Source organism: Glycine soja, chromosome 2 (genome assembly GCF_004193775.1).
Source record: "Glycine soja cultivar W05 chromosome 2, ASM419377v2, whole genome shotgun sequence".
NCBI classification, from domain to species: Eukaryota; Viridiplantae; Streptophyta; class Magnoliopsida; order Fabales; family Fabaceae; genus Glycine; species Glycine soja.
Genome location: NC_041003.1, coordinates 29,846,097 through 29,918,185, shown reverse-complemented (window position 1 = coordinate 29,918,185; position 72,089 = coordinate 29,846,097). Strand labels below are relative to the sequence as shown.

The window sequence follows — 72,089 nt, the reverse complement described above, 5'->3', positions numbered from 1 at the left end:
TGGATGGAAACCTAGTTTAAGGCATTTACTCATATGGGGTTGTCGAGTTGAAGTTAGGATTTATAATCCAAACATTGGGAAATTGGACTCAAGAACCAGTAGTGGATATTTTATTGGATATCCAAATAACTCTAAAGGCTATATGTTTTATTGTGCTTCTCATACTCCAAAAATAGTTGAAGCTAAAAATGCAAAGTTTCTTGAAGATCATGAAGTTAGTGGGAGTGGAAATACTCAACATGTGAAATTTAAAGAAATAACGGAATCACCTATGAAAGAAATAGAGTTGACTGATATTCAAAATAGTCAAAATGATATTATTGAACATCAACCAACTCATCAAGAACCACATGTTGAGGATATGCCACATGAGGAACCCATTAACATAGAACCTATTGACAAAGAAGCAATAGGAATAAGGAGATCTACAAGAAATAGAAAGACATCAATTTCTAGTGACTATATTGTGTACCTTCAAGAATCTGACTTCAATGTTTGACATAAGGATGATCTAGTTACATTTTCACAAGCCATGAGTATAGATGATTCTAAATTATTGTATGAAGCCATGAAAGAAGAAATGACATCTATGGCTAAAAATCAAGTTTGGGATCTAGTAGAATTACCAAAGGGGGTCTCTATAGTAGGTTGTAAATGGGTTTTTAAAACCAAGAGAGATTCAAAAGGTAATGTTAAAAGATATAAAGCTAGACTTATAGCCAAAGGCTTTACTAAAAAAAAGGTATTGATTATCATGAAACCTTTTCTTCTGTCTCTAAGAAGGATTCATTTAGGATAATCATGGCCTTAGTAGCTCATTTTGATCTAGAAGTACATCAAATAGATGTGAAAACAACATTTTTAAATGGGGATCTTGAAGAAGTGTACATGGCTCAACCTATGGGATTTGAAAGTGAAAAAGGTAGTCACTTAGTTTGCAAGCTTAGAAGATCTATATATGGACTAAAACAAGCATCCCGTCAATGGTATATAAAGTTTCATAGTGTAGTCTCCAAATACGGATTTGTGTAAAATGTTGTAGACCAATGCATATGCCTTAAAGTCAGTGGGGGTAAGTTTATTTTCTTAGTTCTATTTGTAGATGACATTTTAATTGCAAGCAGTGACTTAGGTCTTTTACATGACTCTAAATTTCTTCTCTCACAAAACTTTGATATGAAGGATATGGTGAAGCTTCCTATGTCATTGGCATAGAAATTCATAGAGATAGATCTATAAGGACATTGAGATTATCTCAAAAGGCCTACATAGAAAAAGTTTTGAAAAGATCTAATATGGAGAATTGTTCATCAATTGTCACTCCTATAGTTAAAGGGGAAAAAATTAGTCTCAATCAATGTCCCCAAACAACATTGGAACAAGAAGGCATGAAAAGAATTCCTTATGCTTCCGCAATAGGAAGTCTCATGTATGTTCAAGTCAGCACTAGACCTGATATTGCCTTTGTAGTAGGAATGCAGGGAAGACATCAAAAAGATTCAAGCATGGAACATTGGAAGGCATTAAAGAAGGTTATGAGATAACTTCAAGGAACCAAGGATTATAAGTTGACATATAAACATTCTGATGATTTGGAAATAAAAGGATATACAAATTTAGATTTTGTTGGATGCATGGACTCTAGAATGTCCACTTCAGGCTATATCATCTTTTTAGCTAACATTGCTATATCTTGGAGTAGCAAAAAGCAAACAATTGTTACATCATCCACTATGGAAGCAAAATTTATTGGTTGCTAATTGCTATGAAGAATTTTGTTTCTGGTATTAAAGTTGTAAACTCTATTGAAAACCATTGGAAATATTTTGTTATGATTCGATTGTAGTTTTCTTCTCAAAGAATAATAAGAGTGGAAGCTGAAGTAAGCATATAGACATTAAGTTTCTAGTTGTTAGAGAAGACATGAAAAGAGAATTAATCTTTATAGAGGACATAGACACAAAATCCATGATTGTTGATCCATTAAAAAAAGGATTGTCAACTAAAGTGTTTTAGAATCATGTAATTCATATGGGTCTTACTAGTTAATAATAATATTTGTCTTTTCTTTTATGAGATTGGGAACATTAAGTTAGTCATAAAAGGATTCAGATTGAATCAATAAGCAATCTAACATTCCTTATGACCAAAACAAAATTTTCAAACATGTTTGAAAAAAAAATGTTTCAGTTGTAATGGGAGGGATAAAAACCGCAATTGGAAAATAGAGGAAGGAGAAGCAATTTTGAGAGTGACACACTAATTTATAGTTGTTAAAAACCTACAGAAAATATAAACTGGGCAATTAAATATATAATCATTCTTATATTTTAAAAGAGGAAATCCTTAATTTAGAAATAATTTGTAATCAAAATTAATTATAAATTACGCTTTAAAAATTTGATTGTGGGAACAAAAATAGTTTCAGAATTAGTTACATGTTTACCCTCAAAATGAGTGGAAAAATTGAAATTACAATGATTCTCTCACTTCTACTTATATATATAGGAGGGATCAAATTACATCAGTATAATCTGACAAATATTTTATCATTTTTATAATTTCATATAAAATGTGATTTTTATTGATATAACTTTTGAATTATATCTACATATTATAAAGATCGTTTGTGTCAAAATTGAACAACAATAAGAAGGTAATCAAATGATCCATATTTTAGTGTATGCTAAAATATTTATATTACATCAATTTTAATATAGATATACGAGGTATCAAATGATTTTGAATTAATATGAAATTTTGTATATGTTATTATTTATGCAAAATGAACTTTCAATCCAATTGTGACTTTTGAAAAAATATTATTTAGTTAAAAGTTATAGAATATTGTATAGTTGTCAAAGGTACACCGGTGTAATTTGATCCACATTTGATCTACCAATTTAAAAGTTATGATACTCTAGTTTTGGGGTTTTGGATAAATTTAATGAGGGAAATGAAAGTATATATATAGAGAGAGAGAGGGGGGGGGGGGAGGGAGAGAGAAAGAAACATAGAGAAACAAAACGTATCATATGAGAATAATCCTCACAAATGTATTTCTCATCCATTAGATTAAAATGAAAGGTTAAGATTAAAATATTTTAAATTAAAATTACAAACTCATTTAACCATAAATCTCTATAAGATTTATCCAACGAAAATTCAAATATATTAAAAATTTAATTTTCGTTAAGATCACCACTATCACTATCAACATCATGATAGCCATCATGACCATCATTGTTGCCACCAACATGACTGTCATCATTGCTGTAATGACAACAACAATCATGTTAGTGGTGGCGGCGGCGATTAACAATCATGGTGATGGTTGTGGTGGAGGATATGATAGTTGTGGCAGAAACGGTCATGATAATGTGGGTGGTGGTGATCATAGTGATAATAGGTTTGAGATATTTTAGGACGTCATAAATCAAATCTTTAAGATATTTGATTTTTTATTTTGGTAAATTTTCTAGAAATTTTATGGTTAAATAAAGTTTTAATTTGAATTTAAAATGTTTTAATCTTAACCTTTTATTTTAATTTAATGGTTGAGATTGATTATTCTCATTGTTACATAAGATGGTCATCATTCTCATATAAACTTTCATTTTCCCCATAAAACACTTCATTTTGACCATTAAAGACTCAAACTTTTCACTCATAAACATGAAACCCGTAAGTATCTTCAAGAGGTCAAATAAAAAGTACCATAATTTTCAAATTTTTAGTTCAAATGCTTAAAAAAACCTAAACATACATACATATATGTTGGAGATTCTTGGAGTCTAAGTGTGAATGTGAAGTCTCACATCGGGTAGGAATGAGAATGTTGAACACCACATAAGTGAGGATAAGACCTACAAACCTGAACCTTAAGGTTTTGAGTTAAAATTTGGTGTCAAGTTCACTTATATGGTTACTTAAGACTTATTGGTGTTAGATCTCCTCAAGGCAATGGCTAGGCAAGCCAGGGCAGCCACTTTGCAATATCAAAGTTAACCTTTATTTTAGGCATGGACTTCCTAGTTCCCAGTCAAAAAAATGGATCTACAAAGCCTTAAAGTATAAGAAATTAAAATAGAAGATAATATAATGCAATAAAAAAAGTAACCATACGAAATGAAAAGAGAATTTAACGATGAGAGTGAGAGATAGGAAGCAAAAGACACAAGCACATAACCAATATCAGTGCTAATTTTGTACATGCAACAAATTTATCTGGCCGTTCATTTTTGTCTGTTAATGTTAATAAAATAGCGTACATGACACAGAGGGACAGATTTATCACAAAATTGATTGCCAACGTGGTCATGCTGAATAGATTGAATGAAAATGTGAGTAAATTACCATTATTGGACTTAAATGTTAGTAATTTTTTGTTGGATTAAAATATCAGTAAATTTTTTTGGATGAAAATGTCAGTAATTTTTATTTTAGACCAAAATGTCAGTAATTTTCTATTATATCAAAATATTATTAATTTTTTATTGGACATAAATGTCAGTAATTTTTTGTTGAACCTAAATATTAGTATGTTTCTATTAGACTAATTTATTAGACCCCAAATGTTTATTAGCAAACCAATATACTAATATGATTATATAAAACGTTCAAAAAATTAACACAAAACTGAAATTAACGTCATCGAGCACTTTTCTTTGGGTATTTTTTATTATTGTAAATTTTGAAACAAGTCAAATAATATATAGGCAAATGTTAAAACTAAATATCTACAAAAAAATCACTCTTTTTTTAATAAAGCAAAAAGTGTAACGAACTTAAGATGAAATGAATTCATAAAGTAATTGTATATTAAATTCATCTTTAAATTTTGTAATTTTTTAATTAACATTTTAGTTTATCTGAAATAAATGAGTACGTTTACATTCTAAATGATGATAAACGTAAATTTGTTAAAACTATTTGCTTTTTTTTCTTCTATTTTTTAGGAAATTTTTTTATGCACATATATATCTTTTTCTTTAAATAATAACCTTACAATCTTGTTTAAAATATAGTCACAATTAAGAATTTTCATTTCTTCCCAAGTTAGTTTAATTTGTATCACATCAGTTCCACAAATTCAAGCTGAATGAGTCACACATTGAGTTACCAATAAAAAAAGGATAAATAATCATTTTCATCCCTGAATATATAAATCGTTGACAAATTCATCATTGAAAGATTAAAATTCAAAATTTGGGGGGAATTTACCCTATCATTATTTTTTACCCTTAAATGAAATGAAATTTAGGATCTAATAAATTAGTCAAATAGAAACATACTAATATTTAGGTCCAACAAAAAATTTAATGACATTTACGTCTAATAAAAAATTACTGACATTTTGATACAATGAAAAATTATTGACATTTTGATCTAATAATGGTAACTTACTAATATTTTTGTTCAATGAAAATGTAATAACATTTTGGTCCAAAAAAAATTACTGACATTTTGGTCCAAAAAAAAGTTATTGACATTTTCGTTCAAAAAACAATTAGTGACATTTTTGTCTAACAAAAAATTACTGATATTTCAATCTAATAATGGTAACTTATTGACATTTTAGTCCAATCTATTCAGCATATGGTCACATTGACAATCAATTTTGTGACAAATTCATCTTTCTGTACCATGTAAACTATTTTATTAACAATAACAGACGAAAGTTAATGGCCAGATAAATTTGTTGTACTTTTCACACTTTCGGGGACTAAATTTTGAATTTTAATCTTTCAAGGACAAATTTATCAATGAATTACACATTCATGAATGAAAATAACTATTTACCCAAGATATTTTTAATATCAAAATCACGTTTCTCAAAAAAAGTGAAAGAAATAACAATCCTACTTTACAAAGAGAAATAATTTTGGTCATTCTAAGTTTTCAAATACATGTACTACTAAGTATACAACCAAATATGCAAATTCAAGAAACAAATGGTAAAAAAAATAATAATTGTACAATAGCATGATTGAGTTTTTCATTGAAGCCTTTCATAATGAATCTTTGATGCATTAAAGAGAATCACAATGAATTATACAACAATACATGCATGATAATCACATACACGACATAACGAGATGGAGAGAGAGTTTACATTGGTGAGAAGAATAAACCAAGAAGATGACACTCACCGCATAAATAAAGAGAAAATATGGTCGGCCAAAGAAAAAAGAAAATATAGATATAGGCACAAGGGGTACCTAAACCCATATACAAGAGGATTACACAATAAATTACGTTTAAAAGGTTTTTACTATTTTTACCATTCTCACAATAAAAATAGATAATAACCCCATATTCAAAAAACATACCCAGCATTGGCTACCGAATCAATCCCAACAACATTAAAATGCTCTTGTATCAACCCATAAATACCTGCTGCCAAAATAGGACACCATGACCTCTGTCAACAAGCACCAAGCATTCAATACTAAAGCTACATATATTTCACCATCATCAATAACTGCTTCCTACAATCTCACCCATAACACACGTAAAACATGCAATATAAGAGAAAATGTGCAGCTTCCATATCACGTAGCATTAGGTCTTCAACATCCAACAATTAAATTTCCTCACAAACTTAGGCATGCCGCATGATTTGAAGACCATAATGTGAAAGGGTACATCAAGGATTGGATCTTACATTTCATCCAAGTCCATGCCATGAATTCCACTTGCTCTATCACTTCCAACTCAACAAAGGACCTGTAACAAGTGTAGCAGTAGTGGAAAATGAAGAAGGAAAAGGTGGGACCAAAGCAAGAAGACACATGGCAAATGAGGAAGGAGAGAGACGAAGCATAAGGGCCAAAATAACTAACTCCAGGCTGACTGATTTTCTGTGGTCCCAAAAGTAGTTTAAAAAGTAAAACGTGAGAGAGAGTGGGCAGTTATGAAGTGATATCATTTCCTCCTTCCTTGTCAGTTATCTTTCTCTCTGTTCTTCTTTTCTAAAATTTCTGTAATTGTACTGCTGAAAGGGAATTTTAATCAATGCAAGTTATGTTTTCCATTGCCTTTTCTTGCTGCTTGTAGTACCACTGTTACATTTGGTGCTTTCATTCTTCGAACATGACAGATAATACACGTCTTAAGAAGCTTTCTGTGAACGTGTCCAAGATGCTCGAGATGTTAGAAGCCGATAGGCAAGAGAACAAATCACGATTCGAAACTCTAGAGGATGCGATGGACACATTGCTGAAATCGAACAATGCTGGTGCGAATCTGCACATGAACATAGCGGGAAACAACTCCATTGGAGGTTCGTCGTCTCCTCCACCGTTTCAGGTACGCAATGTGAAACTTGACTTCCCTCGTTTCGACGGATCTGAAGTTCTTCAATGGATTTTCAAGGCTGAGCAATTTTTTGACTACTACAACACTTCAGATACTCAACGTCTTACCATTGTTGCAATTCACATGGAAAAAGAGGTAGTTCCCTGGTTTCAAATGACTAATCAATCTACTCCATTTCAGTCATGGATTGATTTTACTCGTGCTTTAGAACTGGAATTTGGTCCATCTCCATATGAATGTACTAGATCTCAGTTATTCAAATTGTCACAAATCGGATCTGTTCATGATTATTACACTCAGTTCACTGCTCTTGCAAACCGCGTACAAGGTGTTACTAGTGAAGCTTTGATTGATTGCTTTGTGGGAGGACTTAAACCTGATATTCAACATGATGTAATAGCCCAATCACCAACTACACTACTACGCTATGTATCTTTGGCCAAGCTATTTGAGGAGAAATACTTACCCAAGCACAAGCCATTTCAAAGTCCCTACCAAAATCGTAACCAAAACACAAACATAAATTCAAGCCTACCTTCTTCTCAATCAATCAAATCCACAAGCCTACCACCCTTACTTCCAAGCCCCAAAATGAATTACAACTCCAATTTTCCAAAACCAGGAAATGTTAGAAGAATGTCACCAGCGGAAATGCAGATTCGAAGGGAGAAAGGGCTATGTTATACATGTGATGAGAATTTCACTTCTTCTCATAGGTGTCCTAATCGGCAATACCTACTATTGCAAATGGATGAGGATGAAAATGTTGAAGTGCAACCAGAACCACCTCCTAGAATTGAGGAAACCATGGGAAATTTGAATTTAGACCATCATCTATCTTATAATGCCCTTAAAGGTTCCTCTGGCCTAGGAACTATGAAGTTTAGTGGTACAATTAATGGCATGGTGGTTCAAATATTACTTGATAGTGGTAGTTCAGATAATTTTTTGCAACCAAGGATTGCTAATTGTCTGAAGCTTCCAATTGAACTTGCTTCCAATTTCCAAGTCCTTGGGGGAAATGGAAACTCATTAATTGCTGAAGGTTTGGTGAAGCAACTAGAAGTCATGGTTCAAGGTCATTCTCTCAAATTACCTGTGTACCTCCTACCAATTGCTGGTTCTGATTTGGTACTTGGAGCCACTAGGCTTGCTACATTGGGTCCTCATGTTTCTGATTATAGTCAGCTTACCTTGAAGTTCTATAAGGACAATCAGTTTGTCACATTGCGTGGTGACCAACCTAAATTATCGGGCCCTGCTGAATTTAACCAACTGAGGAGAATGAATCATACATATGCTATAGCTGAAGTTTTTACCTTGCAGTATAAGCACCAGGATGTGCCTGAGGATAAATGGCTTGAATTACCTAAAGATATGGAACCAGATTTGGTGATGTTGTTGCATAATTATAGAAGTATCTTTGTTGTGCCTAATGAACTACCTCCTTCAAGAACTCAGAACCATACCATTCCATTGGTAAAGGATGCCAAACCTGTGAAGGTGAGACCTTAAAGATATCCCCTTAGTCAGAAACAACAAATTGAAACAATGGTACAAGAAATGCTTGCTGCAAGCATCATCACACCCAACACTAGTCCATTTTCTTCACCCATCATTTTGGTAAAGAAAAAGGAATGGAATGTGGCGGTTTTGTACCGATTATAGAGCGTTGAATGCAATAACAATTAAGGACAGCTTCCCAATCCCAACTGTTGATGAACTCATTGATGAGTTATATGGCTCTAATTATTTTTCCAAGCTTGACCTGAGATCAGGTTATCACCAAATTCTTGTGGCTGCTGAAGATAGACACAAAACTGCTTTTAGAACTCATCAAGGGCACTATGAATGGTTAGTCATGCCATTTGGGCTTACCAACACCCCTGCTACCTTCCAAAGCCTCATGACTGATGTTTTCAAAGACTTCCTTAGAAAATTTGTCCTGGTTTTCTTTGATGATATATTAGTATACAGTTCTACTTGGAAAGAGCATCTTCTACATTTGGAACTGGTCCTTCAATTGTTGCAAAAGTACCAGTTATATGCCAAACTATCCAAATGTTCATTTGGGTTGCCAAAAGTGGATTACCTTGGACATATTGTTTCAGGCCAAGGTGTGTCAATGGATAAAGACAAAGTACAGGCAGTTTTGGATTGGCCAGCACCTATTAACATTAAACAATTGAGAGGCTTTCTCGGGCTCACTGGATATTACAGAAAATTTATCAAATCTTATGCAGTAATTTCAGCACCTTTGACTGATTTGCTTAAGAAAGATAAATTCATGTGGGGAGTAGATGCAGATGAAGCTTTCAATAAGCTCAAAAATGTTATCAAACAAGCTCCAGTTTTAGCCCCACCAGACTTTTCGAAGCCTTTTACCTTGGAAACAGATGCATCGGGAATAGGTGTAGGTGCTATACTGAGTCAAATGCAACACCCCATTGCTTACTTTTCAAAAAAGTTGAATGTTAGAATGCAAAAACAATCAGCTTATGCAAGGGAGTTCTTTGCTATTACTGAAGCAATAGCAAAATTCAGGCATTATCTTCTAGGTCACAAATTTTTCATCAAGACGGATCAAAAGAGCCTTAAGTCACTCACTAATCAAGTTGTTCACACACCAGAGCAGCAAAACTGGTTGCATAAGTTGATTGGTTATGATTTCACCATTGAGTATAAGTCAGGAAAAGAGAATGTAGCTGCTGATTCTCTTTCTAGAGTGATCGAGGCCGTACCCGAATCAAATAAACATGAAAATGCAGTAACTAGGAAGTGATCCTAGGTCGTTTCCCAACGAGCAATGACAAACCAAATGTTCATAATATACTTGCGCAGTAACAGTAACGATTGAGGGGGGTTTGTTTGTTTCGTGATTAAAGAGCAGAACAAGTAAACTGGAATTTGAAACTACTAATATTAAAAACGGGTTGTTTCCTCTGATTCAGAAGCCATTCTCTTATCCTGGGTTATGGAGAATTCGTCCCTAACAGTCAACCACTTAATCCAACCCTATTTCAATTTACTAAGCGAAAATCAACTTAGGGTTGTCAATACGTGATTAGGCACCACATACACCAGTTACCCCTTCGTCCATTAAGCATGAACGCAAGTTAGGCTCAGAGGCAATTAATCGAACACGAAGCGTGCACTGATTAATATTCACGAATTTGGGATAACTGGTGAAGGGAAAACTGCCTGGAAACCACATTACAAACAAAACCTCAAAGAGAGTTGGGTTTCATCCTCAAAAGGAAACAACACCAAAAAAACTAGCCTTCCATAGATTCAAATAGAAAACGCAAATGAAACATGAAGCAGAAACGTAAATGAACAAAAACGTAAATGAACAGAAATATAAATGAAATAGAAACGTAAATGAGAGTAGAAGAAGAAGCAAGAACGAAATTGTAATTAGAAGCAGAAAATGGAAAATTGCATTACGTGAACAGTAGCCTCCAAGCAGAAAACGTAAAACCCTAAAACAAAAGCTCTGAATAATGAATAGCATCACCGAATAGCCTTGCACGAATCCCAAGGCTTCTATTTAAAAAGAGTCACTCAAAGTCACTGGGCCCTATTACAATACTCTGGCCCAAAACGAAATAAACACTGAACAACATAAAATAAAATTACGAAATTTCCTAATTAGAAATTAACTAAGGTAAGCGCTGCTTTATTTGCCCTCTTCAAGTCCATAACCAAAATCCGGTTTAAGCCCAATGTTTCATTAATTCCTGAAATTAGATTAAAAACATCAAATTAGCTAAATGAGCCCAAATAATAAAACTGCCTGATTAATTGACAATTAAGACCAATCAGTAATTAAAATGGTGCAAAAAGGGTTTAGAAAATAGAAGAAAATGATGGCACATCATAGAGCTTTTATGATGGTTATATCTCAACCTAAGTTACAGCTGATTCCAGAATTGAGGGAAGCCCTTGCACAAGACAAACAATTGAGTCTAATTATGCAGCTTTGTTTGCAGAACAAGCCTCCAAAACCGAGTTATTCAGTTTCTGATAAGTTGTTGTATTGGAAAGGTCGTCTAGTGTTACCACGAGGGCATGAAGTGGCAAATAAAATTTTGTACGAGTTTCACAGTACATTGTTGGGAGGACACTCTGGATTTACCAGAACATTACAGAGAATTGCTTCTCAATTTTATTGGCATGGTATGCAGCAAGACATCAAGGAGTTTGTTCAAAGTTGTCTCATTTGTCAACAGGCTAAACATGATACAGCATTACCATCAGGCTTGCTCGAACCACTACCAATTCCAGAGCAAATTTGGGAAGATGTAGCTATGGATTTCATCACTGGCCTTCCTTCTTCCAATGGACATACAGTCATTATGGTAGTCATTGATAGGCTTTCCAAGTATGCTCATTTGGCTAGTTTGAAGTTTGACTTTAATAGCAAACAAGTTGCTGAGTTGTTCATGAAAACTATAGTAAAACTTCATGGATTTCCAAGGACAATTGTCTCCGATCGAGATAAAGTGTTTACTAGTCATTTTTGGCAACACTTGTTTAAGTTGAGTGGAACTACTTTGAAATTAAGCACCGCATACCATCCGCAAACAGATGGACAGTCCGAGGCTTTGAACAAATGCATTGAGATGTATTTAAGGTGCTTTACCTTTGAGAATCCTAAGGAGTGGTATAAATTGTTGTCGTGGGCAGAATTTTGGTACAATTCTTCCTTTCATCACAACACTGGCATAACTCCTTTCAAAGCAGTTTATGGTCGCGAGCCACCTCCTTTAATCAAGTACACATTCAACATTCAAGACCCTCCTAGTGTTCAAGAACAGTTGATGCAAAGAGATGTTGTAATCAGTAGATTGAAGGTGAATTTACAAAAAGCACAGCAACACATGAAGAATTATGCTGATGCAAGAAGAAAGCCCTTTCAGTTGGCAATTGGTGACATGGTATTGGTGAAACTTCAACCCTATAGGCAGCATTTAGTGTCCTTGAGAAAAAATTAGAAACTCACACTGAGGTGCTTTGGACCATTTCCTGTGATTGAGAAAATTGGTAGAGTAGCCTACAAACTTCTCTTACCTCCATTTGCTAGAATCCATCCGGTTTTTCATTGCTCTCAGTTGAAATTATGTAAAGGAGATCATGCTCAACCTTATGTTCCATTACCTATCACAAACTCCGAAATGCAACCTGTTTTGCAACCAGAGATGGTCTTACAATCAAGGGTTATTCTTAGGAACCACCAACAAGTGCAACAACAACTAATTAAGTGGGAAGGTTTGGAAGATGGTGAGAGGCGAATTTTGTAGCTCACTACCCTTCTAACTTTGGAGTGCACCAAATGCAGTAGTTTTGTGAGTGGAGGGACTCATCTCCGTGCCTAGTTTCTCTTCTTTTGCTTGATAACTTAGAGTACTCCTCTTGCTATTTTTCCAATTAAGCAAAAAAAAAAAAGTTAAGAATAATAAATTAACACCTAAGTTACTCATAAGTACTCATAGTATTAGTAGCATTATAATTCTAATGGCATTTTTGTATATAAAGCCAAAGTTCCTAACAGAGATATTAAAATGGATGGAGCTTGTAACACCAATAATTTTCCATGGTTGTAAACTAGATTGAAATATAACTTCAATAGGAAACCAAATTTGATTAAAAAAATGTAATTAAATGAACCAATTTATGTTTTGTTAGAATTTAAATTAAATTCTGACACAAGTGTTACAACCAAGTCAAGTGGCTCAGTTGTATTGATAGTTGAGGAAAAAGGAAGAGTTCAAGGGATTAAATTTGAACCTTAAGGTTTTGAGTTATGATATGGTGTCAATATCTTTTAGAATTTCAGTTGCTATTACTAACAACTGGTATCAGATGGCATTAACTCTGGGGCCAAATTCGAAGTAGGGAAGTTCAATGGAACTGGAACTTTTGTATTATGGCAAAGGTGAGTTAAGGATTTATTTGCACAACAAGGTCTTCTAAAGGCACTGCACGAATCAAAGCCTAATAATATGGAGGCTTTGGATTGGGAGGAGTTACAAGGGAGGGGTGCGACAACCATACACTTATGTTTGGCAAATGAGGTTCTCTATAAAATGATGAAGTTGATATCTGGGGAGGTATGGAAGAAATTGAAGAGTCAATACATGTTGAAATCGTTGGCAAACAAACTATATCTGAAGTAGAAACTGTATGGGCTGAAGATGCTAGAGGGTTTGGATCTCCAACAGAACATGAATGCCTTCAATCATATTATCAATGATTTGGCAAGGCTGGATGTAAAGGTCGAGGATGAGGATAAGGCATGTATTCTGTTGTGTTCTTTGTCTTCTTCTTACGAACATTTGGTGACAACCTTAATGTATGGGAAAGACTTAATCAGTCTAGAGACGATATAGGTTACACTTATGTGTCACTCTTAATGGAGACAAAATGCAATAGGGAGTTCGCAAGGCGATGGTCTATAAGTGAAGGGGAAACAGGAATGTGGAACAACACAAGGCAAAGGTTCTAGCGGTAAATAGAGGAAGAAGTTCAAATCCAAAGAACGCAAGAAAACAATGGAGTGCTACAAATGCAACCAGAAGGAGCATTTCAAGTGCGATTGCCCTGAGTTGAAGAAATCTGGTGAAGGGACATCTCGCTCAGCAAATGTGGTAGAGACTGAAGATTTAGACTACTACGTCGAGGGAGATGTCACTACAGTGTGGGAGATGTTCTCTTTGGTTCATGCAGTCAGTTGACAAATGCATGGATTCTTGATTCTGGATGTTCTTTCCATATGAATCCTAACAAGGAATGGTTCACCACATACAAGTCAGGTAATTTTGGCTGTGTCTATATGGGTAACAACAAAGCATGAGCTATTGTTGGAATGAGACTGGTGCAGATTGCTATGTATGATGATGGAATAAGAACCTTATGTGATGTCCAACATATCCCTAAGTTGAGGAATAATTTGATCTCACTTGGTACCTTGCAGGCCAACAATTTCAGTTATGGAACTAATGGAGATTAGGATACCCTTAGAGTATGCAAGGGGGTGTTGAATGTGATTAAAGCACAACAGACTATAGGAAATATTTACAGGATTTTGGGGAGCACAGTAGTAAGCCGAGTTGCATATGTTGAGTCTAATGATGATGCTACCAAATTGTGGCACCTACGTTTGGGTCATCTCAATGAGCATAAGATGACAGAGCTTCATAAGAGAGGACTCTTGAAAGGAGTTCAGAGTTGCAAGTTAGACTTGTGTGACTATTATGTGCTTAGGAAACAAACTAGAGTGTTGTTTAAAGTTGCAGAGCATACCACCAAAGGGATTCTAGATTATGTGCATATTGATGTGTGGGGTTATACTAGAGATTCATCCTTGGGTCGTTCTCACTATTTTGTGACATTCATTGATGATTTTTCTCTCAAGGTTTGGGTGTACTTCATGAAATAGAAATATGAAGTCTTTGAAAAGTTCAAGCTGTGGAAGGCTGAGGTGGAGAACCAAACGGGCAGAAAGATCAGGTACTTGAGGTTTGATAATGGTACAAAATACATAGACTCACGGTTCCAAAAATTCTATGAGGAATATTACATTTAGAGACATTTCTCAGTGTGGAAAATACCATAACATAATGATGTTGCAGAGAGAATGAATATGTCCTTTTACTGAAAAGGTTTGACGTATAAGGTTGCAAGCTCGCCTTTCTAAAGGTTTTTGGGCAGAAGCGGTGAATATGACATGCTACCTACTCAACTGATCACCACAAGCATCATTGTATGGGAAAGTTGCAGAAGAAGTTTGGACAGGTAACCCTATTGATTTTAATAATCTGAAAATATTTAGGTGTCTTGCTTTTGTGCATATTTCCAGTGATGAGAAATCTAAACTTGATCAAAAGTCTAAAAAATGTGTTTTCGTAGGTTATTCCAAAAGGTGTGAAAGGGTTCAAGTTTTGGGATCCAAGTTTTAAGAAGATGGTGATTAGTAGGGATGTAGTGTTTGATGAGCAGTCCATGTTGCCAAAGATAGTTGATATAATTATGCTAGTGTTTGATGGAGCTTCCCCTAACACCATGGAGATTCAGGTGGACCTAGAACACCTACTAGTGATTCCTAAAAGGGTAGAACCATGCAGTCCAAGACTTGAGGTGACACTTACACCTGAGCCTGGATCTATGAGTCTAGGTGGACCGCATTAGGAGTACAATCTTTTCATAGAGATCATCACACCATTAAACTCGTTGTTCGATATGAGTTTGAAGAATTGGCTAAATTGGTTGCTTTTGCACTTCTCATTAGTGTTGGAGATCCTTCTACTTTTCAAGAGGCTATGAACAGCCTAGAGAAAGACAAATGGGTAGGTGCTATGGTAGAGGAGATGAAGTCTTTGTAGAAAGATTAGACAAGGAGCTAGTTAAGCTTCCTGCAGCCAAGAGAGCCATAGGATGCAAATGGGTGTACAAGAAGAAACCTCCAGTATCAAAAAAAGAAAGGGAAAAGTTCAAGGCTCGCCTAGTAGCCAAGGGGCATGCGTAATAGAAAGGGGTTGATTAGGATGAAATTTTCTCCCTAGTCATAAAACACACTTCTATTAGGACGGTGCTAGCCTTGGTAGCCAGTTGTGACATGCACTTGGAGCAAATGGATGTGAAAACAACCTTTCTTCATAGCGATCTAGAGGAACAAATTTACATGGAGCTGTCAGTAGGGTTTAGTAAAGGTTGATCGGGTTGGCTAGTTTGTAAGTTGAAGAGGTCTTTGTATGAATCGAAGCACTCTTCGAGGAGGTGGTACAAGCACTTTGATTCCAACATGTTTCAGATTGGCTACAGGTGATGTGAGTATGACTGTTGTGTTTATGTAAGTAGCCTTGATGATGATTATTTTATTTTTCTGTTACTATATGTTGGTGATATGCTGATGTGTGGTAACCATTTACATGATGTAAATGAGTTGAAATCACTATTGAGCAAGGAGTTTGACATGAAGGACTTGGGTCCTACCAAGAAGATTCTTGGGATGGAGATTCACAGGGACAGGAAATCCAGCGGTTATGGCTCTTACAACAAGGTTATGTTGAGAAGGTGCTAGACAAGTTCAACATGAGCAATGCAAAGCCTGTGAGTACTCTATTGGCAAAACACTTTAAGCTTTCTGTAGATCAATGTTCGAAGATAGATGCTGAGGTGGAGTACATGCCAAAGGTACTCTATGCAAATGCAGTTGGTTGCTTGATGTATGCTATGGTGTGCACTATACCAGATTTGGCATATGCTATAAGCCAAGTTTACAAGTTTATGTCTAACCCAGCCATTGGGAAGCAGTGAAGTGGATCTTGTGACATCCTATAATTTCTACCCGGAATTTTGTAAGTGTTACATTCAAATAATTATATACATATATATATATATATATATATATATATATATATTATTCAGTGTATATATATATATATATATTCTTGGTAGAAATATGTACATTGGGGAAAAGATATGCGGGTTAGACTAATTAACGAAGAGTAACCCATAATCGGACGATTATAGATTAATTCGTAATTAATTAGTCTAAAAAATTATCGTTTTGTGTGCAATTTAAAATTTAACAAAACCAACCTTTGAACCATGCTCAGGGTCTCATTCTGAGCATTTTGATATATATATTGCCTACTTTCGAAAATGGGCCCCGACGGGTGTAGAGAAATGCGAGGAACTGGAACCAGAGATGTGACACGCAAACCGAGATAGGATTTCAGCATCCAAAAAGGTCCAATTTTTCTCCTTTATGGCTGAGTATGAGGTCAAATCAAAGGAAAGGATGGGCCTTTTTGCTCCAATTAAAATAGGACATGTGGCAATTGCTTTTAGAAAAGAAAATGAAAAAGAAAAGAAAATCATTTTTTTTTTATAAAAAACCTAAATTTTCTCTCTCTTTCTTCAGAAAATTTTAGCAGCTCTCTTTCCTCCCTCCATGTTGCTTTTCTTCCCTCTTCTTCTCCACCATTGTTGCCTCCCTTGAAGCTCCAAATTCCTCTTCATTTCTACCCCAAATTGCAAGGAAAAACTATTTTCGGAACCTAGGAGCCTACCTCTACTTCGTGGGGCTTTAAATTTCAGGTAAGGGTGGACTTCTTCTCACTTGAAATCTGTGGGTGTTGGGTTTTTGGGAGCTATAATGGGTAGTTCTACTAGGTTATTGCCTTAGGGTAGTTGTTTGTGAAGGAAATTGTTGAAATTATGCTAAACTTGACATGTTTGATGTAAGCAAAACTACCCATATTGATTTAGGGTTTAATAATGATGCTTTGTGATATATGTATGCTTAAAATGTTGATAGAAAACTGGTAGAAATGATGGGGAGAGTTAACTTAGAGTTAAATGTGAGAATGACAGTGTTGTAAGTGGAAAAGTGTGAGATTTTGAGGGTTAGAAAAGCCAAATTTGGGGTTAGTGGAAATTGGAGTCTAAAGTGAGTTGATTCTAGTTTAGAATGTCAATTAGGACTTGTAGGAAAGCTTGGTCAGAGCAAATGAGAAAAATGAGTGACAAATGTGAAAGAAAAGAGTCATTTCTAGGGTAAATTGGGTGTTGAGAGGTCAAATTTTGAATAGGGGAAGATTTCACCTTAAAACCAGTTCAAGCAAGTCTAAATCAATGTTATAGACTTGATGAAGATAAGAGTTTACCCCAAAATTATCCAATTTTCATTTTCACCTTTCAAACCTTGAGAATGCACTAAATTGGTGGGTTTTGGATACCTATATTTTGCTTTACCTTGGTTTGAAGTTTGTTTTTGGTTTGAACATGATTTATACATGGTTTAGGACCTGTAGAATCCAATTTGAGTGAAATAGGATACAAGCAAGCTAGAATTCGAAATCTGCCAAATTATGCAGCAAAAGCTGTCAAATATTGCAGAAAATTTTGCCAATTATGCAGAAAAATGGTTGTGCAGTGCTAGTCACGGAAAAGGTAGTACATCTCGTGTTCTAAATATTTTATAGAAGATTTTAACGGTCAAAACTTATATTTCTTTATTAAGAACCCTCAGTTAAATTTTCAAGGCGATCCAATGGTTAACGAATCAGAACGATGAGAATGTTACTGGGGTATGTGAGTAGGAAAAACTGTGGAATTTGAATGAGTTTTGTGCAGAGTTTTCTACCTCCACTCTGTTTTTCTTGGTTTAGGGTAGTTTCATGACAAATGAAATTGAATTGTTTGGATATTGTGAAAGCTTGGAGGGGTTGATGGGGACCCGATGCTGAGAGGAACGAGGATAAGGGCTACGTAGGAGTGCGTGAGCTCAATTTAAAGGTGGGCAACTGGGGATGGTGTGCTTATGCTTGACTTGTGGAAATGGGAGAGTTGATTTGCTATCGCCCGATCGCCACCTAGTACCACATATGACGGGTGCCCATAATCCAATAAGCTTGATGTGAGAAAGCGTGAAAGAGTCAGTCTTCCTGCTTTTATTTGTTGACCACAGAGTGGTACCTGGAGATATGTCACGGGGGTCAGGAGACCTTGGGGACGTCAGGTGGGGTGCTATTGCCCAAAACCAAGCTTGGCCAATCCCGACCCAACCTGGGCATAGTCAGTCAGTGAGAACATGTGACGTACCTAAACAGGCAAGCTCCTCGCAGTCAACCAATAAAAGAACAAAGTCCACAAAGCAAGGAGGCTTGTGTGGCGGCTGGCCATCTATTTATCTTGGGTGTTATCTGAAAAATACCCTCTAGTAATCAATTACCATTCGTGGGTAATTGATTACAAGGTTTAAAAATGGAGGCAGGATGTTAAGTAGCTTCTGGTAATCGATTACCAATTGTGTGTAATCGATTACACAGTATGATAGGGCACTGTTAATCGATTACCGGTTGTGTGTAATCGATTACATAGTGTTACCTACTACTGGTAATCGATTACCATTTATGGGTAATCGATTACACAGTGTAACTTTTAGGTTCCAATGTGCAAAGACTGTGTAATTCATTTTAGGGCACTGGTAATCGATTACATACTTTGGTAATCGATTACCAGAGAGGAAATCCCTTAAAAAAAGACATTTTGACTATGCGTAGCCGTTATGAGACGCATTGTATGGTTACCTGTGTAGTTAGATTTCTTGTGAAAGAGTCTACCCTCTTTCTTTCATCTCTTGTAGATCGCGATGGCAGCGCAGTTGATCCATGATCGCGTTGTGATGGAGTGCCTAAAGGGTGTTTGGGAGACCCTCAAAGGCAATGAGAGGTGCCGATTCCGTGGCACAATTCGACTCACTGCTACTTCATTAGTACATCCGGAGGAACCCGCACGCACACTTCAGCAGCCTGTGGAGTGGATACTACCTACACCTACTCCATATCGACTAGTTGAGCCGATTTAAGTGATAGAGGTGTCATCCTCTGAAGAGGATCTTGAAGAAGACCCAGAGGAGTTACCTCCTGAACCTGCTATGGACGCCTTTGACTTACCTGAGGATGATGAAGACCCACTCCCTGATGTTGATTCTCCAGAGGATATTATGTCAGCATCTGAGGCAGACTCTATAGAGGAGAGTGGCCCTAGAGGGACAGCGATTAGTGACGACTCTTCATCGTAGCAGACAACTCCTTGGACTAGGCGTACATACTTTTTGTGGGTGGGTGTATCTAGTTCAGACTACTATGTTTACTCTTTTGATTTTTGGGTGGGTAGACCTATTGTATAGAAATTTTGATGATTGTATATATTGTGGCTGAAGCCACCACAGTTGTTACCTTTGCTCTGGATGTCACTGTGCTATTTTGCAAACTCCCATATTTTGGAAAGTTTTAGATGATGAAAACAATTATGTTTTATCTTGTTATTTGAAAAAGAAATGGTAACGAACTTTATTTGAAAAGAGTTTACCGACCGCACCTTATTATTTCTCACGTGACGACCTAAAATGATGGCTGGTATATTTTTGAAAGAGAAAAATAGTTTGGAGATTATGAGTGATCGAAAAGAAATGAATCTGAATAGAGTTGTGAACTGACCATTCAGGACTCTATAGTGATAATTTTCCTTCTGAATTTAATTAGCGTGAAATGAATAACAATGCGAAAAAAAAGGAGAGAAAAAAAAATTTCTCATGGTTTCTGCTATTTAATTTATTACTATTAAACCAGTCATTATTTAGGGACGCCATAGATTTTGAGGTACCTAAAGGGTACAACAAGTCATGTTACTATGTTTGGCAGTCAGTAGGGTGATCCTTCAGTTACAGGATATCTAGATAACATAAGGTCTACAATAGGGAGTGTCTTTACTCTTGTAGGTGGGCCTGTTTGCTGGAAGTCCTTTATTCAATCTCTTGTGACAATGTCAACAACTGAAGCAGAGTACATGGCGATAGCAGAGGCTAGCAAAGAAGTTGTGTGGTTAGCAAGGTTGGTGAAAAAGTTAGGCATTGAGCAAGGTGGAGTTCAGTTGCATTATGATAACCAGAGTGCTATTGACTTGGCAAAGAATCAGGTATGTCATGCTAAAACTAAGCATATTGATGTGAGGTTCTAGTAGATCAGGGAGTTGATGACATCTCACTACTGCAAAAAGGTATTCAAAGACGGTTATTTTATGCTTTCCACGACGGTTATGAACCATCCTTGAATTTGTTGTCGTGGAAAGTCAACATTTTCCATGACGATTTTTAAATTGTCTTAAAATCTTGCATTCTACATCGATTTTCTAAGAAACCGTCTTCAAATGTTTGTTATTTATTTTAAAAATGTTAAAAAAATTGACGATTCTAAGATGATTCTTCAAAAAACTGTCTTAGAAAGTAGATAATTTTTTTTAAAAGGACCAACAAAGAACAACTATAGCAATAATCAACTGCAACACAGATCAAAATGAATAGATAATCAGCTTGGCCATATAAATGCAACTCAAAGGAACAAATTACAAATAACATTACACAATTAATTTAAATGAAATACGAAGCACTAATTAATCAAACAGGTTCATAACAATGTTTTTGTACATTTCTAAAAGTAGAAAAAAAAATCTTTGGATGATGCAGTCCTCATTGAAACATTTAGTAAGAAAAGTAAAGCATGTATTCATTGCTAAAGGACAAATGAAAACTCACAAATCTATCATGGCAAGCATGTGATTGTCAAACAAAGAAACGGTGGCACAGAACCATAGATGCCCTAATGATGTTTTGAGGCCTACAAAAGGATCATGACATGACTTTATTCTAGTGCCAAATAGCAATGAGAAACATAGAAATTTTATCTACAAACCAAGATCAAGTAACTAAGAACATCACTCATAATTATAACATATGCATAGTGTATCAGGTGAGAACTGTAGTTATCTTGAGAAATGAGAACATTTAATTATAACCAACAAATTAAAATTAGATATTCAGGTTGCTTCTTCAATTGCAAATATCATTTTATCTTTTGAAATTTTAAAAACTTGGCTCGATTTTAGTTAAAAGGGAAAAATTCACATAAAATTTGTAATTAAACAAGCAACCTGGCTTGTCATTTTAAAAACATCACTACATTTGTCTGTCTATAAAAAAACTCAACTAAAAAGTTTGGAACATGAATAGGAAGGTCTCTACAAACCAATCAATAACAACATGAGTTACGTCTAACTCATATAACCATTGGACGACTTGGAGGAGACCCATAGCTTCTCCCTCTTCAATTGCTTCAATGAATTGTCTAATCACAACACCCCTTGTTAATTGCTATGAGACACAAGTACTCTCACTTTCCATCTCATGGTTTATTTCATACCTTTCATGACTTCTAAAAGCATGAGTCAATTTTTTATTCTAACCTTTTATAACTTGAATTGAATTAGACCAAAATTTAGCATACTATTAATTACCAATGAAATAGGGCTTCATTATTAATTACCAAATGATTAAAAAATGCTTGCAAGTTAAGAAAATGCTTTTCATCAAGTGAAAATCTGTAAGAAAAGGCCTAATAGAACCTATTGTACTTGTGAGATATAAAATTGTTATAAGTATTGTTTTAATAGGAGCAGGTTAGTTGTTAGCTCAATACCATTCACATTTTATAGACCTAGTAGAGTGAAGTGATTATGGACACACATTGATTACACAAATAAGATATGAAATGACAATGGAAATTAAGAATAAAAAACCTTAAATAAATAACAAATCACTTCTCATTTGAGGGTTCATTGCGGAGAACTTCAGGAGCCATCCATTCTTACTAACATATTGACAAAATCATGTCAAAGGAATGTAGAAATTGTAGATCATACACATGTTGCATGTGTCTAAACAAATGAGCTACAAAATAACAAAGATTTTCTCATATTTTCACCGTTCCAGCAGGACTTTGATGACAAAAAAGTGTTGTGCCTCAACTGTGGCAACCCAAAATCACATACCTATAGAAAGAGTTGCTTACTTTTAACTAACTTAGCCAAGATTATAGACGCTAGAGTGACTAGAGGAACACATTTACTATCCTAGTAAGACTATGAGAAGATCATAGCCTTTTCATATTTTTCCCCTTTCCCTTGCTTCAGATTTTTTGGGAATTTAGCAAGGGTGTAGTAAATACATTCCCCAAATTCTTTAATTAGTAGCCTTTGCACAAATTGAATCAACCTGTTATAATGTCAAAGGCTCATAATAAGATATGATTATCCAGTAATATAGAAGGCTTTCATAATGGCTATAAAACATAAAAAAAAGGGTCTTCAAGAGCTTCAACAGGCTAAAGCTTCTAGAGTGTTGATCTTGTGCTTCTCAGTTCTTGGTAGAAGTTTAATTGACTCTTCATGTTTAGATTTTAAAAACCAACGTTTAGAAACACTGGTAATCAATTACAAATATTGTGTAATCGATTACACAAGTTTCAAAATATTTTATCACAAGTTGTGACTCTTGAAATTTGAAATTCAACGTTCAAAAACATTGGTAATCGATTACTACTTTGTAAAACAGTTATAAAACTGTTTGCGATTTTGGTAATCGATTACTGTCTTATGGTAATCGACTACCAGAGAATAAAAACTCTGGTAAAAGATTTTTCTTTGAAAAATTCTTTTGGACAAATAGTGCTATTCAATCTTTTCTTTTGAAAAAAAATTTTATACTTATCTTGATGCTTTTCTTGAATTTCTTGCATATCTTGAGTCTTCTCTTGAATCTTCACTTGAATCTTGATTCTTGATTGAATGACTCTTTGATTCTTGAAACTTGCTTGAATCTTGATTCTTGACTTGAGTCTTTGGCATCATCAAAATAAGCTTGGAAGCTTTGCTTCCACAACCATGACAAAACTACTTCAGTTTATCATCCAAACTACAAATTTAGCTCTTTAAAGCTAGTTGTTGCACAAAGACAGAGTTGAATCACTTAAAAGAAACAATACTTTAAAATGACCACTGAATCTCTCGATTTATATTTCAAGGTTCTTAAAATGTTTACTACCTGGAAATTCCATCAATTTTTAAAAAGATAATAAAGATCTTTTTATATATAAAAATAACTTATCATATGGGGAGACAAAAAAGGAACAAAGGATATGGACTACTAAAAAAAAAAAGCTGAATAGTTAAGCATGGTTGGCCGATCTCTTTCATGTTTAACGAAGACATCCCTTTGAAAATGGCTAGAAGATTCCTACCACATGATTGGTAGCTCCAAGATCAGCCAAAGGGTTTGCATCATCAGAGATTTCAAAATATATATCTACAGGGAAAAAACAATATGTTACAATTCTAAATGTTTAATAGTTAATATTGAATCAAGAATTCATTAAGGTAAGTGATAATTCTCATTTCATAAACAAAAATATATGTGTAACAAAAAGAAAGCAAACTCTAACATCATCAATATGATATTGAAACTTAGCCCATGAAATCTGGTCATGTGGTTCACAATGTACCATTCTAGGAAATACTAGCAAAATGCTTTTATTAGCCTAATCTCAACAAAAAGGGCATGATGGGTAAAAAGTATACAGATACTGCTAAAATGTGTCCAACAAAATAGAAACATCATATTATTTGACAAGAAGATAATTACCTGGACAATAATTGACAAGTGACAAGAATAAACTGATATAAATAATTGCAACTATCACAATTTTTTGAATTTTAAACCAACACAGTAAATGGAATATTTGATTGCAGAATCAGGAGAAGGAAGAGACTAAAAAAATAAAAAGCAAGTGAAACAAAGAGACTCACTGAGTTTCTCAGACCAAATTAACCAAAGCAATGAAGAAACTAAAACACTACAATTCACACCAACACTATAACTCCTCCGAACAACAACAACAACAACAACAACAATAACAAAGAAAGTGTATTTTCCTAGTAATAACCATTATCTCTCTTTTCTCTCTCTTCTTCCTCCTCCTCTTTAATCTCACATAAACCCTTTTCTTCACCACACACATCTTTTTATTCCCTATCTCCACCGCCATTCCTCCCCCTTCATCGAGTTCAAGCTATTTCCTCTCCCGACCCCACCCCCCCTCCACTCTCTCGCCGCACCTCACCTACCTCATCTTCAGCTCCTCCGGCGATATTACTACCCTCCTTTGCACCTTCTCCTCCCTCTACCATCCCTGCAATCGCTACGCCCTCCACCTCGATCACGACTCCTCCCCAAAAGACCGTCACCTCCTCACCTGCCACGTGGACCACCACCTCACCTTCTAGAAGTTTCACAATGTTATAGCCGTCACAAAGGCCAACCTCGTCACCTACCACACAAATAAAGAAGAATGAGAAAAGGGTGCGAGAGAGGGGTTCTTACCTTGATAGAGAGTTTTAGCGGTTGTTGGGGGGCGAGAGTGCAAGTGGGATTCGCGATGTTGGAAGGTGAGAGAGGAACAAAGATTTGAAGGAGAAGTTGTTTCGAGGGAGATTCAGAGATAACTAAGGTACCATCGAAAGAGAATGAAAAAGGAAAACTCACAATCCCTTTCAAAGTCGGTTTTTGAAAACCAATGTTGAACTCTTGCTTTCAACATTAGTTTCTTCAAAAACCGATGTCGAAATGCAATTTCAAAGATGGTTTCCTTAAAATTGTCTTAAAATAGGTACAAATATTTACAAAAATACCACCATATTTTTTACGATATCAGTTTTAGTAGAATCGTTGTTGAACTAGCATCGTTGAAGCTTCGTTTTGTAGTAATGTATGGTTAGATTTTGCTCAGGAAGGTTCACACTTTAGAGAATGCAACTGATATGTTAACCAAGGCGGTCACAACGGACAACTTCAAGCATTTCTTGGACTTGTTAAATGTTGTTAAGTGTTAGACGTGATAGGACCCCCAACCTTGTGTTGTAAAAATGGCCTCAGTTATTTTAAGAATGGGTGAATTAATTTCCCACTAACAAACTTTTAACCCCCTTCTAAATGATAGGCTCAGAATGTAGAAGTAGAAGCAGCAATCAATTTAATAATGTTCTTTAAACATGCAAGACAAAATTGATTTCAATTATATAAATGAGATAAGGGAAGAGAGAAATGCAAACTCGATTTATACTGGTTCGGCCACTTCCCGTGCCTACGTCCAGTCCTCAAGAAACTCACTTGAGATTTTTCACTCTCTTTGTAAAAATCCTTTTACAAAGTCTGAACCACCCAGGGACAACCTATCCCTTGTGTTTAGGAATCCTTACAACTTAAGAGACTTTCGGTCCCTTAATCAATCTCTTTGAATAAGAAGAAGAAGAAGAAGAATTCTCTCTTTAAGAGAAGAATATTACAATTGAAGTTCCATGAACTCTTAATAGATTTGCAAGTGTTTGCCCAAGAGTTGTTGAGAGAGCATTTGGCAATGAAGTCAGACACACACACATATATATAGGCCTTTCGTGCCTTTTCAAAATGGTTTGAAGAGATGTGTCTTTTCAAGAAGCTTTTTCTGAAATTCTTCATTGGTAATCGATTACAGGTTTCTGGTAATCGATTACATAGTTATATTTTGAAGGGTCATGACTTTTGAATTTGAATTTCAAGAGTTTTGTTGTTGGTAATTGATTACAAACATTTGATAATCGATTACATGTTCAAAATTCAAATTCAAAACCCTTTTTTTTAAAAGCTATTTTCGATTACTAGAGCCTTGCATGTCTTGGAAACACTTTGTTTTGAGGCAAGGCTTGATCTTAAAGAAATCTTGAAGCAAGGCTTTGTTTTTTGAAGCAATCTTATATTAATCTTGAAGCAATGCTTATCCTTTGAAGCAGCCTTGTTTGATTCTTCTTTGGCATCATCAAAATCATGTATACATACATTCACACCTAGGAGACCAAGGTAGATCTATTATTTATCTTCCACGGGGCTAAATATTTGCCAAGGTGGAGATTGTTATGCATGACTCATATTTTATGGGCCTCACAAAATGATAGAGTAAAGCGTAAAGGGCACCTGTTATTGGGTTACAAAGTGGGTTGGGGTGCAGGTAAAGCCCGTGGTATGTGTAATATTCTATATTGTGATGTAACCCTATTGTTTATGAATAAGAAATAGAAATAGTCGCTCTACTCCCAAAGACGTAGGCACATTTACGGAACCTCACTAAATCTCTTGTGTTTGCGTATGTGTGTGTGATTTCTCTCATACCCTTTAGAATTTCAATTACTATTGCTAACAATTGGTATCAGAGCCAGGTTCGACTTGGTGACCGGCTCGGACGAGTAAGATGGCGACAGTGGATCCTTGGCCTAGGAATCTCTTGTATCGAAAGTCTTCCCGGCGATGGATTCAGGTGGCATGTCCCGTGGGTGGAGCAGCAATGCAAGTATCTAGAGCATGTGGGCTCTAATGGTCACCTTGGAAATACTGATGAAAATGGCTACCATGTGAATGAGACTCATACTTGAGGGAGAGACTACCATGTGGATGAGACTCGCACTTGAGGGGGAGATTGTTGGAGTACAAGTGTGAGGTGAAATCTCACATCATGTAGAAATGAGAAGGTTGAATACCATATAAGTGAAGGAAAGACCCATAAATCCGAGCCTTAAGATTTTGAGTTAAGATGTGGTATCAAGTTCACTTATATGATTGTTTATGGTCTATTAGTGTAAATCTCCCCAGTTGGTCCCCCTTGGTTGCACAACAATATGTATGTCTCAGAAATCATTCAAACATGTGTTTGATATACGGATTTAATTTAGATGTTTAAAATGTTACAAAGTGGTTCCCTTGTGATTGATATTTAAAATTTGGTTCTTATTGTTAATTTTTGTTATAAATTTGTGAGAATTTTCGTTTGAGATTATGTTCTATTAACTGCTGAAAATATATAATGTTTATTGTATTTATCTTGTATATTATGTTGTTATAAGAATGTGCATTGAGAATATACGTTTGGTGTAATTTTCTTGACCTTTTCAAACCAATAAATTTTTATATGAATTCTGCAGGGATGATATAACTTTTGATAATTTGAAATTGTTTATTTTTTTTGGAATTCATTTGAGTAAGTTTTGGGTATATTTTGGGAATTCTAGGGAACTTTCGTTCCATAAAATTGTTTAAAACACAAATTTTTTAATAAAAATATAAATAAAATATTTCAATGATATACACAACATGATGGAGCTGTACAAGAGCTACTTCCTGCTGGTTAAATTCGTGGACCTAGAAAACTTGAAGGAGGATGGATAGAAAATTGAAAACAAATTGTTATAACGAAGACAAATTTAAAATAATTGATGAAAAGTATTATATCAGTTAATTGAAGAAGGGTAGAGGTGGTTTACAATTAAAAAGTTTATAATTGATTTATAATAATTTTCAGAAGAAGAGTGCACAAAAAGTAGCTTTAATGGAGCTAAATATAAGAATCTAAATAAAATATTTGAAGAGGTGAAAATGTAATTTGTCATTTTTATACTTATTAATATGTTATTGAAAATTTAATTTAGTGAAAAATATAATTTTAAATTTATTTGGTATTTTTGAAATTTTCAGGTGTGAAAATAAGTGTATTTCATTAAAAATTCAATTAGAGGGGCACAATTGTCATTTTAAAATTTAAAATTTTATTTTCTGAGATTGAGTGATATTATTTACTATTTATTAGGTATAATTTCCAGAAATATATCCTTATCAGTTTATTTGAATTAAATACACCTTTTTACTTATGTATGAATGAGATATCGGGTAAAATAATAATTTCACTACCAAGATAATTCACGATATTTTGTATAGAATATCCAGAGGTATAAAAGAAGACCCTACTTAGTTTCTATAATGTTTATAAGTTGAAACTGATTATTTTGATTTATTACGGGTTTTTAAAGTTTAATAAACATTGCGTCGTTAAGGATCTTTTGTTAACTTCCTCACGAAATTTGTTTGTTTTATTTAGAAGTCATGAAATCATAAATGATGTTAGTAACTTATTTTAAATTAAAATATTTAAGATTGAAAGTGGAACATGAAATAGTCTCCATAAAATTTAAAGGTTAAACGTGTTACCCGATTTGAGTGAAAATGTTCAACAAAGAATGTGAAAAATTAATAAATCGAATGCTAATGGTTATTTTTGGTTCATTATGTTTAAATGTTGTTCCTTTAGGTACATTAAGTTTTAAAAGTTTCATTTTGATTCTTTATGTTTCAAAATACTCTATTTTGGTCTCTTTTTTTTAATTTTATTTAAGAACGTTTAACACCATTTGTGTTCTAACTTTTGAAATAATTAATTTAAAATAGTGGTAGTAAAAAATTGTCACAATGTGTAAAATTAAAAGAAATATATAGATGAATGAAATCACATTGATTCGGCATTTGTAGTATAATATTTTTCTATTCTTGTTAACTCAATTGACATCTCTTTGACCGTTATTTTCTCACCTTAGTTTTCATCTAAGGCAAATGATTGAGCTTAATTGAGAATTGTAGCTAAATTTTAGATTTTGTGCTTACTTGACTTATATGCCGTGTGCAGGTTCTAGAGGATATTATAGAACTCCAAATGGAACATGTGAGTAGTCCCTGGAAAGATAAGAAATATATCTTCAATTTTCTCACAAATAAGCTTTCACCAAATGATGATAATCCTAAAACTGCCTAAATACAAGGACCTATGACCAAGGATAAGACCAAACAGTCAGAGGATATCCTCCAACAAATGGTAGCAGCCATACATGACAAGGCCCAAGTGGAGAAGGACGAAGGCTCAGGGCACTCCCAAGAATCTTGATTGTTGAAGGCCCAAACTAATTTGAAGGCCCATATCCAATATTTTATATTTTGTAATTGTAATAAAATAAATTGGTAGCTGAATCCTATGCCTTTTTAGCTGCACCAATTTCAGCTAATTTAGTAATTTAATGCTACACTATATGTATTCAACTCATTTTGAAGGAAAGGAATTTTTGGCATTTTCAGAAAATACCTTGTGTATTCATGAGAGTTTCTCTCTGAGTTACTTGTCGAACCAATTACGAACTTATCAAAGTTGAACCCTTGTGATGTCTATCCCTGACTTATCTTCCATCTCTAGAAGTGGCATCATCCGATTTTGTGACCTGTACCAAGCGGTCCATTCCTAATAAGGATCACATCACCAGAAAAAGAGACTAAGACACCCAACACTAGGGTCCTTTGTGAATATAAGCCTAAGAGAATCCTACTCTTAGCTCAAACTAGAAAACCCTATTCTAGCATGTTGTAAGTGATTCACGCATAAACAAAAAGACCGTGTCAACACCATACACAAGAAAAACCAAGTAGGAAAGATACAACCTGACCAATCTTTCTACAAAAACCTTGTTGGATTGAGAAGGTGATCTTCTTCTACTCAAATGACACAACTCACTTTCAAGAAAAGATCTTCATAACCAAACGATTAAGAAGTTGTGAGTTACTATAAAGCTTTTTTCTTCTCTTCTCTTATTCACTAATAACAACATGAAATCTTGCTCATTCTGAGGCTAAGATGTTATTTTCGAGATGTATTAAGTATTCTCTATTGATCTTTTAATGTGTAGATGTGAACACAAGTTGATTATTTATAAAAAAAAACAATTATAATCGTCTGTAATTGATTAAATCTATAAGGTAATCAATTATTTTAGCTAAGTAATCGATTAAAGTGTTCATCCAACAACTGGAAAACAACTCAAGAACAATGTAATCGATTAGATGTCCTAAGTAATCGATTAAAGTGTTCTTGTTCACCTCTGAACACTTAAACGAGAGAGAAGTAATCGATTAATCCACATGGTAATCAATTAAAGCAGAGACTCCTAAATAAATCGATCATTGTCTCAAACAACAGTGTAATCGATTAAAATACTACCACAATCGATAAAACCAATACGAGACTTAACTCTTTAAGTTTCAGACAACATGTTGTAATCGATTACGATAACTTTGCAATCAATTAAAACATAGAGTTTTTGCCTTTGAAGAAAATTTTCTTACTTAGAAACTTTTCTTCACACAACCCATTATGACGCATGATGCAATACAGATATCAAATGTACTAAGATACAGCAACCAAGATAACAACCAATACAAATGCCATTCAAGAGAGTTGGACATGTAAAAGCCAAAACTTCTTCAAACTTTTCCTTGAGCTTTAAGCTTTAGCCTTAAGTTGTTCACCATGTTGCTCATGTTGTTCCCCTTATCTCTAACAATTTTAATATTGTTTTTGTTTGTTAATGGGTTTTCCATTGTGTGGTGACTAAGTAGTAGTGGGAAAGCTCTCATCTTGGACCCAAAGCCCTTTCATTTTTCCCTTTCTTCCTCTCAAATATTGCTCCTTGGTTTATAGAGGCAAGGGAAGCTGACCTTATTCTTGTTTATTTGATGATATGTATGGATATAAATGGAATTTGATGGTTAAGAATCTCTTATGCATGCTTGAATTCATTGTGGTGATGTTCTCATAATGTGGGATGGTATTAGATCTGAGAAAGTTGGGGGTTTTGGTGTGAAATTCATATTCATTACTTCCTTGAATCATTTTAGTCAACTATAATTGATTAAAATGAGCCCTAGACGTTAATTGACCAAACGTCAATCTTCAAGTGAGAATAACCAAGATAGTCTTCATAAAAGTTGAAACCCTATATGTTATCTCACTAATGGCTTTGGATTCACTTTAAAATATTATGTATAACTCTATAAATGATTAAATTAGTGAACAAAGGTCAAGTTGTCAGTAATAAGTAAAAGTTTCATATAGATTGTGAATTTTGGCATAGTATGCTTCCAAACTAGGTTTTGGGGTAATAATAAAAGTTGAAGATAATCTTATCTTTAAAATGAGAGAAGAATGAAGTCAATTGAGTTATTATATATTTATTTATCATGAGGTATGAAGGTAATAGGTGCCTAATAGAAAATGAAGGAAATAGTAACCCAAAACTTATGAGATATTTTGACAACCTTAAACATGAAGCATAAAGTTGTTATAATTGATAGTGATGCATAATTATATGACTTTATTGATTTATGCTCATATTGTTGATGAAATGAATTATATTGATGATGAGATAATTATATTGAATGGTGATGCCTTGAGTTATGTTGGTTGATTTCTTGATTATGGCATGAACATCGTTTAATGAGGTGAATGTGGTGACATTGATAAGATTCATGATCATTGATAATAATCTTATCTTGTAACCATCCATATGTGTTGGAACTTGGAAGGGTTAGTTATAGCCTTTGGGAAGGTTTTTGTTGAAACAAAAATTCTATACTTGGGAGGGAGAGTTCATGCCAGAACTCCACCTCGCTAAAGCGACCCAAGGGTCTTTCTTAGTGAGATATCTTCCCAAGTATCATCCCTAGGTTTTGACTTCAAATGGCATGTTAGAGTGGTGAAAACTACTTTCCAAGAGGTTTAGTAACTTTTTAGTGTATATGGGATGAATTGTTGTTGACGGTGAAACTTAGATCCTTTATATTGATCACGAGTGAAATGGTGGGTATGAAGGTGTCATATCTTAAATCTCAAGGAATCTAAATTTTGTTGTTGTTTTTGTGAGTGGGCATGTAAGTTGTACGTGTTAGGAAGACCCTCAAGCTAGTGTTGGAGGTTTTCATGGTGGCTAATGCCAAATGGGTCCTATAGAATATATGAGTGGATGAATTCCTATAGAGGTTAAGGTTAATGCATACCTTACTAAGGTAAGCCACTACCTACACTCATTTATTTTTTATAAAGTCACAAATCCTCTGTAGGATTAATCTAAGTCTCCTTGAATGGCCAAATCATAGAGTGCGACTATATTAAGGAATGTGCTTAACTTAATTGCTCATGTAGTATGAATCTCTATGGAGTTGAGTCTGTCTTTGGTATCGATGATTGGTGGACTAATGATGATGATGTTTAATGTATGAATCATGGTGATGATGATTGATTGATAATGATGATCATGGGTTGATTGAATCTTGATGTAATGGTTGATGAACTGATGATTATTTTGAGATGCTTTGTCATAAGATATTCTCTGTTATGTGGATTCTAAGATTTAAGCTTTATGAATGATTTCTAGATATTATGTTATGTATGTGATGATTGTAGATTATGCTTTAATTGTTCTCATGTCTTCAAAGACTTCGTGGATATGTGTATCTGGATGTGAAGATGTGTTATCAATTTTGTTTCCTCTTTAAAGTTATGTATAGTGGAGATCGACTTAGAGTTAATGTAGTTTATCCTAATAATGCGGTTTTTGTTTATATGCATGTACTGAGGAGATTTGAGTTCAGGATGTTGTGTGTGTGTGTGTGTGTATTATGAGATATTTTATCTTGGTATGTTGTGTTTTGGCTTTTGGCTTTGGAAACACGAAAATTTTACTAGTATTTTCATAATGAAATTAATAGAAGAGTTTTAAATGAATTAAATATCATCTTTTGCTAAAGTTAGTTCTTAGTTTCATGTAACGACGGTGGGTTGTTACATATATGGTACCAAAATCGGTCATGTCTTTTGGGAACAAACCTATGGGGAATAAATTTTTTATGTTTTCTATTGTGTAGCTTTGGTTGTTTGTTTTGTTACAGGTACCTTCCCAAGAGTTGAGTATGACGTCTTGGGGGTCGAAGTTGTGTGTTAGATCTCTATTTGGTGTTAGAAAATCCTTTAGTTGTGTTGTTTAGTCCACTAGAAGTGACTACAATGCGATTGTGAGAATGATCACCTCAAAATTGTATTTGGGCACTAAAGGTTGAAGGCAACATTGTATGAATAACTTACTGAAAAATAAATCTTTAGTCTCCTTTGTTGTGTATTGTGAAATCATTTTCATGAAAGAATGATTGTTGGTTGTTGGACTATATTTAGTTGATTCTCTAAGGAGATCACTGGTATGGTGTTTATTGTGCGATGAGTACAATTATTCCCAAAGGAAAGTAATTGTACTCAATGAGTATGCTTGTGCAATCTCACTAGAATCCCTAGTTAGTTCGCATTGTTAGAGATTCATAGCGAAATATGGGTTGTCACAGTTATTAGTGTGAGAAGCCTTAAGTCCGTGATGTATCGATCAAATAGTTTGTGATAGATGAAGACTTGAGTGAGGCCAAGATTCCCTAGACTGAGATTGTCTCAGGCAAAATATGTTAAGGCCAATAATCTTTAGGCCAATATTGTGTGCTTAATGAGATTTTGATGCAATCCTCCCTAGGAAGGGACCAATCACTAGAACCATGAGCAAGAGGCTCCAAGAAGATTGGGCTAGAGCTGCTGAAGAAGGCCCTAGGGTTCTCATGAACCTTAGGGTAGATTTCTGAGCCCATGGGCCAAGGTTGGGTCCAATTATCTTTGTACATATTAGACTAGGATGTCATTATATTTGGTCCTTGTATATAGGGCTCCATATTGTAGGTAGGGTACCCTAGAAATATAGGATTTTTCAGCCCTTGTATTTTTGGGCACCTAGACTAGTTTTTGTATTAGGGGTAGTTTTGTAATTTCACATGCACTAAGTGGATATTTGATGTGTGTGGCTGGAAATAAATTTAATTGAATTGGTAGAAGCCCAATCCAATTAAATTTTAGAGGGGGAGGTGAGCATTTGCTTACTACACCCCATTGCCACATCATATAGTCACACTTTGTGCATGTCCTTCATGCTTTTCATGCCTCATGACACCTAAGCACACTTAGTGGAGAATCTTGGAATTGATCTTGGATTAGTGGGCTGAACCATAACTAAAATTCACTAATCATAATTAGTGAAATTTTGGCTCCAAAGTTTGGCTCCACAAATTCAATTTCAAATTCAAGTGAAATTTGAATTTCCCTCCAATTTTGTGTGACACTTAGGCTATAAATAGAGGTCATGTGTGTGTATTTTTTTAAAACTTTGATCATTTGAATATTAACTTCAGATTTCAGAGCTCCTTTTGAGCACAAAATTTCGTGCTCTTCTCTCCCTCTCCCTTCATTCATCTCCTTCTTCCTCCAAGCTCTTATCCATGGCCTCCTATGGTGGTGAGCTTCTTCTAGACTCATCTTCTCCTTGAAGTGGCGTCTCCTCTCTCTCTTCCTTCTCCATTCCGCTGCCATTTATCTTCCAAGAAGCAAAGGAATCCATTGATGAAGAAGATCCTAGGCCTACAAGCTCCAATGGAGCTTGCATCATGTGGTATCAAGAGCATCTTCATCTAGGTGATGTTCTTTTGCTTCCTCTATCTTTTTGTTCGGTGAATTCTCTTTAATTCCTTGTTCTTCATCTTATTCTCCATGTATATCCTCCATTGTCTTGTGGTTTGGTGCTGTTTAGAGTAGATTCAAAAAAAAATAAACCGATTAAATCTTAGATCTACACTTGTTCTTGCATTTCTATGGTTCAAATTTTGTAGATCTACTCTTGAATCTTGTTTTTGTGTTGATTTTAGGTTCTATCATTTTTCATTCATAATATTCTTGTGCTGAACCTTAGATCTAAATTTTCTTCCAAAATATTGATTAAAAAAAAACACAAAAATCTAAGTGTAAATCACTTAATCCATGTTGTCTTAGAGTCATGTTTAGTCATAGTAATTGTCACATTATGTTCTAAGTTTGTGTTGAATTTTATTTTGTTGATTGAATTCTAGATACATTTGTTCATGTATTCTTGTCATTCTTAGCCTATCTTTTGAATTTTGAGTCTAATTCATGCATGTTATTTAGTTCATAACATGTTCTAAATCAATTCCTAGAAGTAGTCTTGTTCTTGAACTCTTTTTTGTTTTCTAAGATTCCTACATGATGCCTATGATGAAGTTGAGTTGTGGTGCTGAGTTGTGGCTGGATTTGTGAATCAAATAAGTCTTAAGCTCTCTTGAATTGTGTTATTCAAGATAATTGAGCATAAGCAAACACAAATTGTAACTATCCAAGCCTTAAGCAACATAAACACTACTCTTGATTTCTAGGTTGAAATCGCTGGTGCTGGCAGCTTGAACATACAAAATTGTATAAATTACTGGGAATTGGTCACAACGATTTTTGAGCTGAAAGTTTTACTGAATTTTCTAGACATCTGGAAAAAAATTATAGAAAAAGAACCAAGCGATTTGGATTAAAGGAAAAAATAATAAAAATCACACAAGTTGGCAGAAAAATCAGTGTCCAGGAAAAAAAAGGAAAAGTGAAAGGAAAGTGTGCTTGCTGTTTTGGCTCAAAATTTGTTCTATAATTGGTGCCTATTTTATACCAATCCTAGTTCTGAAATTTCAATTGAAAATTATTGTGAAAACAAGTGCCAAAACTAGAGGTTTCTTGAGTCTTTTTTTTTTTTAGAGTTTTTCTACTCTACTCTAGAGCCATTCTAGGTTTCTCTTTGAGTCCTAGCTTGCTTTTTTGTGCTTTTCATTGCTTTAATTGTTGAATAATCTTTGGAAATTTGTCTTGTTAAAACTCTATTGGTTTAGCTTTCATTTCATTTTTTTTGGTCTTTGGTTATTGCTTGTCTCTTTGTTTCCTTGCTTGTGAGTTGCCATATAGGGAATTGGAAAGGAGGATTGGTGCCATATCTTGAAGAATTTGAGTCAAGAAGAAAGGGGCCAACCATCTTAAGAGCTATTGGACTAAGAAGCACTACAAATTGAGTGAAATACTAAAGAGAGAATAGCCACCACAATTGAGGACTTTTTTTTGTAATTTTGTAATTGGCAATTTGTTTTGCTTTCAAATTTTGTAACAAAAAGGCCTTTCATTGGAAGTAAGTTGGGAGCCTCCAATAGGTCACCCTACTTCCATTTGTGTGTAATAATTTTAGGCAATTTTCCCTTAGGATAGTGAGTGTTTTGTTGGGAACCTTAAATGAGGTCATCCAAACACTCTTAGGATCCGCCTAGTTTGCATTTCTTGCACTTTAATTTCTTGCTTACTTTCATAGCTTATTTCTTTTACCCTCCATTGTCAAACCACCTAGATAGCTTGCCTTTTTCCAATTAGTTTTTACCTTATCTTTCACACCTCTTTTAGTGTTTATTTTGGCTAGTTTCAACCATAGTTTCTTTTACCTTTTGTTTTCAAACCCCCAACAAGAAAGAACCATAACTTAGGAACCAACATGAGTCTTCATTCTTCATCTAGTGTTAATGGTGAGGGTTCTACTCCTAAGGACCCCTTGTATAAGATATTAGATGAGTTGAGATCCCTTAAGTTGTGGAAAGAAAAACAAGAGAGAAAAGAAAAAGGTAAAAAAAAAGTGGAAGAAATATGTCAAGATGAAAGAGAGAAAATAAGAGAGGAAGAAAGAAGAAAAATAATGAAAGAAATGAAAAGAGAAAAACATGCCTCCTATAGTAGTCATGACTCTTGCAAGAGTTTAAGTGAAGAACTTAGCGACTATTATAGAGGGCGTCATAGTTCACATACTAAACATCACTCCCAAAGAAGAGAAAAGGATAGAAGGCCTCAAGAGGTTAACATTAGCCTCCCATATTTCCACGGAAAAGATAATGTTGAGGCCTACTTAGATTGGGAAATGAAGGTTGAACAACTCTTTGCTTGCCATCATATTAGCGAAGAGAGAAAAGTTCCATTGGCTACCCTTGGACTTCCCTTGTTAAAGAACGAAGGATTCATGGGGATCCTCCAGTAGAGTATTGGAATGATCTTAAGAGTTCCCTTAGGAAGAGGCACATTCCCTCCTACTATGAAAGGGAGCTTATGGACAAGCTCCAAAGGCTTAGACAAGGGAGTATGAGTGTTGAAGAATATAGACAACAAATGGAACTACTCCTTTTAAGAGCTGGACTTAGGGAGGAGGAAAGAACAAGCATAGCTAGGTTCCTTAGTGGGCTCAATATGGAAGTGAGGGACAAGGTTGAACTCCTTCCATATAGGGACCTAGATGAGCTAGTCCAACTTTGTATAAGAGTGGAGCAACAACTTAAAAGAAAGCCTTCTTCAAAATCTTATGGCTCTCACTCTTATCCAAGGAAGGACCAAGCCCATGGAATTTTAGGGGCTGCACCTTCAAAACCCAAGGAAGATAAGGGTAAGACCATAGAGAAATACACCCCTAAGACTAGTTCCCAAGAAAGGACTAGCAACATTAAATGTTTCAAATGTCTTGGGAGAGGTCACATTGCCTCTCAATGCCCCACAAAGAAAACCATGATCATGAGGGATCAAGACATTTATAGTAGTCAAGAGGAGACTACTTCTTGCCCTTCCTCTAGTGGAAGTGAAGATGAAGTAAGGGGTGAAGAGTCTAGTGAGGAAGTCTACCCCCATGAAGAAGGTGACCTCTTAATGGTTAGAAGGCTCCTTGGAGGTCAATCTTGTGATCTATCTCAATCCCAAAGAGAGAACATCTTTCATACAAGATGCAAAATTTTAGATACAACTTGTTCTCTCATTGTGGATAGTGGATCTTGTTGCAATTGTTGTAGCACAAGATTAGTTTCCAAGTTGAACCTCACTATCATTCCCCACCCAAAACCTTATAAACTTCAATGGCTCAATGAGCAAGGGGAAATGATAGTTAACCAACAAGTGAAGGTACCTTTCTCCATTGGGACATATAAGGATGAAGTTCATTGTGATATAGTTCCCATGGAGGCAGGACATATTCTTTTAGGAAGGCCGTGGCAATTTGATAGGAAGATCATTTATAATGGCCTAACTAATGAGATTACCCTCACCCATCTTGGCACTAAATTTGTGTTGCATCCTCAAACACCTTCACAGGTGGCCAAAGATCAACTAACTATGAAAGATAAGAGGGATGAGGAAGAAAAATTAGAAAAACAAAAGAAAAAGAAGGATAGTAAGGCCTTGTCTTCAAAGGCCAGGGGGAAGGAAAAAGAGGGAAAGGATTCCTCCAAGAAGATTGTTAAGAAGGAAAATCATTTTGCAACAAAAGGTGATATTAAAAGAGCACTCCTTCTTAAACAATCTTTCTACCTTCTCCTATCAAGGGAAACATCCCTTAGCACTGCCACAATTCCTACATTTTGAGACCTTACCCCCAAAGGTCCAAGAACTCTTACATGAATTTGGTGATATATTTCCCAAAGAGATACCCCCTGGGCTACCTCCTTTAAGGGGAATAGAACACCAAATAGATTTAGTCCCAGGAGCAAGCCTTCCTAATAGGCCAGCCTATAGGACTAACCCTCAGGAGACTAAGGAGATAGAGTCTCAGGTTAAAGAATTGTTGGAGAAGGGCTGGGTCCAAGAGAGCCTAAGCCCATGTGCTATGCCAGTGTTGTTGGTGCCCAAAAAGGATGGTACGTGGAGAATGTGTACAGATTGCAGGGCCATCAACAACATCACTGTAAAGTATAGGCACCCCATTCCTAGACTTGATGATTTGCTTGATGAGTTGCATGGTGCCAATATCTTTTCAAAAATTGATCTTAAAAGTGGTTATCACCAAATCAGGATGAAAAAGGGTGATGAGTGGAAAACTGCTTTCAAGACCAAGTTTGGTTTGTATGAATGGCTAGTGATGCCTTTTGGGCTCACTAATGCACCAAGCACCTTTATGAGGCTTATGCATCATGTCTTAAGGGATTTCATAGGTAGATTTGTAGTTGTTTATTTTGATGATATTTTAGTGTATAGTAGGAGGCTAGATGATCACTTAGGACATCTCAGACAAGTTCTTTCAGTCCTTAGGAAAAACACCCTCTATGCAAATATAGAGAAGTGTACCTTTTGTGTAGATAATATAGTTTTCTTAGGTTTTGTAGTTGGTAGAAATGGGGTCCAAGTGGACCCTGAGAAAATCAAGGCCATCCAAGAATGGCCCACCCCAAAAAGTGTGGGAGATATTAGGAGCTTCCATGGGTTAGCAAGCTTCTATAGAAGGTTCGTTCCTAATTTCTCTACAATTGCATCACCTCTCAATGAGCTGGTGAAGAAGAATGTGGCATTTACCTGGGGTGAAAAACAAGAGCAAGCCTTTGCTTTGCTAAAAGAAAAGCTTACTAAGGCACCTGTTCTAGCTCTTCCTAACTTTTCTAAAACTTTTGAGCTAGAATGTGATGCCTCTGGAGTGGGAGTTGGAGCTGTATTATTACAAGGTGGGCACCCTATTGCTTATTTTAGTGAAAAACTTCATAGTGCCACCCTCAACTACCCCACCTATGATAAAGAGCTTTATGCCTTAATAAGAGCCCTCCAAACTTGGGAACATTACCTTGTTTCCAAGGAATTTGTCATTCATAGTGATCATCAATCACTTAAGTACATTAGAGGGCAAAGCAAGTTAAACAAGAGGCATGCAAAATGGGTAGAGTACCTAGAGCAATTTCCATATGTTATCAAATACAAAAAGGGAAAAACAAATGTGGTAGCTGATGCCCTCTCTAGGAGACACACATTGTTTTGCTCCCTAGGAGCTCAAATTTTAGGATTTGATAATATTAGGGACTTGTATGCTTTAGATGAACATTTCTCTCCCATTTATGAGAGTTGTGGGAAAAAGGCCCAAGATGGATTCTATTTGGCTGTAGGGTATTTGTTCAAAGAGGGAAAGCTTTGCATACCCCAAGGATCCATTAGGAAATTACTTGTGAAAGAGAGCCATGAGGGTGGGCTCATGGGCCACTTTGGGATAGACAAGACCCTTGTCTTCCTCAGAGAAAAGTTTTATTGGCCCCATATGAAGAAAGATGTCCATAAGCATTGCACTAGGTGTGTGGCTTGTTTACAAGCCAAGTCTAGGGTGATGCCTCATGGGCTATACACACCCTTACCCATCCCATCTGCACCTTGGGTAGACATTAGTATGGACTTTGTCCTTGGGCTTCCTAGAACCCAAAGAGGTGTAGACTCTATCTTTGTGGTGGTGGATAGGTTTAGCAAGATGGCACACTTTATACCATGCCACAAGGTGGATGATGCTTCCCACATCTCAAAACTCTTTTTCAAGGAAGTTGTGAGACTCCATGGTTTGCCTAGGACCATTGTGTCAGATAGAGATGCTAAGTTCCTTAGCCACTTCTGGAAAACCTTATGGGCTAAGTTAGGAACTAAACTTCTTTTCTCTACCACTCGTCATCCACAAACTGATGGGCAAACAGAGGTAGTGAATAGGTCTTTATCCACCCTTTTAAGGGCTCTTCTGAAAGGCAACCATAAGTCTTGGGATGAGTATCTTCCTCATGTAGAATTTGCCTACAACAGGGGGGTTCATAGAACCACCAAGCAGTCCCCTTTTGAGGTTGTCTATGGGTTCAATCCCCTAACACCGTTAGACCTCATTCCCCTCCCACTGGACACTTCTTTTATACATAAAGAAGGGGAATCTAGGTCAGAATTTGTAAAGAAGATGCATGAGAGGGTTAAGAACCAAATAGAGAACCAAACAAAGGTGTATTCAACTAAAGGCAATAGAGGAAGAAAAGAGCTAGTTCTTAATGAGGGTGACTGGGTTTGGCTCCATCTTAGGAAGGATAGATTCCCTACTAAAAGGAAATCCAAGCTTAGCCCTAGAGGGGATGGACCTTTTCAGGTTTTGGAGAGGATCAATAACAATGCCTATAGGTTGGACCTCCCAGAAGAGTATGGAGTCAGCACCACTTTTAACATTTCTGATTTAACTCCTTTTGCAGGTGGAGCTGATATTGAGGAGGAGGAACTAACAGATTTGAGGTCAAATCCTCTTCAAGGGGAAGGGGATGATGCAATCCTCCCTAGGAAGGGACCAATCACTAGAACCATGAGCAAGAGGCTCCAAGAAGATTGGGCTAGAGCTGCTGAAGAAGGCCCTAGGGTTCTCATGAACCTTAGGGTAGATTTCTGAGCCCATGGGCCAAGGTTGGGTCCAATTATCTTTGTACATATTAGACTAGGATGTCATTATATTTGGTCCTTGTATATAGGGCTCCATATTGTAGGTAGGGTACCCTAGAAATATAGGATTTTTCAGCCCTTGTATTTTTGGGCACCTAGACTAGTTTTTGTATTAGGGGTAGTTTTGTAATTTCACATGCACTAAGTGGATATTTGATGTGTGTGGCTGGAAATAAATTTAATTGAATTGGTAGAAGCCCAATCCAATTAAATTTTAGAGGGGGAGGTGAGCATTTGCTTACTACACCCCATTGCCACATCATATAGTCACACTTTGTGCATGTCCTTCATGCTTTTCATGCCTCATGACACCTAAGCACACTTAGTGGAGAATCTTGGAATTGATCTTGGATTAGTGGGCTGAACCATAACTAAAATTCACTAATCATAATTAGTGAAATTTTGGCTCCAAAGTTTGGCTCCACAAATTCAATTTCAAATTCAAGTGAAATTTGAATTTCCCTCCAATTTTGTATGACACTTAGGCTATAAATAGAGGTCATGTGTGTGTATTTTTTTAAAACTTTGATCATTTGAATATTAACTTCAGATTTCAGAGCTCCTTTTGAGTACAAAATTTCGTGCTCTTCTCTCCCTCTCCCTTCATTCATCTCCTTCTTCCTCCAAGCTCTTATCCATGGCCTCCTATGGTGGTGAGCTTCTTCTAGACTCATCTTCTCCTTGAAGTGGCATCTCCTCTCTCTCTTCCTTCTCCATTCCGCTGCCATTTATCTTCCAAGAAGCAAAGGAATCCATTGATGAAGAAGATCCTAGGCCTACAAGCTCCAATGGAGCTTGCATCAGATTTCCTTTTATATAACATGTGACGCTTTTGTCATGTTTTCTTTGTTATTTCTCTTTATTTCCTTCTGTGTTTTATCGAGTTTGATGTAGTTTGAAAATTGGTTTTCTTTTGAAAATGAAGATGGTGTTTTACGATTTTACTCAAAGTGGTTATTACTAAGGTTTGGATCTATGAGTCTTGTTTGCTATATATGTTGTTGTGTCTCCTCATGTAAACATGTTTTAACTTGGTTAATGTTGTTTAAAGTGGTTTCTTCTTTGAGAATGAAGATGTTTCTTTTAACCTTATTTACTCAAATAGTTATGTAAATGTTTGATGTTTAAACTTGTTGTCCATTTAAAATGTTGTGTTTTCTCTCAATGGTAGCTTTTTGTTTTAAAAAATCAATTGGTTTTATTGATTCAATTACAATGTATTTCACTTGGTTTTCTTATCCCTTTTATGCAGAGCCACTAACAGAAGTTGTTCCTGTTGGACCAAACAAATCATTGTGTAACAACTCAAGTGTTCTAGTTCTAGAAATGATAACAATGTTTCTACTTTGAAAAAAGTTTTTCACTTGTTTCCCTTTCTAACATGTTTCACAAAGCAAATCATTCTGATATGACATGCTTGGAAGATCTTTTACAAGGTTATGTTTTTTCAGCTTTGCGAGTCATGCTGGCACAATACAAGGTTATGTAGAACATGAAGGCTTTGATGGACACTAGCTAGACACAATACAAGGTTATGTAGAACATGAAGGCTTTATAGCTTTGTAAAAGATTATGTTTTGATGTTGACAGTATTGAGGATTTTTCAACCCCCCCTTCTTAAGATACTGAGGCCACTTGTCTAACATTATTGACAACAGATAATTTCGAGAAAGCATTAAAGACAACAACAAAGCAATAACAAATTTCTAAGTGTTGAAACTTTGCAGAAATGACTTGACAATCTAATCACTTGTTCTTAGAGAGCTATTCTTTGTTGCGCAAAGTTTTTCTGTTGTAATTAAACTTAATTGTTTATGCTCTTTGTGAGTGTTGAATCAGTTGTATTCATTCAAATTGTTGTTTGGAAAGCCAAGATTGGCTTAGTGACAAAGAATACTTGGTGTTTATTAATTTTAGGGGGAGATTAAGGGTGTGCTATAAGTGGTCTAGAGAATATTTGTTGTAGCTAGAAGTGGTATGCTAGTGTTAGAGATAGGGGGAGTAACATGAGCAACATGAAGACTAAAGTTTGAAGCTTGGAGAAAAGTTTGAAGATGTTTTGTCTTTTACATGTCCAACTCCTTGAGTGGCATTTGTATTGGTTGTTATATTGAATGTTGCATCTTAGTCCATCTCATATCTCTTGTGCATCATGCATCATCATGAGTAAGTGAGAAGAAAATTTCTAAAGTTAGCAAAGTTTCTTCAGAAGGCAAAACTCCCTCTTTTAATCGGTTAAAACCTTATGTAATTGATTACACAAGTTTTTTGTAGCTTGCAGAGTTATGTCTCCTATTGGTTTAATCGATTACAGTCTTCTCGTAATCGATTACACAGTTGTTTTTGAGATAATGACTGATTCATTTAGGAGTGTTTGCTTTAATTGATTACCATGTGATATAATCAATTACTTCTCTTTCTATAAGTGTTTCAGAACAAGAACACTTTAATCGATTACTTTGAGTATCTAATCAATTACATTATTCTTGAGTTGTTTCCAGGTTTTGAGAAGAACACTTTAATTGATTAAAAAGATAATTTAGTCGACTACTTCACTGAATTAATCGATTGCCTTGTAGATTTAATCGATTATGGGCGATTATAACTATTTTCTCTATAAATAACCAGCTTGTGTTCTCTTCTAAAACATCTCGGAAAAACAATGAAATAAAATTTTGAATGAGCTAAGATCACGTGTTGTTATTATTTAAAGAAAGAAGAGAAGAAAAGTGCTTAGAAAAAGTAACTCATTAAATCTTTTGATTGTCAAGATCATTTGTGATAAGTTAGTTGTGTAACTTTCTTGAGTTTAAGAAGAACACCTCTTTAGTCAAGCAAGGTTTTGTAGAAAGGATTAATCAGGTTGTGTCTATCTTTACTCTTGGTTTTTGTGTATGGTTTTACACATCTTTTTGTTTGTGCATGAATCGCTGAAGGCATGCTAGAATAAGTGTTTCTAGTTTAGGCTAAGGGTAGGTTTCTCTTAGGCTCTTATTCACTAAGGACCCTAGTGTTGGGTGCCTAAATCTCTTTTTCCAGGGTGGGAACTGTAGACTCGTTGTGATTGCTTGTAAGGATTCTATATACATAATGAAAATCTAATTCTAGTTTTGGATTAGATAACTGGATTGACTTCTCTAGTGATAGAGAGTGAACTATTATAAAAAGGTTGTGTACTTCTTCTCTTGACCTGATCTTTATCTCTCATTCTAGTATTAATCAATTCTGTAAAGTTTCAAGAATATATATTTGTGAAAGAAAGAACTTTAATGAAGGATCTAGTGTAAAGGGTGGATTGATTAAGTATTGGTTGAGTTTGATTTCTGAAAAGTTTTATGATACGATCTGTACACAAGAAGTTTTCGTAACTCTGGTTTTAAAAGTTCATTTTGTTTGAAAACCAATTCACCCTTCCCCCTCTTGGTTTGTTGAGTACCATCATCTTTTTCAGTTAGAATGCTTGCTTTGTAATGAGTTTGATTAGTGGAACCCTTCCAAGTGGACCAAATTTTTTTGAAGGAGAATTGCATGTAGCTCAAGACGTTGATTGAACCAATATAAAACAAGTGCTTATACTTTATTTTTGAAGCTCTAACTTATTTTTCTTTTGGGTTCATTTCAACACAACTTGGATGCTTAAGGTATTTGTTGAAAACTGTTTGTGAAAATGTTTTAGCTATTGGAAGATCTCTTGTAGATCTTGTTTTCTAAGTTCTTTCCAAAATCTATTTTTGAAAAGCTACCATCTTTGTGAAAAAAATTTAACTTTATATATACACATTATTAACCACCTTCTATTGTGTTTTAGATACTTCAAACATGACATATTCAGAAGCATAGCACAAGTGTGAAGCATAAGCCTATAGTGAAAGCTTCTCTATGACATAGATTCTGCAATTAGAAGCAAGACTATCAAAAGGAGTGTTATTCAGAAGCAAGAAAGGAAATAATATTTTGCGGGTCAAAGTGCAGATATCAAAAGTTGTATATGACCAGATTCATGATGTTGGGGATAACTTAAGTCAGTAGGCTACACATGACTTGAGAATCATCATAAGTTGCATCAATGCTTGGACAAAATTGACCTGGTGTTCTTATTTCTTTCCGATTCTTAACGTAGTCCAAGTCATAGGAACTCAAAGGATACATTTGTCCTAGTCAAGAAGAACCAACAACCAATAGTAAAAGAGAGATTGACAAAAGTAGTAAACCACTTTTCTTTAGAAGACTTGCTATAGAATCAATCTCCCGAAAGCTTTCATGATTCAAAATTCAAATTCACAAGGAAGCCACCATGATTATAGCTAGCACCAACAGATCTTCTCAACGGATCCTTCAACAAATATGAGGTAAAGTGTTTGTGACAGTTTTTTTTAAATTTTTTTTTATAGAAATTTGAATGATATGTTTATGATAATCGCTAAGTATACCTTAATTTCACATATGATTTGAGGTGATTATCTGACATTGTTTTACCTTAAGATTAGGGTGAATTGTGAATAATCATATAAGTACTTTAGAATTTAAGTTTTAGGACTTTTTGATGTTTTTGTGGAGTTTTTGCAGGAATTTAAGTTAGCTAAAGAAACTGAGTCCTTCTTACTTAAGTATGGCATGCTATGCACTTAAGCGAGACAAGTCAAAATCAAAATGAAGAGACACTGGCATGCCTTGCTCAAATGAGCCATTTTGAGCACTTGAGCAAGAGGAATCATGAAGACAATGGATGCAGTTGAGCTCACTTAAGCTAAGCAAGATGGGGCTTAAGCAAGCAAAGTCAAAGAGCAAACTTGGATTCATTGAAGGCCATCACTTGAGCCCAAGCATTAAGGGGCTTAAGTGTGGTAGATAGAGAAAAGGAAGAACATGAAGACCTCGCTTAAGCGTGATATTTTGTTAACTTAAGTGAGAATAAGTTAGTAGTTGAACTAAATTTATTAGAAGGCCTCACTTGAGCAAAATGTTTCTCACACTTAAGCGTTAGGCCTAAGCCCATATTAAAATATAAAAATAATTGAGATGCGATTGAAGAGGAGGTTGAGCAATTTAAGCAGAGACATCTAAGAAATAGGGCAACTACTTTCCAGGGCTTTAGAACTAGATTCATTACCTCATTTTCATGTATGATTCTTGGAGTTGTAATCAAGTTATGAGTGGCTAATCACCTCACCATTGGGGTTGGATAGGCTGAACTTGAATTCTTATAAAAAGGTAGGAAACCTTTGATAAAGGACAAAATAAGAGAAGTTTTGATCCATATGGACAAAAGGGCATACTCAAGTGACTATAGAAAACTTCCAAGAAGGAAAAAATGTTAGAACCAAAGACATTGGATGATATCAGACCTCTAAAAAATTTATGGTTTCGATGATAACAAAATTATTACATTCTGTGTAGACTAATGGATTTTATTGAGTTTTACAGGAAACTTATCGCCCAAATATGTTTGGTATTATAATCCTAAACCTTAAGTTATATATTGTTGGTATCTCTAAGTGCCTAATGCATTGAAACTTATTTTCTAAGTAAACCAACCAACATCATGCACTGTTAATAAACAAGCGTCCAAACCTTTATGAAAACAACGTCCTTGTGGTGTTTCCTTTTGAACGTCTAAAAGAAGCTAACTAACTTGCACAAAAGGTTTCTATCTGAGTTAGTTGAACATCAAATGACGTGTTCATAAACCTCTGCATACAACGAGGTTGATAAATTTCTAGAAACCCTAAATTATTTGTATTTCTTCTTGTTATTTGAAATTGCTAATATTTGAATTTCAAGTGTGTGCCAAGCATGCACAAAAGGAATATATTATCTGGCAAGTCATTTTCGTACAAGTAGTGGAGACAAGGATTTTGTTGCAAAGATTGTACTATTGTCCCCTTTCTCTCTCCCCCCCCAAGTTGTCACGTCGCAAGAATTAACAATTGCGTGATAACGGAAAACTTTTGAGACACATAGATACCAAAACGAATATTTTGTTTAAGCCTATAAATAGAGAATCAAGGCAATGCAATTAACAACGAAGCATTCTGAAATTTTCCTAAGTGTTGAAACTTTATTGAAATTGTTGGACGATCTATATATTTGTGCTTAAAGAGTTATTCTTTGCTTAGCAAAGTTCTTTTGTAATTTGTGCTAAATTGTTTATCCTTTCCTTGAGAGTTAAATTTTTGTATTCATTCCAACTATTGTTTGGAAAGCCAAGAGTGACTTAGCGACAAAGAATACTTTGGTGCTCTTTAATCTCTAGGGGAGATTAAAGGTGTGTAAGTAGTATAAAACAAGTGTCTATACTATTTATTTTTAGCTTATTGTTGTTTTTCTTTTGTGCTCTCTCTTACACACCTTGGACGCATAAGTCTTTTTGCAAAACCTAGTTATGAAAACTATTTTAAGTTGTTGGACGATATCTGTTAAAATTTAGTTTTCTATGAAACTATTATTTTCAATAGTGAATGATCTTTTACTTATTGTGTTTTCTGAGTTTCTTGCGAAAACTATTTTAGAAAAACCACCATCTTTAAGAAATTTTTTTTAAGATTACATATACAATCTATTCAACCCCCTTCTAGTGTGTTTCAAATATTTCAATTGGCATTAGAGCTTGATGTCTTGGGTTGAGTACCTTATAGTATAGAGGAAGTAATGGTCCTACAAAAGATGGAAAACAAGGGACAAACTATAAATAGGCCACCACTCTTCAAGGGCATAAAATTTGACAATTGGAAACAAAGAATGATTGCATTCTTTAAATCATGCCATGTTGATATGCTAGACGTGGTATGTGACATCCTAGAATTGCTACCCGGAATTTTGTAAGTGTTACATTCAAATAATTATTTACATATATATATAAATTATTCAGTGTGTATATATATATATATATATTCTTGGTAGAAGTATGTACATTGGGGGAAAGATACACGGGTTAGACTAATTAACGAAGAGTAACCCATAACCGAACGGTTATAGATTAATTCACAATTAATTAGTCTAAAAATTATCGTTTTGCGTGCAACTTAAAATTTAACAAAACCAACCTCTGAACCACGCTCAGGGTCTCATTCTGAGCGTTTTGATATATATATATATATATATATATATATTCCCTACTTTCAAAAACGAGCCCCGACGGGTGCAGAGAAACGCGAAGAACTGGAACCAGAGAGGCGACACGCAAATCGAGGCAGGATTTCAGCATCCAAAAAGGTCCAAATTTTTTCTCCTTTGTGGCTGAGTATGAGGTCAAATCAAAGGAAAAAAGTGGGCCCTTTTTGCTCCATATAAAATAGGACATGTGGCATTGCTTTTTGAAAAAAAAAAAGAAAAAAATTTTTTTTTTATAAAAAGCCAAATCTTCTCTCTCTTCCTTCAGAAAAATTTCAGAAGCTTCTTCCTCCCTTCCACGTTGCTTTTTCTCTTCTTCTTCTCCACCATTGTTGCCTCCATTGAAGCTCCAAATTCCTCTTCCTTTCTACCCCAAATTGCAAGGAAAAGCCATTTTCGGAGTCTTGGAGTCTCCCTCTACTTCGTGGGGCTTTAAATTTCAGGTAAGGGTGGACTTCTTCTCACTTGAAATTTGTGGGTGTTGGGTTTTTGGGAGCTATGATGGGTAGTTCTACTAGGTTATTGTCTTAGGGTAGCTGTTTGTGAAGGAATTTGTTGAAATCATGCTAAACTTGACATGTTTGATGTAAAAAAAAACTACCCATGCTGATTTAGGGTTTAATAATGATGCTTTGTGATATATGTATGCTTAAAATATTGATAGAAAATTGGTAGAGAGGATGGGGAGAGTTAACTTAGAGTCAAATGTGAGAATGGTAGTGTTGTGGGTGAAAAAGTGTGAGATTTTGAAGGTTAGAAAAGCCAAATTTGGGGTTAGTTGAAATTGGAGTCTAAAGTGAGTTGATTCTAGTTTAGAATGTCCATTAGGACTTGTAGGAAAGCTTGGGCAGAGCAAATGAGAAAAATGAGTGACAAATGTGAAAGAAAAGAGCCATTTCTAGGATAAATTGGGTGTTGAGAGGTCAAATTTTGAATAGGTAGAGATTTCGCCTTAAAACCAGTTTGAGCAGGTCTAAATGAATGTTATAGACTTGATGAAGATGAGAGTTTACCCCAAAATTACCCAATTTTCATTTTCACCTTTCAAACCTTGAGAATTCACCAAATTGATGGGTTTTGGATACCTAGAACTTGATTTACCTTGATTTGAAGTTTGTTTTTGGCTTGAGTATGATTTATACATGATTTAGGACTTGTAGGATCCAATATGAGTAAAATTGGATGTATGGAAGTTGGATTTCGAAATCTGCAAAATTATGCAGAAAAAGTTGTTGAGTTGTGCAGCAAAACTGCTAAATTATGCAGAAAAATGGTTATGCAGCGCTAGTCACGGGAAAGGTAGTACATCTAGTGTTCTAGATATTTTCTAGCAGATCCCAACGGTCAAAATTTAGATTTCTGTATTAGGAACCTCCAGTAAAATTTTCAAGGCGATCCAATGGTTAACGAATCAGAACGAAGAGAATGTTACTGGGGTATGTGAGTAGGAAAAACTGTGGAATTTGAATGAGTTTTGTGCAGAGTTTTCTGCCTCCACTCTATTTTTCTTGGTTTAGAGTAGTTTCATGACAAATGAAATTGAATTGTTTGGATATTGAGAAAGCTTGGAGGGATGATGGGGACCCGGTGCTGAGAGGAACGAGGATAAGGGCTACGTAGGAGTGCATGAGCTCAATTTAAAGGTGGGCAACTGGGGATGGTGTGCTTATGCCTGACTTGTGGAAATGGGATAGCTAATTTGCGCCATCGCCCAATCGCCACCTAGTACCACATATGACGGGTGCCCCATAATCCAATAAGCTTGATGTGAGAAAACGTGGAAGAGTCAGTCTTCCTACTTTTGTTTGTTGACCACAGAGTGGTACCTGGAGATATGTCGCGGGGGTCAAGAGACCTTGGCGACGTCAGGTGGGGTGCTATTGCCCAAAACCAAGCTTGGCTAATCCCGACCCAACCCGGGCATACTCAGTCCGTGAGAACCTATGACGTACCTAAACAGGCGAGCTCTTGGCAGTCAACCAATAAAAGAACAAAGCCCACGAAGCAAGGAGGCTTGTGTGGCGACTAGCCAGCTATTTATCTTGGGTGTTATCTGAAAATTAGTCTCTGGTAATCGATTACCATTCGTGGGTAATCGATTACAGGGTTTAAAAATGGAGACAAGATGTTAAGTAGCTTCTGGTAATCGATTACCAATTGTGTATAATCGATTACACAGTGCTACCTGCTACTGGTAATCGATTACCATTTATGTGTAATCGATTACACAGTGTAATTTGTAGATTCCAATGTGCAAAGGCTGAGTAATTCATTTTTGGACACTGGTAATCGATTACCAGAGAGGAAATCCCTTGAAAAATACATTTTGACTATGCATAGCCGTTATGGAACGCATTGTACGGTTACCTGTGTAGTTAGATTTCTTGTGAAAGAGTCTACTCTCTTTCTTTCATCTCTTGTAGATCGCGATGGTAGCGTAGTTGATCCATGATCGCGTTGTGATGGAGTGCCTAGAGGGTGTTTGGGAGACCCTCGAAGGCAATGAGAGGTGCCGATTCCGTGGCACAATTTGACTCACTGCTACTTCATTAGTACATTCGGAGGAACTCGCACGCACACTTCAGCAGCTTGTGGGGTGGATACTACCTACACCTACTCCATATCGACTAGTTGAGCCGGTCCAAGTGATAGAGGTGTCATCCTCTGAAGAAGATCTTGAAGAGGATCCAGAGGAATTACCTCCTGAACCTGCTATGGACGCCCTTGACTTACTTGAGGATGATGAAGATCCGCTCCCTGATGTTGATTCCCCAGAGGATATTATGTCAACATCTGAGGCAGACTCTACAGAGGAGAGTGGCCCTGGAGGGACAACGATTAGTGACGACTCTTCATCATAGCAGACGGCTCCTTAGACTAGGCGTACATACTTTTTGTGGGTGGGTGTATCTAGCTCAGACTACTAGGTTTACTCTTTTGATTTTTGGGTGGGTAGACCTATTGTATAAAATTTTTGATGATTGTATATAATGTGGCTGAAGCCACCACAGTTGTTACCTATGCTCTGGATGTCACTATGTTATTTTGCAAATTCTCATATTTTGGACAGTTTTAGATGATAAAAATAATTGTTTGATCTTGTTATTTGAAAAGGAAATGTTAACGAATTTTATTTGAAAAGAGTTTACCGACCGCATCTTATTATCTTTCACGTGACGATCTAAAATGATGACTGGTATATTTTTAAAAGAGAAAAATAGTTTGGAGGTTATGAATGATCAGAAAGAAATGAATCCGAATAGAGTTGTGAACTGACCATTCAGGACTCTATAGTGATAATTTCCCTTCTGAATTTAATTACCGTGAAATGAATAACAGTGCGGAAAAAAAAGAGAGAAAAGAAAAAAAAAATTCCCATGGTTTCTGCTATTTAATTTATTACTATTAAACCAGTCATTATTTAGGGACGCCACATGGTAGAAAATGGGAATCACATCCTATATGATGAAAAGTAGAACGAGGTCCCTAGAAGTAGATGGACTAATGAGCAGGAGCAGATATACTTATTGAAATCAAGAGCAAGAAACTTTATCATGTGTGCCCTGATTGAAGAGGAGTACACAATAATCCATAAATTCAAGAGTGCAAAGCAAATAGGGTCACTCTTACATTAACATATGAGGGTTCCACTAAGGTAAAACGTAATAAACTTAGTTAGCTTACTAGACACTAAGATGTTTAGTATGGAAGAAAATGAAGACACACAAAGTATGTTTAGACTATGCCAAGGTTGGATGATGCTAAAGAAATGAAGACACCAATGCATCCAACAACACTACTTGGATTGAACGAAGAATCAAAGAAGTCAACAACACCTTATACAAAGGAATGATATGATCACTCCTATACCTCACAACGTCTAGACATGACATCATGTTTAGTGGATGCCTACGTGCCATATTCTAAAAGGATCTAAGGGAAGTACATTTAATTGATATGAAAAGGATTTTTAGATATCTCATTGGTACAACTACTCTTGGTTTGTGTTTTAAAAAGAAGAAAGATTTTAGATTAGTTGATTACTGTGACATTGATTATGCGATAGATAGAATTGAAAGAAAAAGAACAAGTGAAAGAAAAAACAGAGTATATCTCATTTGCAAGTTGTTGTTCTCAATTGCTTTGGATCAAGCATCAACTTGAAGATTACAGTATATATGAAAGTGGCATTCCTATACTGTGTGATTACAATATTTATGAACAAGCTTGGAATAAAATTTATAAAGGAATGATTAATTGTCTAAGTGTTGAGCTCATATTGACCTAGCGTCTAAAGGACACATCGTCCAATGGCAACTTAGTTAGTGCATTACATGTGCTTCTTAACGATTAGCGCCCAACATATGGATAATTTTACTCTAAAAGTAGGCTTAATACTCAATTTGCTCCCTTAGTTTATTTTAAGTGCTCAATTAGGTCCCTTAGTTTTGAGTATGAAATTGGGTCCTTTTGTCTTTTGAGTATGCAACAAAAAATCTCTCTCAGTCAATGGCGCAGAGGCACCATCGGAGCCCAACGCATCGAAGCAATAAAGATCGCCGGTGCTCCCGTTGGAGGTGGGCATGTGTGTCATGTGCCAGTGGAGGGACAATAAGTACCAACCCATCAAAGTCATCAAACGCCACAAGGTTCCCAGCACCATCCCCGACGATTACGGGTATTATGTCCATTACACCGAGTGTAAGACCCCTCATCCTTCGAATTTTCGTTCTCTCCCTCAATTTGAATGAATTAGTGAACAACTGGGGTTTTGGTTTCAAGGATTGGTTGGTTGCATAGTTATATTTTTACTCTTTATTTTTGCAATCAATAAGAGGCTTGATGAGTGGGCGAAGCTTGACCAATTTGATCTTAATTTAGTGGAGGCTGTTCTTGATGAGAAAGTGGAGGAGAAGATAATGATTATATTTTCTCCAAATTGCACGACAACATTGTTTGAAAGCATGCTCAAAGAGGTCCAATTGACGTAGTTGTCATACAAGGTTTGTAGGGCCTATAAGGTTGTTGATGACGAGGGTTGTTCACTGGTTTTAAAATTATATTTATTTTATTTTCTAAATTTAAAAATAATGAAAAAATATAATTGTGATTTGAAACAACCACTATTTAACAACCACCGAGATTCATTACCTAATAGACATCTATTCCATTTGACATAAATGACCCAATTGGGTAAAAATAGAAAATAAAATTTAGCATGTAAAATAAACTAAGGGACCAAATTAAATATTAAAAATAATGTAAAAAAAGAAAGAGATGTTGAATGTAATTGAAGCAAATCATATTAGAGTCCTTGTAATTTATTCTTTTTTTTACTATAACCAACATTTATTGGAAAAAGAAACTCCAAAGATTTGGGACCAAAAATGATTAGCAGTAACCATTGAATAAGTTCAATCAACCCTTCAATTAACTCTACGTTAATCTCTCCAACAGTCCTTGAAGTCGAGGGTGTTGCTCCCTTTCTAGTTTCTACCACGTTTTTTTACCTCTTTTTTATTTTTTCAAAATCACGGTTACATATGCAGGAATGTGGAAGGGTGAAGAGGTGAACGCTTGCAACTTTACTCTTACTTTTTCAACAGGCGAGGAGGCGAACAAAGAATCCGTGAAAAGATTCATGCACTCCAACTCGCCCACACTCTTTTCCCAACTCGTCACTCTCACAACATAATCCTCACTTTTTGAAATTTCAAATCGGTTCGGTTCGGTTTCTAACATACCTTCACAAAACCCTACTTTGCTCCGCTCCTTCTTTTCTCACTCAGTAAATGGGTTGGAATCTCCTCTTCTGGCTCGTCATTTGTTTCCCTGCCAACATTGCCCTTCTCGCCTCCACTTTCTACCAGGTCTTCTTCTATTCCATTTTCCCTTTTACTTTTCACTCTTTTTTTTTTTTCTCAATACGACTATTTTTTTAATTATTGTGATTTTTTGTTGTTGTTGTTGGGGGTTTAAGGTTTTGATCCTGTCGGATTTGGAATCTGATTACATCAACCCGTTCGACGCGGCGTCGCGGATTAACTACTTCGTCCTCCCGGAGTACGTTGGGCAGGGAGCGCTGTGTGCCCTCTGCCTCTTCACTGGCCACTGGTTCATGTTTTTGCTCACTGTTCCTGTTACTTGCTATCATCTCAGGCTGTAAGTTATTTTTATTTTTTTTAATGGCATTGTGTAAAGTACTTCTCCCCTCATCCAACATGATCTCAGACCTCCCTAGTCATAATTGTATTTAACAACTTTGTCAATCATCATATGTTTTTTTTTTTTCCTTGGCCCTTCCATATCTCAATAGATATATTACCCAGTCCTATTGCTATGCCATTATTCATCCTCTTCAATGCTTCTGTTACCTCAGATTTCCAAGTTCTATGATAGAAGTTATAGTTTTGGTCCTCCTCTCTAGTGTTTAGCCTACCAGAGTACAATATAATGTCGTGTCCTTTAAATAGCTTGTAAAAGTAACTCTTTCACCTTTCTTGATTTCTTGTTTTCTGACTAGATTTTATCTCCTCATCATCCTTAATGAGATTCCCTTGGTTCAACTCTCTTGCCTTTACCTTTAGAAACTTGCAGTGTTGTTAAATAACTGCTATGGCCCCGCCATGGTGGAATGGTGTGGTGGAGTTTTGGCCAACTGCCATAGGCAATTTGTAGGCGGTGCCATAAGGTGCAAGCATGTTTATATGGCGGAATTTTGGCCTTCTGCCATCCACCATTGAGAACACTGGAAACCTGTAGTAGATTCTTCTTAAAAGAAAGATTTCATTTCATGATGAAGTTTTTTTCTTCTTTTTGGAAACTATTATTTTTAACTTCTGAAAAAGTATTAAAGCAGTTTTTCTTGAGTTGTTTCTTTTTTTTTTTTTAAGTTGCATAATTTTTAATTGGGGCAAATGCTTCTTCATAATGAGGGCCATAGGTGTAACCAACTGGCTCCACATAAGTAATTTTAACTAATCTGTGTTTGGCCCAAGCTCAGTATCCTAACATAAAGCCATTGTAAACATTTTTCAATACTTAGATATTTTAGCTGTTTATTATCAAAATTCTTTCACTCACCAAAGAGATTGAGAAAGACACAAATATATTGAATATTGTATTCCTACTATAGGCTGGCAATCAACATGAAATTATTTGTTAATCCTTTCATTATACTGTTTGGATCTGGAGGTTTTTATTGAAACTGCATTCAGTCTGATTCTTTTTTATCCTTATTAACTGCTGGATACTTTAGACAAATAAGATGGAATTCTTTAAACTCTCTGTTTGGCTTTGAGGTTTATTTTTATTTTTTGGCATTATAGTTTTCTAGTTTATGTTCTTGAGCTATTAATTTATTAACCTTAATAGTTGTGTGAGGGAAATATGTTGCTATTAGTTTGTTAACCTTGTTTATTGGTTTTGTAAAGTGAAACGAATGCGTGATGCCATGATCCATGCCACATGACCCGGTTACTTTCATGTTTAAAAGTTTTACAACTTGTATATCCAAATGTTGAATTATTTTGGGGGTGATATACATATTGGATAGGAAATGTCAAGTGTCAACAACAGTATTTTTGAGTATATTGAGTTTATGTTTGTCCTTGTTTCATACTTTCATTTGGGCTCTTGTCATTTAAATGTGTTTATGTTTTTTTGTCATGATTATTCCATTTCCATGTTTCAGGTATGTGAAAAGAGAACATCTTATTGATGTTACTGAAGTGTTTAGGGTACTTAATGCTGAGAAGAAATATCGGATAGCAAAACTTGCTTTATACTTAACGGTTCTCATTGTTACTATCTTCAGGTTTGTCACACCCTTACAATAGAGCATGCTTATCTACTGTGCATTAGCTTGGATGGTCTTATTGCTTAACATTATATCTATTTCGTTTTTCTAATTAAGGCCTTCCATTAGGATTCTTGCTGCAGGAAGAGTAATATTCTACAATATTTTTTTCCTCTTTAATTCTCTTGGTCTCCAATATTGATTTAAATGAGTGAATTTTTGTCAAGTGACCTTGATTCATTGATATTTACTTTTGAAATTGTAATTGTTTTTGTGTCATACACAAGGTTATCAAACTCGAGAGTTTACGTAAACTCGTGAGAATTTCATAGACTCGACTTGTAGACTTAGCTCGTAGATTCGTAAGAGTTCACTTCATATAAAAATAAGGTTTAATTACTAATTTAGTCCTTATAGTTTTAAAGTGGGTTTTTTAGTCCCTGTAGTTTACATGTTAATTCTCTTTTAGTTCCTATAATTTGAAAGTGGTTTTCTTAAAGTGATTTTTTTAGTTTTTATAATTTGCATTTTAATTCTCTTTTAGTTCCTATAACTTGACAGTGATTTTTTTAGTCCTTATACTTTATACTTTAATTCCCTTTTAGTCCTTATCATCAAAATATGATTAATATTATCAATTACAATTAACTACAAAATATTAACAAGTAATTCATAACTAATTTATTTCAAGATAATTTGTAATAAAAAAATAGTTGATAATTTATAACTAATTTGTAGCTAATTATTTTTAAATATATTTTTTTTGTAGTAAGGACTAAAAGATAATTAAAATAAAAATTTTAGAAACTAAAAAAATTACTTTCAAACTATAGGGACTAAAAGATTATTAAAATACAAACTATAAAGGCTAAAAAAACCACTTTTAAACTAGGGACTAAAAGAGAATTAAAATGTAAACTATAGGGACTAAAAAACCACTTTCAAATTATAGGAACTAAAAAGTACGAATCGTGAAACTATAGAGATCAAATGAGTAATTTAACCTAAAAATGATAACAAAATATTTATAAATAACATATCAATTAAATATTTTAACAATATAATAAATTAAAATAGTAAATCATAAATTTCACAATACTTAAATAGTAATTGTTACTAGATAGTAACTTGCAGATGTTATAGTAGTGATAAATCATTCCCATCGAGGGTTTGATGTTATTAGAGAACAAGAGTTTGATGTTATTAGAGAACAAGAGTTTGATGTTATTAAATGTGAGAATTTTTTTATTTGGGAGCAACACACTAAATGAAGGTATGTTGAACACTAAACAAACAGAAAACAATTCAAAATGACTTATATTTTGGTCTAATTTTTTTAACTCGCTGACTCGTTGACTCGGTGGTAAATTCGAGAGTCTATCGAGTTACTTAAAGTTTATAGAGTCTATCCAGAATTTACTGAAAAGAGAGTTTATCCAGAATTTACTGAAAAGAGAGTTTATACACGAGTAAACTCGCAGAGGGTAAGTGAATTTGTAAATTCATAAGAGTTAGCGAATTAACTCAAGAGTTTGATAACCTTGATCATACATACACATAAGCTTACACGTGAGAATGCTTGGGTTCCTTGTCTACATGTGTTATGTGACCTAAATAAATCTTCAAAGTATTTTGTCCTCCAAAATCGAAATTTGAAAAATATAGAACATACCAAATGTAATTATGCAAGTTAAAAGGATTTGATCCTTTTAAGAAAAAAAGGATTATGGATTTGTTGCATATTAATATAATCATATTCTTTTAAAATAATTATTTGACATATTATTAATTATTTACTTGCTTTTGGAAAAATAACTTCTACAATTCTGGTTCACCAAATTCTTTTTATCGGATTAAATTGAAAAGATCATACTTCTATTTCATGGGAGTGCCATCCTTTTTTGATGATTGGCATCATTCCACTTGTTGTTTTTATGTTTTGAATAATAAGTTATCATATCCTGGTTTTTTCTTTCCTCTTTTCTACCTAATAAAATGGCTTTTCCCAGGTGGAAGAGCATCATTCTACTTCATTTTTATTGTTGTATATTTGATTCTCATTGAAGAATCAACCAATTTCCATTGTTAGTTAATAAATTCTATGTCATGAACCAAGAAACAAAATGAGAATTTAGAGAGACAAAAATAGAGAATAAAGAAAGAGAAAGAATATTGCCCGTGTAGTGAATTCCAGCTATATGTCTTCCCCTCAATGTTTCATCCCACTTGATAGCTTCTCCATCATCATCCAACTATTCACCCCCTGCTAGAATTGTCACCTACAAGCTCTTTTCTGGGCATTGGTTCATTAGAATAGACAGTTGGCCGCAGTGTAAATACTGACCTTTCTTTAGTCAAGCATATTCCTCATATGGAAGCTGCTTTGTTCCCCTGTTTCCAACAGAAATGAACTACCCAATGCTCATTGTGTTGGGGGGGGGGCCATACCCTACTGGGAAACTCCCCTCTGATGAGTTGTTTGGGCCCATTGTACTTCTTTTATTGCCGTTTGACAACTATCCATAATCTAAATTGGTTGGATCCATTAGGTTTGTGAGAATGAATGGACCACTTTTTGGTGATGATTTCCTTTTCTAATAGATGCCATAAGCATGTATTAGAGTATTGTAATAGAGTTGCAGTTATTCAACTCACTCTTGGGGAGTTTACTCTAGTTAATATTAGTATGTTAGTTGGCTGAGTTAGTTAGAGTTAGTTAATGACAGCTGTTGACAGCTGTCATAACTAACTGTCTAGCCTATATAATTAAAATTGTAATCCTCAATTCAGTTGGCCAATAGTATTTTCATCTTCTCTTTTCTAAGCTTTTCTTTTCTCTCAAATATTCTCTCTTTAGAATTCTGTTAGCTTGAGTCCAGGCCTCGAGATTGGTGATTTGACCCAACAATTTTTGCACATAGCTGACAGCTCCTCATCCACCATGGTGATACTTTGTTGCCCCACAGCTCCTCCTTGATGCCCTTGGTCAGATTGTTGACTTCAGTCACTTGCTTCGGATCTTGTCTCGGACAGTCGGACCTCTCAAGAAGTAATCCAGAAGCTAAACTTTGGCCACCTCAGCCCTTTTGCCTCAAGGTGGATAATCACTCATGCACTGATCCTAAAATACACTCCTCAAATCACTGTTAGCTGCTTCTAAGAAATTTTGGGAGACTTCTTGGCTTCTTGTGAAAGAACTGTGTTAAGACCTCACAACAATTAGAGATATGACTTATGTAGTCCCTATAGGGCTTAGACGGTTCTCACCTTACAAGTTGGTTTTCTTAGATTGAGTTAGACCCTAACCCAAGTTCTAAGATGGTATCAGAGCTTATCCTAGATTCTTTATTGGGCAACCTGTATTTGTTTATGTTCTAGATCTCTATTCCTAGGTGTGAGGAGGTGTTGTTATTGAGCCACATGCACTTGTTCATGCTCTAGATGGTCATGGGTATGAGGGTGTGTTGAGATCTCACATTGACTAGAAATATGACCAATGTAGACCTTATAAATCTTAGCCAATCTTCATCTTATAAGCCACTTTTGTGGGGTTGAGTTAGGTCATGAGCCCAAATTCTAAGAAACTGAAACCAGAGAACCATTTTGCTGTCCTAGTTGATGAAGGCTAATTGTATCTTCTCTGCTGCTTTTGCTATCTAACCAAGTGAATTTTTCCATAAAAAAACAGGGTAGTTCCACCTTGCCTCTTATTGAATCTTCCCCATACCCAGTTCTTCAGAATTAAAATTGTCTGTTGCATTTTACGCCAGATTCTTATTCCCTTGGAGTGACACTGACACCTAATTGTGTGACTGACGTGCCTTGGTCTCCTTTGTCTCCCATCTTGGGCCATGTTCCACTTCCCCAGCATCAGTTTAATCTCATTGATGCCATCCAACATCTTGATCTTTTTTATATTTGTTTCCAAGGATCGCAGCTGAACTCTTTGTTAACTGGTTATCTTCTCCAAGGCTTCAATGTGAATTCTTCATCTCCCTGAATTGTGGATATGGTAGGTTAGACCAATACAAACTCAGAAACAGAATGTGAGAATTTAGAGAGATGCACAAAGAAAAAAATAAAGAGAAGGATGTTGAATGACAATAAAGAAAAGTTTAGAATTCTCCTCTAAGGTTTTCTTTTAATTAACGGTTTCCCCTTAATACAATGGAGCTAATGCTCAGTTCCCAAATGCTGACAAATCTAAATCTCTTTCCCTTCTATCCCTCCCAAGCCCTTGCCTTCCTATTCTAACCACCTAATTTTAATTATACTCTGTTTCTAACTCTATAACTTCCTGAATCCTATCAAAGTATAAGTGAAATTTAAATGAAAGGAAATATGATAGGTCAGTTAGTTAGGTTGTGTTTGTTTCAAGGTATCAAAAAGGAATCATGGGAAAGTGAACATGGGAATATCACATTCTCTCATGGGAATATCCCATCATTCAAAAAGGAATTGTTTATTCCCAGGAATAGTGTTTCCTATTCCCATGATTGAATGTGGGTTTCTTTATATTCCCATGGGAATGTAAGTTATTTTCTACAATAACTACCTAGCCCCATTCCATTCTTTCACTTCTTACACTTTATTTTTTATTTTTTAATTAAATATTTTTTTTTTCTGAAATTACTTAAGGCCAACCAAACATGTTCATGGGGCCGAATAAAAAAAATACACTCTGAATAATAAAAAAAAATGTTTGTTGGAATAATATTCTTAGGATTGTGATTCGTGAGAGTACATATTATACCTTTGTCCTTAAAACAAACACCCCTTTAGTTAAGTTAGTAATTAGTTAGTTAGGTTTGAGGTTATGTTGAAAGAAAGGGAATGGGCCTGCAACTGATTAGGTTAGGCCTATTCAGGGTGGGTTTATGTTATACCAGTAGCTGCCTCTAAATAGGAAGAGGAATTGAGAAAAACTAATTTATACTACAATAAATACTCCAGCAAAAGAAAAAAAAGAAGAAATTCTTGATAAATAATAAGTCACAATTTACGCACAAAATTACCATCAATCTAGGAGCAATAACAACAAAGTCAAAAAATTGAAAGAGCATGGTATTATTAACAGAAAAAGAACAAAATAAATTAGATAAAAATTAGTAGAATGTGAATGGGGGAGTTTAAAGGAAGAAGAAAGAACAGAACGCCGAAAAAAAGAAGTCCTATAGAACAAAGGTTGAAAAAGAGGTAACCTTTTGTGGAATGGTTAAGGAAGAAGGGTTTAAAATCCTATTATGTTTCTGAAGCAAAAAATGCATTAGAAAATCGTGGAGAAATCACAAAAATCGTGGAGAAATCACAATGTTATTTCTGGGGTAAAAATGGGTGTTTGAAGCCTATATCATAGTAGTCCTGCTATAACATGTGAAAAGCTGCTATTGAAGACTGATACGCAATTTGAATCTCATAGCAGCCCTGGGCGACTCCGCTTGATTACTCCTGTATAGTGTGTTATTGACTACTATGGTACTCCATGGTTAACCTAATAGTTTATATAGGACATGAATCCGTTTGTTTTGCTTAGGCCTACCTTGGAGTCTGTAATTAATTATTTCTCCGACACTAATTGGGGCTCTTGTTGTGGATCTCTACAAACATACATTTATGTTTTATTTTAATTGAAAATTCTGGTCCCTGAGATAGCTAAGTTGGTAGAGTTGTGGTTTGTAACGACTGTGTGCAGGTTGAAATCTCACTATGTGTTCTCCTTACTTTTCCAACTCCTTTCCATCTCTCCTTCATGGGTCTCCCTGTGCGCTACCCCCAGGACCCACCTTTGCGGTAGATCCTCCCCTTGATCTGTGGAAAAAAAAAAAAAAGAGATGAGAACCTTGAATTCTCCTAATTGCTAAATGTATTTTGGTTATAAGCATGTTGCTAATATATTGGAAAGCAAGATAGCTTTTTATAATTAATCAAAACAATAAACATTTGTCTGTGTGTGTGTGTTTATTTTATCGGGACCATTGTATCCTCCTATTTGTTGACTTTTAGAATTTCCTTGACACAAGAAATAAGTTAGGGTTTTCTGTGTCTATCTATCTTGTTATCTTTTTGTTATAAACCACTCCAGTCAATATTATGCCAAAGAAATTTAAATATGTTTTCACTTGCCCTGACTTAAAATTGGAATGCTTTTCCTCCTTTTTGCTCTTATGGTGTTTTCTTAAATTTTCCTTCCCTTGGGAAAATAAAATGGACAATTTCCCTTCGGGTATCTGAAATATTCTACGCTTATTCTTGCAAGCTTCATTCTTCATGGCTAAATTTTTAACTCCCCCAACCTGAAGGTAAACTTTTCTACCAACTTTCTATTTGCAGGCTTACATTAACCGCCGTCTACTATTTAGGCATCGAAGACGATGAAGACATAGGAAACCTTTGGTAACCCACAACATGTGCAGTATGAGTGTATGACACTCTGGGTAAGTTGCTGGGAGGGTCCCCTTTTTGGTGGGAATTTGTGACTTAATCTGTACCATTAGTTGTACAGAAATAGAAATGTTAGTCATTAATTTGAATGAAAGATTGCGAACTCGTGTATCCCCATTGTTTGATAGTCTTTTTTTCACTTGAAATAGCTTGTTGCACGAATCTATTCTTTGAACATTTTTGTTTTCCTGGGGATACGTGTCTTCCTTACAGCAAAATTTTAGCGGCTAACTTGTGAACATTTTTGTTTTCCTCTCAACTTTTTCTTTCTTTCTTTCTTTTTCACCCAATTCTTTCTCTGATTGTTTTCAATTCTTCTATTTCTTTTAATTTTTTATGTTTTTTCCTTTTTACATTTTTTCTTTTCTCTTTTGAGTTTTACATTTTTTTAAATAGTCAAATTCATCTCTAAAAGTGTAATGCTATGATAAATTGGTTCTTGAAATATAAAAAATATAAATTTAGGCTTTGAATGTGAAAAAAGTGACAAATCAATTTAGTTGTTAAATTTATGAGATCATTTTGTCATTAATTTATAACATTCAATAATTAAATTGATGGTAAATTATATTTTTTGAGGAATAATTTTAAGTTACTAAGTTTAGGATTTAATTTTGAATTGTTTGTGAAACTAATTTGTTGTATGTTTTATATATTCAAGGATTAAATTTGGATTTTTTTTATCTCTAGAGATAAATTTGTCACTGTGTCAACTTTTTTTGACTATTTATCCTTTTCTTTTTTTTATATTTTTTCTTTCTCAACTATTTTTCATTTTTTCTCCTTATATTTGCTTTTTTTTCTTCTTTTTTTGTTTTTTTCCTTTTTATGTTTCTTTCTTCTCTTTTTATTTTTTCACTCTTTTTTTTCCTTAAGATTTAAGGCAATTGCATATCCAAGATTTTACAATATTTTTTTTACATTGAAATTCTATGAAATCATTTTTACTAAAAAAAAAATTGTATAAAATAATTTCATAAATGAATATTTAGTTGAACAATAGTTATACATGAAGTTAACAATTTTAAATTAAAAATGACTTTAATACTAATTAGTTAATGGATAAAAAAACATTTGTATTTAACATAACTACATATTTGACTTAATTATATATACTTTTAAATATTATAAATCATTCTTGCTTAGAAATCAAATAAAGTAATTTTATAAATAAATATTTTGTTATATATATAATATTTATATTAAGATGTCGAAATTTTTATATCGAACATTAATTATTAAGGAGGTTTAGTTGGTTAAGTAAATGCATGAGTTATTTAAATTCTTTTGAGTTATTTAATTCTTTTAACTGTTTTTTATTCCTATGGATAAAATAAAATACTAAAATTAATTAAAATCCAATTAGTTATTATATTTCTTCTCATGGGATGAAGATAATACTAAGCACTTTTTTTTGTGATCAATATTAAACACCTACACCAACACATCTTTACATAAGTGCTGATGAAATATCAACTGTCCACTTGAGATCAATACTAAACACTATAACTAACTACGTTTTCTCTGTTTGAAAACTCTCAATTTTTTTGACATTTTGAAGAATTTAATTAGCTAAATATGTTTGTTTTTATGAAAATATTTAATTTTATAAACAAGTGTATTTTAAATATGCGTCAAAACGGGAAAGACCTGTGATGCACTGGTACCTTATTAGTTTTATTTAACGTTGAGAGATGATTTCAGTGGTACATGTTATTTAGATGTTCAACAAACCAAACCTCTATTTTTGTCCTCAAAAGATTTCAAGAGCAATAATTTGGTCGTCGTTGGCATGTGAGTAGTTTCTCTTTAATGAGACCAAATTGATGTCATTTGCTAACCAAAAGTCACTATTTGATTTGAATCATAGAACTTCGTGTACCCACAATTTTTCGTGGCTATTTGGGGCTTCGTGTGCTAATCGTGGTAAGTTTGTTTGGCTTCAAAATGCCAAATGGCTAAAGCTTCCTGCATCCCATGTGTTCGGAAATGTAAAGTTTACATTCCAGTTACCCATCATAACCAATCTGCATCGTCACCCAACATCGCCACTAACTGCCCTCATCGCACAATTACATTATGTTCATTGGTATGCGTTTTATGTTCATTGGTGAATCTGATTGTGGTGTTTATTTGTGTTATGTTGTGGAACAATTACGTCGTCAGCATCGGAGAAATCACTGACGACGGCGGCACATGTCGAAGAGTGACAAGAGGAGCCATGGGATGGGAGACTCCAGGAGGAGGGAGACAAAGTTTTGATGTGGGAAGGTGCACAATAAAATTATGCACATAGATTAATCTGAAAGCCAATGATAGTGATCCACAAAGATCACTTACCCTCATGGTCCACCTTAGACGCAGTTTTTTTTTTTTTTTTTTTGGAGTCCTCATTTTTCATATTATGCTTAGAAGCTTGAAGTCATAGAGAAAATAACTTGTGTATTCTTTTTACATCTCTTGCAACGCCTCCACTGAGTTATCATTAAAAGTGTTCAGGAATTAATCCAAACTATTAAATTGATCCAATAAAATTGATAATCGAGCAAATTGTTATAAAAAATACTAAACACTCAATGCAGTTCGGTTTGTGATTCTCATGTTCAAAATTGAACTGAGTCAAATTGGAAACGTAACTAAATTTATATTAGTCTTATTTTGTCTTCTTTTTTTACTGCAATTCCTATATATTTATCTTGAAATAAATTTTAACCTTATTTGAACTTATATTATTATTTCTGAATAACTTGAAGATAATTTGCAATTTAGTTTGTGATTTAGATCAAGTTGTGGTTTTATGACCAGATTTAATAGTTTGAAATGATATTTTGTTATATGCATTATGTATTTATTTATTTTATGTTTTGATGTGATGATGATATTGTTCTGGACTATCTATCAACTTTTCTGATGATTAATCTATGTCGGAAAATTTGATTTATTATCTTTATTAAGATTTTTTTTAATTATGTTTTTTTATTCATAAGATTCAAATTTAAAACTTTACTTAAGAGAATAGAGTCCAATATCCCTTAAACCAATGAATTGGTTGATAAATGTTCACTTACATACAAAAATTATCATTAAAATTGGTTTTAGACTTTACTCTTATTCTAATTAATGGAATTTCATTTATTTGGTGACTAAACTTATAAAATTTTATCCTTAAAAAAATTAGGTAAAAATTAAAATAATTGATCCAATTCAAATCACAATAAATTGGATTAATTTGATTCAAATTTTACATCATTCTTAAATCGATCCAAGTTGAATCACAAATTCTTTTTATGACATATTGGATTTTTTATTATTATTATTATTAAACTAATCTAGATTGAACTCTGAACACCCCTAGATTATTATTTCTTTCGCTGAAAACACATTTGGGTTGAAAGCACAAGGAAAATGTATTATTTTCTTTTTACCATAACAATGATCAAATGACTGAAAATGACTTTTTTCAAACACTTTAATACATACAAGATTTTTGTTTAAAAGTACGTCATTTTATAAATAAATAAATAATTTTTCAGCTGATGATATTCTTGAAAGTGAATGTTAAAGCTACGTAACTTATTACTGAAACCATGTATTTGTTTCTTTTTTCCACCCTCTCTTTAGAGACAAACAAATGGAATTTTTTTGTAAAGGAAAATCTGATCACAAACTAAATAATATTTAAAAGGATTATGATATATTAGGTCCCAAAGAAAGCATAGCCCTGATCTATATGAAAACAACAATGCCATTAGAGTGGGCCCTTATTACCTTTCGCACTTCTGGGCCATACCCGACATACTGTAGTCATTTGGAGAAGTGTATGCCTTTCTTCCAACTGATAATTGATGATTAGGCCCATTCTACGGCAACATATGTGCCTTTTGTCCCTTTGCGTGTTGATCCTGTGTTTGGTTCGTGACATGCCGGGTTCTTTCCGGGCCCTGGATTTGACCACAATTGGGTGTCCCTTTGGGCCCATCGGGCCACTGCAAGCTTTTGCCAGTCATTTTCAGTTGTTTTTTCAAATCAATAAAAAAAGGTTGGGACTAAGGGGAGTGGGTCTGTATGATGATTAGGGACTTTTTTCCTCCACCCAGCATATTTTTTTAAAACTAAAAATAACTTTACATATAGTCTATACGGATTATCAATCATCAATTTAAAATTAATGGTTCATATAAGTCTTGAACATAAACTATCGCATTATTAGTATGATGCTCTAAATAACTAAATTAATAGGTCAATTATGTTAAAAAATAATTAATATTGTTACATATAATACTAAAATTTCTAATGTATATTTAATATGCATATAAGTTTACATAACAATTAATTTTGATCTAATAATATTTTTTTTAACATATATAAATTTTAAATTCCGTAAGGCCCATATGGATTTACAATCCGTATAAGCTATACGTAAGGATATTTTTTATTTTTTCGAAATATGTTGGATGCATGAAGAAAATCCTTGATGTGTACTATTAGAGTTTTACTTTTTATTTTTTAGAAAATTGTCAATTTGGTGTTATAAAATTTTGTGATCACAAGATTTAGACACATACAAACAAAATCGTGGGAGACATCCATAAAAAGAGTAAATTATATAATTTTGAACATGTGTAAAGAAGGAGACCAAGAAAGACAATAGAAGAAGTTATCTGGAGGGGTCTTACAATTAATAATATCTTTAAAATTTTGATTTTGAACTAAGTTAAATGATGTCTTGTGATTCATATAATCAACTTTAGATAATTAGATAAGATTTTGTTATTGTTGTTGCTACACATTAATCCTTAAAAAATGTTTATAATCAAATTAATCCCTCAATTTTTTTGGGGACATTTATCCCTCAAATTTAAGTTATCACTATCTTCTGAAAATTTATCATTAGTTAATCTTTTAAATATTTACTTGAACATTAAATTAATTTCTTAAAAATCCAAATGTCACCATATTAATCTTTATGGATGACTAAAGTTGTGGAAAAAAAGATATTTTTGAGAACATAATCAGTAACAAATTAAATCTTGGAGCATAGAGCTCATGGTTCTAGCTTGTACTTTGCTTTTTGGGAAACTTTAACAAACTATGAAGTTCTCCAACCTAGGAAAATTTTCCTACTCTACACGAACAAGAAGCAACTAAATTATAGCGAAATAATTGTGCTAAAATGCTTATTCTTAATTTTCTTGCATGAGGCCACTCTTTTTGTTTAATATGTTTAACAAGGCTATACTATTTTTGAAACAAATACTTCATGAACAAGTGAAAGGCTATTTCTGTAAGAGAGAATAAAAACTTCATAACGTGTTTGAGTAAACAAATTAAGATTCAATAAAGTTTTATCAAATGAAAATCACTCATCGGCTCAATTGATTGAGTAGGTTGCATAAGTTATTATAAATCATCTTATACCTGTTTTTTACTCCTACATATAAAAAAAATTACTCATCAGCCATCTTTATTTGTATGTGAGCTTATTTAGAAGCTTCACTTTGAAACTTATAAAAAAAATTACAATGATATATGTGATAGAGATATATATTTTTTTCATTCTACAATGATATATGTGATAGAGATAAACATATGTCAATAAAATGACATAAATATCTTAAATAAATAATAAAGTTTGATGTAAATAGAGATAATTTTGTCATTCTTCAAAAGAATTTTAAATCGTGTTGGATCTCATTTGGAGAACATCTTCTCTCCTCTATCCCTGCCACCAATGAAGGATAAATAATTTTTTCAAAATTATTTTCTTACCTTCTCAAATTGTCCGTTCATAATTTGTTGTATCAAATGAAGCGTAAAAGGAGATATACATAAATTTTTACTACATATTAAAATTAAGGCTAATATATTTGTGATCTCTAATAAATACTTGAATTTTTGTGTTTGTTTTTTAATAATTTTTTTCTTCCTTTTTACTACTTGATAAAAAAAAAATTATTTTTGATTATTGATATTTTTTTTAATTCTTAATAAATTAGTAAATTTTGTGTTTGATCCTTAATAAATTTTTTTATTTGTTATTAGTCCCTTTGAAAAAGACTAATAATAAATGAAAATAAAATACTAGGGAGAAAACGCAAAATTCATTAATTTATAAGGGACTAAAAAAGTATTAAAGGCAACCAAAAAATACAATTGGCTTTTTTATTAGGGACTCAATGCAAATAAATTTTTTATCAGAGAACAAACCAAAAATTTAAATATTTATTAGAAATCAAAAACATAAACCCAGTAAGAATAAAAGTTCTAAACAAAGTACATTAACAATACAAACATTCTACTTTCCCCGTCCCATAATAAGTATTATTGTAGCTATTTTATATATACAAGCAAAGAAAAACTAACAAATAAATAAAAGGAAATAATAATTTTACATTTTTTATTATAAATATTATATTGAAGAGTTAAAGAATATCAATATCAGTAATATATATATATATATATATATATATATATATATATATATATAATATTATATTAAAAAACTAAAATGAGACTGTTAAGATCCAAATTATGCAAGGAATCAAAATTTGTAATTGGTCGAAATTAACGAAGAGATGAGAACCAAAGATTTTTTGCTAGTAGCTATTTTCAGTTATTATTCAAAATAATAGACTTGGGTTAATGCAGTAAACATAAGGTTAAATTATAATTTTGGTCTTCTTAATTTTTTAAATATGATTTTTGTTCCTTTAATTTTTAGCTATAACATTTGATTTTCTAATTTTATAAATTAGTAATTTTGGTTCATTTGTTAGATTATTAGCTAATTATAGTGATTAATATAATTATTAATTTAATTATATTTTTTTTAATAATTAATGGTTTTTAGTTCATTTATAATCAACTTTGGTAAAAAAATATATTTTATAGTTAGCCTATTAATTCTACTAATCACAATTATTAGTCAATAATGTAATAGGTGAACCAAAACCACTAATTTATAAAACTAAGAGACCAAATGTTACAATTAAAAATTAGGGAGACCAAAATTATGAATTTGGGAAAGTTAGGGACTAAAATTGTAATTTGGCCTAAAAATATGAGCCATATTTGAAATTGATAAAGTGATGAAGTGGTTCCTAAAAAAATGAAAATTGGTTGATGGTGATAAAATATTTTGAATTTGATAGATAGTATGATTTAAGTGTATGTTTGGAAGAGCATTGAGAAAATTAATTTTGAATATAATCAATTACATGTTGAGTTGTTGACAAGACAAAGCTAGCCAAAATGAAGTTTGGATAGCTGAAATTGGGCAAAAGCACCAGTTTGGGGTCTTTTTAGAAACTATTTACCAAAAAGGGGTTGTTTTGAAACTATTTATCATGGAGGTCTGTTTTTATTTGTATTGTGCCAAAGGCAGAGGCACAATTCAACGGGGAGCTGACAAGTGGCATTGATTTGTTGTGTCAAAAACTTTGCACAATGGGTTGCTACACATGCAGTGGCACAACCACTTTTGGACAGGCTACGACAGTGTTGATTGCTTTGGACAGCATGTGACCAGCTGAAAAGGTGTTGTGGCATGTCAGTTGGAGCAACTCTTTGCTCAAATTACCTAAGTACAACGTATTGCGCCATTACTATCGGCGCAATACATGCCTATATAAACGAGACACACTTTCTACTACATTTATGCATCTCTCCAATTTTCTTTCTTTGGTACATTTCCGCATCTCTCCAATTTTCTTTCTCTCTATATTACAACTTTGCTAATATTTCTTCTGTGGGGTGAAAATCGGTAATATATTTATTAATTTGTATTATTTTTTATGTCATTATAGTTAATGAAAATTATTGATGACATTATTGATTTATTTTGTAGGTTTTATTATAAAAATGAGTTCTTCGATTATTGTTCTGGTTTATTTGAATGGAAGAATATTTCAAAGTGACGACGACATCAGATTTGAAGGCCCTAAAAAGGCTATTCAAATTAAATGTGGTGTAACTTTTGATGGGTTAAAAAAAAGAATTCGTGATAAGGTAAAATTAGATAAAAATGAAAGTATATCTATTATGACTTGTCGATTTTTAGTTGCAGGTAAATATATTGCATTGCAAATTTGTGATGATGAAGATGTTGAAACAATGATTGAAAGTTTTCAACAACAACAAGAAATGGGTGTCATTGAATTGTGCGTTGAAGTAGATGTTGTCGGTGCTTCTGCGTTGAATTCGGCAAATTCACTATTATCATGTGGGAATAATATAGTGGGCAATGAATCAAAAGTTCAAAGATTTGCAATAAATTTAGATGATGATTCTGACGATGATGATTACATGATATCTAATTCATATGTTGAGGACTCGTTGGATGAGCAGGAAGATATCGATGATATATCTGACACAGATGAAAAAGGTATATTTAATTAAATAATATTGTAATCTTATAATATTTTAATCTTATATCTAATTCATAAATACTTTTGAGAAAAAACCGTATATTAAGATTTATTTGCAGGTGGAAGTGGGACTGCATTTTGGGAATCTGCTTCTTATTATAGTAACATTAATTGGAGTCATCCGGATGAAGAAGACATCCGTGGTTTCGATATGAGATCAACCTTCAATATTGACCAAGAATTATTTGTTGGCATGGAATTTGAAAGCAAAAATGCAGTAAAAAATGCACTGCAACAATATGTTATGAAGGTGTAACAAACTTTTAAAGTTGTTGAATCAAAATCACAAAAATATGTTGTTTGCTGCGCAAATCGAAATGATGACATCCCATGCCCTTTTTATATAAGGGCAATTGTATCTAAAAAAACTGATACATGAAAAGTTACACAGTGGGGGGGGGGGGGGGGGGGACCGCGCACGTGTTTGAATATAAGTATAACACAAGACCATGACAAATTTGATTTTGATTTGATTGCTACGTGTGTAGTAGGTATGATTTTAACTATTTTAATTATTCATGTTTGTTTATCATTGATTTGGTTTATGTTGATAATTAATTTTATTATAATTATTTTCATAGGGATGATTAAAGAAGATCCGTCATTGAAAATTTCTTTGATTCAAGAAAGGATTAGTGGTATGTTTAACTATAAAATTTCATATAGAAAGGCCTGGAAGGCTAAACAAAAGGCCATTATGATTGAGTATGGTGATTGGGATGAATC

General features: G+C 34.3%; 3 protein-coding genes across 6 annotated transcripts in view; all 3 read left to right on the top strand.

Annotated features, from left to right (window-relative positions):
• Nucleotides 1-7,095: 7,095 nt before the first annotated feature.
• Nucleotides 7,096-8,835, top strand: LOC114374861. The gene has a single exon (XM_028332579.1). The coding sequence runs from the start codon at nucleotides 7,096-7,098 to the stop codon at nucleotides 8,833-8,835; it is 1,740 nt and encodes a 579-aa protein (XP_028188380.1).
• Nucleotides 8,836-53,110: 44,275 nt separating this feature from the next.
• Nucleotides 53,111-65,439, top strand: LOC114392334 (protein cornichon homolog 1-like). Of its 4 annotated transcripts, none has more exons than XM_028353433.1 (6): nucleotides 53,111-53,399; nucleotides 53,580-53,701; nucleotides 54,248-54,568; nucleotides 54,679-54,860; nucleotides 56,392-56,514; nucleotides 62,189-62,806. In XM_028353433.1, exons 3-6 carry the CDS (start codon nucleotides 54,491-54,493, stop codon nucleotides 62,301-62,303), a joined length of 498 nt encoding a protein of 165 aa, XP_028209234.1. In that variant the 5' UTR covers nucleotides 53,111-53,399; nucleotides 53,580-53,701; nucleotides 54,248-54,490; the 3' UTR covers nucleotides 62,304-62,806. The 4 variants fall into 4 exon arrangements, with proteins under 4 accessions (XP_028209234.1, XP_028209226.1, XP_028209253.1 ...); XM_028353452.1 differs by lacking the exons at nucleotides 53,580-53,701; nucleotides 62,189-62,806 and adding exons at nucleotides 62,827-62,930; nucleotides 65,104-65,439 and having other exon boundaries at nucleotides 53,114-53,399; XM_028353425.1 differs by lacking the exon at nucleotides 53,580-53,701.
• Nucleotides 65,440-71,079: 5,640 nt separating this feature from the next.
• Nucleotides 71,080-72,089, top strand: part of LOC114374846 — a 12,997-nt gene continuing 11,987 nt past the window's right edge. Inside the window, exons 1-2 of the mRNA XM_028332556.1 lie at nucleotides 71,080-71,320; nucleotides 71,423-71,550. Of these exons, the coding sequence (XP_028188357.1) occupies nucleotides 71,080-71,320; nucleotides 71,423-71,550 (369 nt within the window). The remainder of the gene's footprint in view (nucleotides 71,321-71,422; nucleotides 71,551-72,089) is intronic.

What these genes read in the sequence shown, in the direction of transcription:
- LOC114374861 (XM_028332579.1), top strand. Translation starts at nt 7,096, where the DNA reads ATGACAGATAATACACGTCTTAAGAAGCTTTCTGTGAACGTGTCCAAG.
- LOC114392334 (XM_028353425.1), top strand. Translation starts at nt 54,491, where the DNA reads ATGGGTTGGAATCTCCTCTTCTGGCTCGTCATTTGTTTCCCTGCCAAC. An exon ending in TCGCCTCCACTTTCTACCAG is followed by an intron (nt 54,569 to 54,678) that starts GTCTTCTTCTAT and finishes TGGGGGTTTAAG; the next exon opens with GTTTTGATCCTGTCGGATTT. An exon ending in CTCATTGTTACTATCTTCAG is followed by an intron (nt 56,515 to 62,188) that starts GTTTGTCACACC and finishes GACTGTGTGCAG; the next exon opens with GTTGAAATCTCACTATGTGT.